This window comes from Podarcis vaucheri, assembly GCF_965113315.1.
Source record: "Podarcis vaucheri genome assembly, chromosome: Z".
In the NCBI taxonomy this organism is placed as follows: domain Eukaryota; kingdom Metazoa; phylum Chordata; class Lepidosauria; order Squamata; family Lacertidae; genus Podarcis; species Podarcis vaucheri.
The window spans coordinates 7,713,318-7,785,406 of record NC_138758.1 but is presented as its reverse complement, the minus strand read 5'-3'; the positions used below and the strand labels follow the sequence as shown (position 1 = coordinate 7,785,406).

The window sequence follows — 72,089 nt, the reverse complement described above, 5'->3', positions numbered from 1 at the left end:
AAGCACATGGGGAGACCGGGAGGGGTGGCAGGTGCTGCTGCAAATGGAGAGGCTGGAGGGGAGGCAGACTGTTCCTTAAATAGGGACCGAATTCTGCCTCCCTCCTTAGGAAAGCACCAATCGGCACCAAGGGTTTTTCTGCACTGCCTCTCTTGCTCCCATGGCAACCTGCCATCTAAGCACCATCTAGGCCTTTTGGCTGAATGTTCTCTTTTTTTTTGGAATGAAACCAGTCTCTCAAGAAATGCTTTCCAGGAGTAAAAATTAAATATGCAATTTATCAAGATTGTGTGTGGGGTGCATAGAAAAACCAAATAAGTCTCCACTGGTTATAGAATAAAATGTTATATGTTATATCATTTATGGATGTTTGATTGATTGACAATAACAGAGCTGTGTAAAAAGACGCCGTTTTCACTCCATACAGCCACTCAATTATTAGCTTTTTAAAATTTCCCATGAATGCTTTGCATTTCTCAGGAAAATTAATCCATTAGCATCACAGTACAAAAAACTTTATTGACCCAATAAAGCAGAGTTTCTTTTCAAACAAATGATTAAAGAAAATAACATTAACATGCATCTGAGATAATTATATCCATTTATGAGACAATGGATGCTCTATCAAAGAATTAATGGAATGAAGCAGTTTGAGGGACTCTTCTTAATTTTATTTTATTTTTATCAGTTGAAATATAGCACTTTCATTTATGAGTACACATTTCAAACAAATATGACAGAATGAGGTTGCTATGCTCATACACACACATCTTGCCCACCCTCAAATTCTCTCTGCAGCGTATAAAGATGTTTAGAGTCACTTGGAATTCTTCATGGGAAATACATTCAAAAAGTCACTATCAAGAAAGGTTTAGCAGCTTTCTAAAGTTTGGCTGGAGAAAGGATCACAAGTTTGAGAGGCAGAATTTTATTTATTATATACTGGCTTTTGCACAAGCCACAAGGTATTTTAAAATAAAATAAATAAAATAAAATAACAAAGCATAATAGATCACCATATTCTGTTCCGCTGTTGGAGGCTGGTTGCCCAAGAATACCTGATGCTTGAAACCACAAGTATTCTGTGGTCTTGCTTGAAGGCTTCATGGAGGCAACTGGTTAGCCACAATGAGAACAGAATGGATTTTGATGAACCTCTGGATTCTTTCTTCTGGTTTCTGGCCTTCTCAGAGTTCTTCTCCCCAACCATCCCCGCCAATGCACCAGATTCTGAGACTGCAAGACTCAGAGGTGCTGGCTTGTGAGGGTGATCGTGGAAGCCGACGTTGTGTGTGTGACATCAGTGTCAGGAGGATCTGAGGGTAGAGCTGCGAGCTTTGCCTCTGTGCTTTTTGGACTTGAGGGGAGGAAATGGCCACCACCCCAAAAATATTTGGGCATCCCAAAAGGGCTTGGGCCCCAAGAGTTGGTACTCTGGCAAGAGTATATGGTAAATATCTTTTAAATTGTTCATAAGCTAGTGTGCTACCTTGAAGAAAGGCTTTGGGGCACAAATCAGAGCTCAATTATAGCCACTCTCCTAAACACCCTTTCCTCCCACACTCTTTGAAAATGCAACTGAATAAGAATCTTCTCCACATCTTGTCAGTGTGCCATCTCTAGGAATCTGCCCTTTTCATACTTACTCCATGGAAGTCTTGACTGTATTGGAAATACATGGTTTGTTTGTTTACTTCCTTGTTCCATTGATGAATCACTCCCCATAAAATATCCCAAAGTGCTTTTGTTTTGTGTAACATTATGGGAAGTAAAACCAGTATCTCCAATGCCACAGAACTCCAGCAAATTTATCCAGCTTGACTACCCTACATTCTCCTACAAATGGACCTTGAGCTTGTTTGGAGGTTCTAGCAGGGGAGCGCAGCTATTGTATACCCTCTGCTTTCATTTTAAGCAGCTTTCAAGTCTATAGGTCTTTTCATTACATCTGCAATGTCTCCCTGACAGAACCTTGGGGTGCTACCAGAAGACCTGATGTCAGGGTTACTTCCAGATCCTAGCTCACAGAGGATCACGCTAGCCAGCGGTTGTTGATTAAAAGTCTTTATTGAGTTACAGTCTCCATTCTTGAGCTGCTGCGTGCAACCCTACGCCTTATGCTTAGGTCGGCGAAGCTCCTTCTGAGTCTCCGCCCCTTGCGCACCAACTTAATATCCTAGCCCTGCTCCACCTTTTCCGCCTGACAGTTCTCCTCTGGGTCCCTCTGCCCCCCTGGGTCTCTCCCTTCCGGGATTCTTCTGACGCTGACCCCCCTGACTCCCCTGTCTCCTTGCGCCGGGCTTTAGGACCTGGCTCTCTTTCCGGGCTGCCTACTGCGCCACCTTCCTGTGCATTTGAACTTGGCGCGCGCGCCCAACCTTCCACTTTCCGTCTAACCGTCACTTCGCTCCCCGATGAAGGTGTGGCCACTCCTGACTCGTGCCCTCCCTCCTGTTGTGAGCTGCCAGCGCTAGTTCCCAGGCGCTCTTCCTCTTCCCTACTCTCTGGCGGTGACGTAGGTCCCGATCTCCAACTGCTCCCCTCTGAGTCCCCTCTGGCTCTTTCTTCCTGGGGTGTCCCCCTAGTCTCCCCCCTTGCCCTTGCCACTGGTGCTCCTCTTTGTGAATCTTCTGATTCACTGGACAGACTCGGAGATCTCGGGTCGTCGTCGTCACTCATCCTTTCTTCTGCCTCCTCCCCCTCGCTCTCTGTTTCCTCCCTTGCCCTCGCCTCTGCTCCTGAACCCCTGACATCCATCCCCCCCTCAAAGCCCCCCCTTCCTCCCTCCCCTCCCTCCGGTGCGGGAACTGGGTGCTGCAGTGTCAAAGGGACGAATGTCGGGTACAGTTCGCTTCCCGTGGCCGGCCTCCATCCGCAGACTCCCGGTTCTTCCTCCCTGCTCTCGTCAACGACGGTCACCTCTGCTTCCATCTCCGTGCCGCCGTGCTCGAGACCCTGGTTGTCCCCGAAAAAGTCCATGTCGGTCTCTCCCTCGCTTCCTTCTGTAGGCGTAGCTCGTCCTGGACCCTCCAGCCACTTCCTGCGCCACTGCTCCTCTGGTCGATCATCCCACCAATACGAGGGTTCTGAGGCAGATCCCGAGGGTGACCCCTCCGGGGAACGGGCGTCTCGTGTCGGTTCCTCATCCGAGTCGAACCCCCGGAACGTGCTGGCTGAAAGCGTGGGCGTGAAAAGCCAGTCGTCGAAAAAGTCCGCCGGCATTGGCCTATGGGGAAAGAGGGCATGAAACTCTTCCTTGAGCAGAGGTTCATCTAGAGCGTAGCCCGGCACCCAGCTGTTGGCATTGGCCGGGGTGCCCTCCTTAGCGAGAAGGTATTCTACCCCCTCTTCCCCCCACCTGGAGTCCAAAATCTCCGTGACTTCGTTGAGGCGCACCTCCTGTGCCACTCCCCGTTGCCTGGTTCCCTCTCGGAGCGGACTCGGCGCCGTGCCGGGTTCCTGAAACCTGTGCGGTGCCTTGTAGGGAGTGAGCACCAATCTGTGGAACACCGGATGCATTCTGGAACCCTCCGGAAGCGCCAGCCTGAAAGCCACCGGGTTGACCTGCTCTTCGACTTGGTAGGGCCCCAGTTGCTTATGCCCTAGTTTCTTCTTGGCCAACGACCTGGCCGGCACTGCATGGGCTGCTAACCAGACCCAGTCTCCCACCTGGATCTCTTCGCCAACCCTTCTGTGTTTGTCTGCCTGCACCTTGTATGCGTGTTTGGCCAGCTCCAGGTGCCGCCGCAGCTGATCGTGAACCTCTTGCAACTCCGACGCGAACGCATCTGCTGTCTGCGGCTCCCCCTCCACCAGTCTTTCCAGTCCCGGGAAGGTTCTGGGGTGCCTCCCGTTGTTGGCGAAGAACGGCGTGACCCCCGTGGACACGTGCTTCGTGTTGTTGTAGGCGAACTCGGCGAGCGGCAGGTAATCCACCCACGTCGCAGGCTGTTGATTCGCATAGCATCTCAGGTACTGCTGCATGATGGCATTGACCCGCTCCGCTTGCCCGTTGGTCTGCGGGTGTCTCGCCGACGCCAGGTTGATCTTGACGTTTAGGAATCCCATCAGCTTCTGCCAGAAGTTCGAGATGAACTGCCGCCCGCGGTCGGACAGAATAGACCGTGGCAGACCGTGAACCTTGAACACGTGGTCTATGAACAGTTTGGCGGTTTGTTCCGCCGTGGCCACCTTCGCACACGGGATGAAATGCGCCATCTTGGAGAACAAGTCCACCACCACCAGCACGGCCGTCTTGCCCCTCGAGCTGGGCAGATCCGTGACGAAGTCCAGGGCGACTCTCTCCCATGGCTCGACCGGAGTTTGCAGCGGTTCCAACAGTCCGGCCGGCGGTCTGTGCACTGGTTTGGCCCTCTGGCAGGTGTCGCACCTCGCCACGTAGTCCGTGACCTCCCCTCTCATTCCGGGCCACCAGAAATCCCTGGCGACTAATTCCACCGTCTTCTCCTTGCCAAAGTGCCCGGCAGTGGGCGCGTCGTGCAGCTGATGCAGTACCTTGGCGCGAAGTTCGTCTCCCGGCACGTAGATGGCCCCTTTGCGGATGAGCAATCCATCTCTCAGCTGGAACCCGTTGGTCGCTGCCGTGCCCCTTCGCATCTCAGCCATCTTTGCTTGCGCGAAAGAGTCATTCTGCAACGCTTGTCGCACCGCCTCCAGGTCCACTGTCGCCGCAGCGCACGCCCACACTGTTGGCGCGAAGATGTGCATGGCGGCCGCTGGCGTGGCGTCCTCCAGATACTGTGGCTTACGGGATAGCGCGTCCGCCATGATGTTGGTGTCCCCCGGGACATACTCTATTCGGAAGTCGAAATTCGCAAAGAACTCAGCCCAACGTATCTGCCTCTGGTTCAGGAACTGTGCCGTGCGCCAGTGCTCCAGATTCTTGTGGTCCGTGCAGACCTGCACCGTGTGCTTGGCTCCAATCAGGAAGTGCCTCCATGCTTTGAACGCTGCATGAATAGCCAGCAACTCCCTGTCCCAGATGGTGTAATTCTGTTCGGACTTGCTGAGCTTCCTGGAGTAAAACGCTCCGGGCCTCCAAACCCCCTGCGGGTCCTTCTGCAGCAGGACTGCTCCGACGGCCCTGTCCGAGGCGTCTGTTTCAACTCTCATCGGCCTGCTAGGATCGACATGAAGCAGCTGTTCCTCCGAGGCGAAAAGACGCTTGAGTGCCTGAAAGGACTGCTCCGCCTGCGCTGTCCAGATGAACTTCTTTTTCTTGGAACTGAGCGTGTCTGTAATGGCTGCAGTCTGCATAGCGAAGCCTTTGATGAACTTGCGATAGAAGTTCGCGAAGCCGACAAATCGTTGGACCTCCTTCCGGTTGCGTGGGCTTTTCCAATCCAACACCGCTCGAACCTTGGCACTGTCCATGGCGAGCCCCTTGTCAGACAACCTGTATCCCAGGAAATCCACCTCCGTCACGTCGAATTGGCACTTCTCCAGCTTGGCGTAAAGCCTATGTTGCTGGAGCCTGCTCAGCACTTCCCTGACGTGTCTGTCATGCTCCTGCTGCGATTCCGAAAAGATCAGGATGTCATCCAAGAAACAGACGCACGTCTTGTAGAGGAGCCCCGCCAACACGTGATGCATGAAAGCTTGAAAAACGTGGGAGCCATTTTGCAATCCAAAAGGCATAACTCTATATTCGTAGGTGCCCAGGGGTGTGAACATGGCTGTCTTCCACTCATCTCCTTCCCGCATGCGAATCAGGTTGTACGCCCCTCGCAGGTCCAACTTGGTGAACACGCTGCCCTTGCGTACTTTCGCGAGGAGGTCGTCGATTCGGGGCATGGGGAAGTCCGACGGCTTGGTGACACTGTTCAAAATGCGGTAGTCCACCACGAGCCTTTTCTGGGGCGTGTCTCGCTTCTTCACAAAGAATACAGGACTGCCCCCCGCTGCCTGGGACTCTCGGATGAAACCGCGTTTCAAATTATGATCAATGAACTCCTTGAGTTCCTGCAGTTCGTCTTCAGACATGGAATACAGCTTCCCTTTGGGCAGCGCCGCCCCCGGCAGCAGGTCAATCTTGCAGTCATATGGTCTGTGGGGGGGTAGCTTGTCTGCCTCCTTCTCGCAGAAAACCTCCAAAAATTCTGCGTACTTGTGGGGAATCGCTTGCAGCGTGCCGAGCAGCAGCTGTGACTCCTCTTGCTCCCCTTCTTGCTGGGGCATGATGCAGTGTTCAGCACAAAAGGAAGAACCGAAGGTCAGCTGCCTCTGGTACCAAGCCAGCGTCGGGCTGTGCCTGTCCAGCCAACTCATGCCCAATACGATAGGCGTGTCTGAGAGTTGAGTGACGTTGAAGCTGATAATCTCCTTGTGATTTCCAAGCCGCAGCACCATAGGTGGCGTCTGCTTCACCACTTGCCCCCCTAACAGCTCCCTGCCATCCACCGTGACAACCTGCAGTGGCAGCGCGGCAGGCAGCAACTGTATAGCGTGCCGGTCGACAAAGTCCTGCCCTATGAAGTCTGCATTGCTTCCCGAGTCGACGGTGATTGGCACGTCCATGGTGATTCCATTGGGTAGCTGGAGCGATGCGGTGAGCCTCACTACTGGCTTGGGCGGGAGGGGGTCCATGGGCGGTAAAATCTCTGGGGACTGCTTCACTGACACGTCTGGCTGGGCCCCAGTGCCTCCTCTTCCAGCCAGACATCGTCGTTTCCCTGCTGTGGTTCTCCTTGCTGCGTTGCTGCAGTCACCATTGCTGAGGCTGCAGTGTGCTTGTGGAGCCTCCGGGGACACTCTTTCGCCAAATGGCCTGGATCCTCGCAGATGTAACACTTCCTGTTCCCTCTAGGAGGCTTCGCTTTCACTGCTGCCGGTGCTAGGGCTCTGGCTGCTGACTGAGCCCTTGCACTCCCAACCTCCATCGGTTCCACCCCTCCCCCTGTTGGGGACGTGGATTGCGCACGCGCTGCTTCTCTGGGAAGGAAGGAGGAGCCCCTGGCTGGTTCGCGCCCGCTGCGCCCTTCGTCCCTGCTCCACGGACGTTCTTCCAGCCGCACTCCCACCGCCAGCGCCCTCTGAACGATCTCCTGCGTGGTCCGGGGTCTCTCCCCCCTCGCAATCTCATCTTTCACCGAGCTGTTCAAGCCCTCCCAAAAAAGGTCTCTGACGGGAGCCGAATCTCTGTCCCATTCCAGGGCACTGACCAAAGCGAAAAAGCGGGCATGATATTGCCGTACGCTGGCCCTCCCTTGTCTTAGTCCGTGCACCTCCCTTCGGGCAAGATCCACGTCAATGCTTGATAAAAAACAGCCATCCATCGCTTTAATAAAGGCGTCCGCATTTTGGAGCGCAGGATCCTTATCCCTCCACAAATTGCGCAGCCATGCTTTAGCGTCTCCATGCAAATGGGACATGATGAACCCCACTTTCTCTTGTTCATCTCTAAAGTCTTTGTGCAGTAGTTGTAGTGCACACATTACGTCTGCTCTAAAATTGGGGTACTGTTGCAAATTCCCATCGAAGTGCGAGACCAGACTGCCTGTGCGTCTCCCCAACCCAATCCCCTCTGATTTGGGTGTCTGTTGCCCCTGCTTCGTAAGCACGTCCAACCTGACCTGGAGATCCCTGTAGGCGGCCGCTGCGTCCTCCTCTCTCTTCCTGGACGCCACCGCCTCGGCAGTCAGTCGTGAAACCGCGTCTCTGAGTTCCGTTATTTGCTGTTCGGCCGTCATATTGTCTACCGTTCGTGAGCTTTCTTGTAGGCACCCGCTTTCCCTCCTCTCCGCGAGGTCGTGGATGTCCACAATTTGAAGAGAAGGAGCTTACTGTCAGGGTTACTTCCAGATCCTAGCTCACAGAGGATCACGCTAGCCAGCGGTTGTTGATTAAAAGTCTTTATTGAGTTACAGTCTCCATTCTTGAGCTGCTGCGTGCAACCCTACGCCTTATGCTTAGGTCGGCGAAGCTCCTTCTGAGTCTCCGCCCCTTGCGCACCAACTTAATATCCTAGCCCTGCTCCACCTTTTCCGCCTGACAGTTCTCCTCTGGGTCCCTCTGCCCCCCTGGGTCTCTCCCTTCCGGGATTCTTCTGACGCTGACCCCCCTGACTCCCCTGTCTCCTTGCGCCGGGCTTTAGGACCTGGCTCTCTTTCCGGGCTGCCTACTGCGCCACCTTCCTGTGCATTTGAACTTGGCGCGCGCGCCCAACCTTCCACTTTCCGTCTAACCGTCACTTCGCTCCCCGATGAAGGTGTGGCCACTCCTGACTCGTGCCCTCCCTCCTGTTGTGAGCTGCCAGCGCTAGTTCCCAGGCGCTCTTCCTCTTCCCTACTCTCTGGCGGTGACGTAGGTCCCGATCTCCAACTGCTCCCCTCTGAGTCCCCTCTGGCTCTTTCTTCCTGGGGTGTCCCCCTAGTCTCCCCCCTTGCCCTTGCCACTGGTGCTCCTCTTTGTGAATCTTCTGATTCACTGGACAGACTCGGAGATCTCGGGTCGTCGTCGTCACTCATCCTTTCTTCTGCCTCCTCCCCCTCGCTCTCTGTTTCCTCCCTTGCCCTCGCCTCTGCTCCTGAACCCCTGACACCTGAACATTCATTATGATTTCTTTTCAGGGAGATTAAGGGCCCATCTACATTATGCACTTAATGCAGTATATATAACTTTCTCCAAAGAATCCTGGGAGCTGTTTGTTCAGGCTGCTGAAAGTTGTTAGCAGATCTCTATTCCCCTTACAAAGCTCCAATTTCCAGAGTTTGTTGAGAAGAGGGATTGACTGTTAAACTATTTTGAAAATTGTAGTTCTGTGAGGGGAATAGGAGTCCCCTAACAGCTCTCAGCAGCCTGAACAAACTGCAACTCCCAGAATTCTTTGGGGAAGCTACAACTGTTTAAAGTGGTTTGATGATGCTTCAAATGTATAGTGCAGATGGGTAAACAACATTGACTATTTAATGAGCATTCGTTCTTATTTGCTTGCTAGATTACAGAAAGCTACAGAAGGCTAGATTACATTCTGTCTGGCAAGCAATTGTTATCCCACAATTCCCAACATTTTTCCTCATTGCTTTCCTTATAGCAGAATGCCCAGTCTTTTCAGAAAGTGGATTTGTTGTGCAAGGCTTCTCCAGCAGATTTAATTTTGCAGGTATGTGAGGGAATCCCACGCAAAGATCGTGACAGTCTAGAAGCTCCCCCAGAAGCCAGAGGAATGAGAATCCCTGACAGTTGGTGAAAGGACCTCAATGGCAGCCTAGATTCTTGACATTTTTTGACTTGCAAAATATGTTATACAAAGTAGTAGCAATTGGTGTATGGATTTAAATAATAATAACATAAAATAATAATAAGTCATTTTACAAAATGTACAAAGACTACAAATTTCAGCTTTTTGATGGAGAACTTTAAATGTTTAGCTTGGAACATATAAATCTCTATTTTTAATCCCATTAAGACAAAATCCTAAACTAGATACTTGCAGCCTATTGACAATATTTTAAGTTTGCACATTCCCTGACATTTTTGAGGTTTCATAACAGATGCTAAATATATTTGTTGCATTTTACACAGACCTCACTACAGTCCATTTGGACTGTTTACTGAGTAAATGTTGGTCAAAAGGAGATGGGGGGAGGGATGCTTTAGCCTTTCATTCATGGAAATGCATCTCAGAGAACAAACATCCACTGGCACAGTTAAAAAGCCTATAAGGCACAGAAGAAAAGAAGCTTTCTAAGCAAATGCAAAATAAAATCAAAAGGTTTCCTGAGGAAGCCTTTGACTGTGGCAAAACTGCTCAATCTAGGATTTCAAAGGATGATCAAAACTATTTGCAATTACTCCTGACTTGTGCTTGTATAATTCTAGAATGAAAAAGGACTCCCCCTTCTTCCCTAAACACACACACACACACACACACACACACACACACACACTGCTGCATTCCTTCTTTTGAAAGGGCATAGAATGAAAGAAACAGATTTTTGTTGCCAGCATTCTGGCACAAGGGAAATGAACCCATGAAATTATGAATGGGTCTGAAATGGGAAGATTGTCCATTAAGAAGATGAAGAAAAGACAGAGCTGTCAGTGCCTGGGCTTTTGGTGCAAACACCCCAACTCCCCATGTTGCAGAGATGAAAAAAGAGAGACTCGTGTGGATTTAGTAAGGCCCTTCTTCTTCCACCACAGATCTCTGCTTGATTTCAGGTTTGAAGCAAGATAACTTGTTGTGAGTAGGCTTAATGGATCAGGGAATAATTGCAGCACTGGTAGCCTTCATATGTTGAAAGTTATATAATTGTATCAATTGACAGTGAGCAACTGAGTAGAATATGATATATGTGTGTTTCCCATATATCTGTGCAAACAGAAATGCTACAGACTTAAAAGAAAAGAAAAGCAAAGCTGTTAATTCAGAGAGGTTTGGGATATCCTGAGAGGGTGCAGCATTTGCCTGATTCCTACCCTGGTCCTGATTTATAGCGAACTCTATAACCAGCAAAAGCCAATGGCTCAAAGAAGATGCAGTGCTGGGTGGTGCTAAGATCCAACCAATTTTGTACAGTGGTACTTTGGGTTACATACGCTTCAGGTTTCAGACTCCGCTAACACAGAAATAGTACCTCGGGTTAAGAAATTTGCTTCAGGATGAGAACAGAAATCGTGTGGTGGCGGTGCAGCAGCAGCGGGAGGCCCATTAGCTAAAGTGGTGCTTCAGGTTAAGAACAGTTTCAGGTTAAGAACAGACCTCTGGAATAAATTACCATATTTTTTGCACCATAACACTCACTTTTTTCCTCCTAGAAAGTAAGGGGAAATGTCTGTGCGTGTTATGGAGCGAATGCGGGTGGTGGGGAGGATCTGCAGTCATGAGCAGAGGATCCATGGTTCCCCTTCCTTTCCTCCTCCGTGGTTACAAAGCATGGATCCACATGGATCCTCAGGATTTTTGCATTGGGCTACTCCAAACTCACTGTCAGATCACATGTCTGTGGCCACAGCATGAACCACAAAAATCATATATCCACTATTTCGTTTAGAATATTTTTTTCCTTGTTTTCCTCCTCTAAAAACTACGTGCGTGTTATGGTCTGGTGCGTGTTATAGAGCAAAAAATACGGTAAGTATGTAACCCGAGGTACCACTGTACTAGAGAGAGGTCAGGACCATGGACAGGGGCAAGAGGATGGGTCAGAAGTTCAGGACCTTGAGCAGCAATCCTGCTGCTGAGAGGAGATGGAACAAATGGCCTCAAAGCTGGCTTCCTGCAACTGCCAGAGCTTTCTATTGTGGCATGGAGGAACAAAACTCAGGTTTCACCATCTCAGGGCTGCAACACAGCAATTAAAGGGCCTCTTCACCTCTCTGGACAACTGCTTTACTATTTTTGTGTTACCTACCTAGTTTCCTTCTTTCTCCTCATTCTCCACCCCCTCAACTTCCTCACAGTGTGACCACAGCCAGTCAGAGATCATGTTGCATATATGGCATTGTCACAAAATGCCAAAGCTGGTATTCTGACAGCATAAGTGAGGGCAAATAAAATCAACTCTGGATGGGTTCTGAAGATGGAAGGGACACAATCACTACATCCTCCTAGATCAGAGGGACAAAAATTAGAAGTACTGCTTCAGATCAGCCCCAAATTGGTGAAAGTGAAGGCATCTTTTCATCTGAGGATTTGTTTTGGCCCTAAAAGATAATCACTTTTTGTGTATGTGTGAAGCTACAATGAACTCCCCGAAATAATATCCACTGAAAGTCTGTTTTTTTAAAAAGCCATGTTTCTAAAAAAGGAATAAACAGGAGCTTCTCTAAAGAAGACTATAAACTAAAATTAGGATCTATGATTTCTAGGAATGAAGAACTGAGGAAGGCATGTGCAAAATGAGGACTGGTTTTTGTGAAGCCACAAATCCAAGCTTATTCCTCTCTGCTAGCCACAGCACCATGTGCCGCAGGCAGCAAAAACATTTCATAATCATTTTCAAAGGCAATTTCATGTAAAGACAACTGCAATTAATCTTAGTCATCTCAAATGGCACCACCGGCTTATGTGGAAGACTTCAGCTTTCAAGGTCAAGCAGCATATTATGGATCGGTGTCATTTCCCAAGACGCAGAGGGTTCATTAGCAGGATCAGAAAGTGGGCAACAATGCACTGTTCATCTATGGAAAGAGGGTGTCCAGATGAAATCCTGAAAAGTGAATCATAAGCAAGGATTACGTTAATGGTTTGAGATTGTTTCCCCACTCTTTGATAGTTTAGCACTTGCAAATGAAAAAAATGTAAGGTGTCCTGGCTCCCGCCCAGATCATAATGACAATGGATTTGAGATGCAAAGGTTTTGGATATTGTTAAATGACCTTTATACTCACTTTTATGCATTTTAAATGAATGGTTAATTCTTGAATTGTTAATGTTATGTTGCAGTGACATTATAACTTTGATTACTTTGTAAGGTTATGCACTATTATTGCAGCCTGTGAACCACTTTGAACACAGAATTATGGGGAAAAGGTAGGTAAATACACTTGCTATAAGCCTAAGAATGCATGTGCTTTGCCATTCCATTATAGATGCTTCTATCATGAGTCATTTCTGGAGCTGCTGCCCAAATCCTTGTAATTAGAGATGAGACGAAAACTGAATCACTGGGATCTTCTGCATGCAGAGCATGTGCTCAGCCCATACTACTGAGCTGTACATGAACTAGTCATAAAAACCATTCCTCCCCATGGCGATCATGCAGAATGCATGCCTACAGAACAACCATTATTTCCTCCTTTCTATAACAGAAGGTGTTGTGATACCCCAAAGCATACTCGTATTTTCATCCAAAATGCTTCCGTATGACTTTTGCTAAGTCAAGTTAATTTATGCTTTTCATTCAGAAAATATCTGCATACACACAAAAACAACCTGGTTAATTCCCCTGGTTTATTGGCTTGGATGATTATTTGTTTAGAAATTAAATATATCTGACTGCTTTCCCTAATCAGAAAAACAATCAGATCAATAATCAATATAGATGTAGGCAGCAATCATAAAGCAAGATTGCTGGGATGAGCAGTTGTTTTGTTGTTGTTCTTGTTAAAAATTGTATACCACCCTATACTCACAGGTCTCAGGTCAATTCACAACATAAAATCACAATATAAAAGCACCAAATATATATTGAAAATAAAAACAAGAACAACCCATTAATCCCCCCCAACACATTCTAAAAGGGCATTGGATGTCATCAGCCAAAGGCCTGGTTAAAGAAGAACGTTTTTGCCTGGCACCTAAATATATATAATGAAGGCATCAGCTGAACCTCCCTGGGGAGAGCATTCTACAAATGGAGCCACTGCAGAAAAGGCCCGTTCTCGTGTTGCCACCCTCCATGGAGAAGGCATACAAAGAAGGGCCTCCGAAGATGATCTCAGGGTCTGGGTAGGCTCATATGGAGAGAGGCAGTCCTTGAGGTATTGCATTCAGACCAGGATCCGTGTAATATGCTTAGGATGCAGAGGATCTCTAGCTCAGCCAGCTGATTCCCAGCCCAGCCAGGCTCAGCTGGTCCCCAAACCTGTCTCAGCCGAAGATAAATCAGCATAACTTGCTCATTCTCATTCAGCCTGCTCATTTGAAGCTGGCTGAGCTGAGGCTGGTATGAATCCCCAAAAAGGGCACGACTAGTGCTGCCATATGTCCAGATTTCCCCAGACATTACTGGGATTTCAAAGGCAGAATTGATGTCCGGGGAGGGAGGGGGTCCAAAAGATGGCACTTTGTCCTGGATCTTAGGCAAGGCAAGCTCAACAATTTTGGAGTGTCCTGGTTTTTACTTTTTGAAATATGGCAGCCCTAGGCATGACTGAAGAGGGAGGGATTTAGACAGGACTCTATATCTCTTCAGCTCAGTCACATGACCTGGCAACTAGGTGTAAAACTATTTTTAAGGTTTGTTTTCACTCTGCCAGGCTTAGGCAGAACAGCAGCAACCCCACTGTTGAAAGAAAGCTGGATCTGGTTTGACTTTATGCCAGCTTAATTTGCAGCAGCTTGCTTTATACCAGTTATTGTGCATAGGATTCCTCCCTTAACAACTCATTTTCGAAAGTATTAATAATAATAATAATAAATTTTATTTATATCCCGCCCTCCCCAGCCGAAGCTGGGCTCCGGGCGGCTAACAACAATATAACAGTACAAAAGTACAGCACAAACAACACTCTAAAACCATTCATTATAAAATTAATTCAAATCAAGCCACTGGCAGTCATTGGGCCAGAGCTCCGCGAAGATTGCCGAGGGAGGGAGTCAGGCTGTGCCCTGGCCAAAGGCCTGGTGGAACAGCTCTGTCTTGCAGGCCCTGCGGAAAGATGTCAAGTCCCGCAGGGCCCTAGTCTCTTGTGACAGAGTGTTCCACCAGATCAAAGCCACAGCCAAAAAAGCCCTGGCTCTAGTTGAGGCCAGCCTAACTTCTCTGTGGCCTGGGACCTTCAAGATGTTTTTATTTGAAGACCGTAAGTTTCTCTGTGGGGCATACCAGGAGAGGCGGCCCCATAGGTACGAGGGTCCTAGGCCATATAGGGCTTTAAAGGTTAAAACCAGCACCTTAAACCTGATCCTGTACTCCACCAGGAGCCAGCGCAGCTGGTATAGCACCGTGTGAATGTGATCTCGCAGCGAAGACCCTGTAAGGAGTCTCGCTGCAGCATTCTGCACCCGCTGGAGTTTCTGGGTCAGTCTCAAGGGCAGCCCCACGTAGAACGAGTTACAATAATCCAGTCTGGAGGTGACCGTTGCGTGGATCACAGTGGCTAGGTCAGGGCAAAAGAGGTAAGGAGCCAACTGCTTAGCTTGGCGGAGATGGAAAAATGCCGCCTTTGTTATAGCTGCAATCTGCGCCTCCATGGAAAGGGAGGTGTTGAAGATTACACCCAAACTCTTAACGGACGGTGCTGACACTAATTGCGCCCCCACAAGAGATGGGAGTTGCCCCCCCCAATCCCATATCATCCCGTCCCAGCCACAGGACCTCTGTCTTCGAAGGATTTAGCTTCAACCGGCTCCCACGTAACCATCCAGCCACAGCTTCCAAACATCTGGTCAGTGTGTCTGGGGCCGAGTCAGGATGGCCATCCATCAACAGATAGAGTTGGGTGTCATCGGCATACTGATGGCAACCCAGCCCAAAACTCCGGACAAGTTGGGCAAGGGGGCGCATAAAGATGTTGAAAAGCATCGGGGAGAGTATCGCACCCTGAGGTACTCCACACACCAAGGAGGGGCGCAATGACAATTCCCCCCCAAGCGCCACCCTCTGTCCCCGACCAGAGAGAAATGAGCGCAGCCATTGAAGGACTGTGCCCTGGATCCCCACGTCGGCAAGGCGGTGGTCCAGGAGTTCGTGATCGACCATGTTGAAAGCTGCTGACAGATCTAGAAGAATCAGCAGCCCCGACCCGCCTCGATACAGCTGTCTACGAAGATCATCTGTTAGGGCAACCAGAGCCGTCTCGGTCCCATGACCAGCGCGGAAGCCAGACTACAATGGATCCAGAGCCGATATTTCATCCAGAAACCCACCAAGCTGTTAAGCAACCACTCTCTCAATCACCTTACCCAGGAATGGAAGATTTGAAACCGGGCGGTAATTGGATAGATCTAAAGTGTCTAATGATGTTTTCTTTAAGAGCGGGCGCACCACTGCCTCCTTCAGTTCCCCTGGGAATGTCCCCGTGCCAAGGGACAAATTGATGATATCCCCCAGGAGGGCCCGCACCTCGTCTGGACACGCTCTAATCAGCCAAGACGGGCACGGGTCGAGAGGACAGGTGGTGGGCTTTCCAGCTCGGAGGAGTCTGTCCACATCGGCTGGGGATATCCAGTCGAAGTGGTCCAATACTGGACCCGAGGACAGTCGAGGGGCCTCCAGTTCCTTTATTGTATCCAAATTGGCAGGGAGGTCATGGCGGAGCAACAAGACCTTCTCCGCAAAAAAGCTCACAAATGCCTCACAGCTGTGTGTCAAATTGTTATTTAAATTTGGCTGTCCCTCAAGGGACGTTAAAGACCTAATTATACTAAATAATTGCGCCGGGCGAGAGCTAGCGGAGGCAATGGAGGCCGAGAAGTAAGACTTCTTAGCAGCCTTCACTGCCATCTTGTAGGTTTTCATAAAAGCCCTATAAGATGTTCTTGAGGCTCCGTCACGGGCACCCCGCCATACTCGCTCTAGCCTTCTGAGGTCCCGCTTCATTTTCTGGAGCTCCTCGGTAAACCAGGGGGCCCGGTTTCTGCGGGGTCTCATCGATGGCTGCCAGGAGCTGGATATTCCAGCCCTCAACAAGCTCAGTCAATGATTCGCCAGGGGGAGCAAGGTCCCGCAAGGCTTGGTAGAATCTATCAGGGTCCATCAGCCTCTGCGGGCGAGCCCAAATCGGCTCACCACCTAAGCAGGGTGGGGGTGGAAAGTCAATCCTGGCTTTCAGAGCGTAGTGATCAGACCATGGCACCTTTATGAAAGGAGACATGATAACATCTATACCTACGCCAAAGATCAAATCCAGCATGTGGCCTGCTTGATGTGTGGGGCCCGAAACAAACTGGGAGAGCCCTAGTGTCGCCATGGAAGACACCAGGTCCAGAGCCTGTGAGGAGGGAGTGGCATCAGCATGGATGTTGAAGTCCCCCAATACCAATAGGTTAGGGAACTCCAAGGCCCAGCCGGCCACCGCCTCCAATAGGCCTGACAGGGTGGCTGCTGGTACGCTAGGTGGCCGGTACACCAGCCAGACAGCCAAGCTCTCCTCGGAGCCCCACACTAGACCAACACATTCAATGCTGGGGATCGATGGCGATGGTAGAGCCCTGAAAGGACAATCTTCCCGGATTAATAATGCCACCCCTCCCCCCCCGGCCCACAGTCCGCGACTGGTGGAGGACGGAGAAACCCGGGGGCGCCATCTCTCGTAAGGTAACTGTTGCCCCTTCGTGCACCCAGGTCTCCATCACACAAGCCAGGTCGACCCCCTGAGAGGTAAAGAAATCTCGCAGGGTGGCGGTTTTGTTGCCTATAGACCTGGCATTGCACAGCACCAGTGACGGAGGTGAGTAATCCTTGCTCACCCTACCCTTGTCCCTCGGGATGAGGCGCAGATTGGAAGGGCTACAACATATCCATATCTCGATTCCCTTCGCCTATAACATCTGCCCCCACCGCCATACCTCCCTCGCCCCCCCCCACGGTAGCAATCCCAAGCCTCATAGTAGCCTCCATTGATGGCAATTAATGTTATTCTTTCGCAGCCTAAAACAATAAAACCTTAAAACAATAAAAACAAAAAACAAAAACAACCCAGAAAACAATAAAACAATACAAATAAAAACTGCAAAAATTACAAACTCATCAAAATCTAACAAATTCCCAAGCCCACCCAAACATCCATCCCACCACCTTATATAAAAAATCTAAAGGGAAAGGAAAATTTTAAAACATGTAAAAAAGAACTCTGCACCCCTCCGGGTCCTCCTGGACAGTAGCAACATCAATGGCAACAACTGTCCTTGTGAGGCCCCACCCTGGGCCAGATAGTAAGTGGCAGGAGCAGTCCTTGTGAGGCCTGTCAGGCCCCGCCCTGGGCCAGGTGGTAAGTGGCAGGAAGGAGCAGGGCCCTCAGGCACTCACACAGGGGAGTCCTCCTGGGCAGCAGAGCAGTCCTTTTGAGGCTTCAGGCCCCGCCCCAGGCCAGATGGTAAGTGGTAAGAGCAGGGCCCTCAGACACTCACACCGGGGAGTCCTCCTGGGCAGCAGAGCAGTCCTTGTGAGGCTTCAGGCCCCGCCCCAGGCCTGGTGGTAAGTGGCAAGAGCAGGGCCCTCAGACACTCACACAGGGGAGTCTATTTCTCTATCTGCATTTCTCTATCTGCGCTATGCACTTTTTAAAACAAAGAACGGATGCACCTGCAAGAGACAGAGCTAGATTCTGTTGTTTGTTTGTTTTCTGGTATACTTTTTGATGCAAAAGAGCTTTCTTCTTGCCCTGCCCTCCCCAGTGCTAAATGACATTTGCAATGTGCCGCAGTGGTAATTTAAAAAATCACAAGCTGTATCAGTGATTACTCCAAAAAAAGTTTCATTAACATTTTTACTATCTCATTTCACTCATGAAGAGTTTGAAAATCCAGCAATTGTATTCTAAGGGAAGGTCAATTTTCTTGAAAGAAAGCTTTTATTTATGCCATTTTGAATTTTTTAAATAGAAACTCAGGTCTCTGTCTCAGGTTCAAGCCTCAGAGGCTACACTGGCTTCCACAACTATTCCCTGAGTGCTACCGATGCTCCCTAGCCAGCTCCTGATCCGCTCAGTGAGACCCACTTCAGTGTGCTCATGGGTTCTTCTAGAAGGTTGGGAACCACGGATCAGGGTTTCAGCCCCCTGGAAGTGACACACGTATTTCAAACCAAATGAGTCAAATGTCAGCAAGGGATGCCAGCTGATACTCAGGGAGCTGGCAAGGGTTAGAGTAAATCTTGCATGCTCCCTATGGACCCCTTCACATGGTATCCATGGGTACTAAACACCCGAATAAGGCTTTAGTGAGAAGGTAAACATGTGTTTGGTCCAAGAGTAAGGAATTTCTGGCCCACAGTCCTAATGAGACCCACCAGTCTTACCCATCTGACCTGCAAGGCCATTTCTGCACAGCCACCTGACCAATACCTAATTTTATCAGGTATGGGGCAGGTAAAAGCCTGGCTCAGGCAAAAGCACTCCATGAAGAGATTGCAAGGCCCACACAAACATGAGCTAATCTGTCAAGTCTTGAAGAGCCCCTGCAAGTTTTCCACAACAGTCAATTACCAGGTGTAATAGGTATGAGTTACTCGTGCGTAAACTGGTGCCTTTCTCGGTTAATTTGCCTTGTTAAACCTTTCTGACTGCACAGCCCCTTCTCATCGTGGCTGCCTCAGTCACTGGCAGAATCCATCAGTGGGCATTTCTTGAACCTCTTCCAACATAAAAGTTGTTTGACACCCAGTCTCCTCCTCCTCTCACTGCGCGGGAGTCTTCTGCGCAAGGAAGGCGTGGGTAGCGGAGGACCTGGACTCTCCTCACTGATGTCCAGTGAAGAGTCCTGGAGCCCTCTCTCCACTTCCCCCGTCTGCCTCCCTTTATCCCTGGTGTTGTGCTGATTGGTTTCCCCCTCTACTGAGCTGTTTCTCCCCCTGCTCCTGGGTCCTTCGCCAGCATCATCTGGGAGCCTCCCCTTCGCCTCTCCCTCCGATGTCAGTTCCCTGACACCAGGCTTCTGCCAGGCTTTACAAAGGGCTCTAGACTACAGTACTTCAGCTTGCAAGAAGGAGATAACTTGATGGAATATTCTACTGCACCACCACCCCAAAGATGGGTGTGGAGAAAATAAAAATGCTTGCATATAGAAAACTCATACCAGAGAGAAGCCTAGACTAGAACACTTCCTTCTGATATGTTTGTTTGTTTTTGATATTTTTATTTTGCTATTTTATGCAGGTGTTTGATTTTGGAATGAAGGAACAATAATAGAACCATAGAACTGTAAAGTTGGAAGGGACCACAAAGGACCTTCTAGTCTGACCCCCTGCAATGCAGGAATCTGTCATTTGCGTGTGTGGATGAGTCAATTCAGACCCCATTCACATACTCATATAATAATATGGAGTCAATTGGCAGGTTCATCTTTCAGCTAGTATGTGTTGAGGTATCAACTGATGTATATACTCTGTGTAAGGAGAAATGTAGGCGCACACACACACACACACACACACACACAGCCTTTGCACTGCCTTTCCAAAGGCAGGTAAGTAGGCACCCAGCTTGGGGAAGAATGTGTAAATGCTCAGGCAGCATCCCAGAACCTTCCCACTCCTTCCCAAACTAACTCAGCTTTCGGAAGGGGACAGGAGGAATGTAGGACCCTGTCAGAGCCTTCATGCCTCCTTCCGAAAGACCAGTGCCTCATTTATTGGAATTTGAGATGGTGCTCTCGGCCAAGCAACCAGTGTATACTGATCGCTCGCACAACCCCAAATCCACTCCTGCATGCATGTGGGAATTGACTAATGAATGCATCCCGGCAGCTACCGTATTTTTTGCTCTATAAGACGCACCAGACCACAAGACGCACCTAGTTTTGGGAGGAGAAAACCAAGGAAAAAAATATTCTGAATCTCAGAAGCCAGAACAGCAAGAGGGATCGCTGTGCAGTGAAAGCAGCAATCCCACTTGCTGTTCTGGCTTCTGGGATAGCTGCACAGCCTGCATTCGCTCCATAAGACGCACACACATTTTCCCTTACTTTTTAGGAGGGAAAGAGTCTTATAGAGCAAAAAATACGGTACTTTTTTTGGAACAATGACAGTTCCAATGGATGGGCTTGGGAAAGTCAGGAATTCTATCATGGCTTGGATTTTGAATGAATACAAAGAATAATTTAAGAGTTTTCAAAGAGCACCTCTCACTTGAGGTGAACTATTATAAGCACGCACACATCCAACACACACATCTGAGGCTGCTTTGGAGAAACTGCTGATCTCCAGTGTGATGGAGTTGGGTTAGACATCAGTACAAACCATGGTTTGTTGCTACATCTGAACTGTCCCTATGACATCTGCTATGCCAAGTACACTAATTAGAGAATGAGCCTTAAACTCTGTATTCAGAATTGAATAGTGGGGAAGGATGCAAGTTTTTCTTTGTTTTGGGAGGAATTTTTTCTTCTTCCTTTCCATCTGTGACTAATGAAAAACAAGTTTGACCTTTAAGACTAAGCTGAGCAGGAAAACCTGGGAATGCAGAGTGTTCTTCTTGAGGAATGTCTTTCAGGGAGCCAGGGGTTATTTTTTCTTCTTAAAAAAACCACAAATTTTAATACCTTGCTGCATTAATTTGAATCACTCAGATCACTAGTCCAACTTGTCCAGTACTCCTATTCTGACTACGCATATATCTCTAGGTTAGTACTCACAGATAAATCCTAACTTTGTTAGGAATCAGTCAATCAATCAATCAATCAATCAATCAATCAGGGGTAGGGGGTCTCTGGCTTGTGGCCCAATCGGGCCTGCCAAGTCTTTCCATTTGGCCTGCAAGTACACTTTGGCCAAACTACACACACCTGTTCTATCCATTATGTCATATAAACCTTATGTCATAAGCATCTGACCTCAGGTATGAGAGATAGAGCCAAAGGCAGATTATGGGTGATCATCAGGACCTGTGAAGCTCTGTGTATGTCACTTTGCAAGTTCCAATGATCAGCTGATTAGTGGGGTAGGTCTGTCGGGCAGATTCAGTTTCCCACCCCTGGTTTCAATAGTGTTGCCAGGGATTGAAGTTGCAACTTAATATGCACAAAGCACAGAGGTGTGACCACTTCCAAAGCATTTTAATCAAATATATGTCTTATACCAAGTCAGGTGATTGGCCTGTCTTGCTCAGAGTTGTCTCCCCTGATTGGCAGCAGTTCTTCAGGGTCTGAGGCATTGTTCATTTTTAAAAATCTAATTCTACAACCTATTCTGAGCTGGGATGTATACATTGCTGTAAGTGGCAGGATATGGAAAGTTATCATTTCCTGTTCTTGTAAGTCACATTGATGTCTATGGGAGAAGGTAAGCCTTACCTTGAGATAAATAGGGATGAATAAGAACTGGTAGTTTAGGCCTCAATGTGCCCTGTTTGCTTGCTTGCTTGCCTGCTATATCTAAATGAAGAAGAAGAAGAAGAAGAAGAAGAAGAAGAAGAAGAAGAAGAAGAAGAAGAAGAAAGCAAGCAAAACCCTATACATTTATGGTAGAAGCGCTAGGGATAGTTAGATCTGTCCATGTTGGCAGCAAACCTGTTCAATCATATGTCCATTCCAGCCCATTTTCATTTCTTTTAAAAACAACAGCACATATTTCAATTGTACACATTTACCACTAAAAGTACAACACACTATGCATTTTCTTAAAATATGCATTTCCCTAATACATTCCCACCTAACATTCATGTTTCTGCATTTCTCCCTAAAATACATTTTTTTTTGGGGGGGCTGAGAGTTGTGCTGTAAAATTGAGAGAAGTGTGCAGTCTGAAGCAGAACTGCCTTCTTATCCTTGTATTAATTCAGGCAGTGAAAATTTGCTCAACTTCTTAAAAATATGGACTGCATTACATTTTCTAGAATTCCTGGATTCCAGGCTACAGTGTATACCAAACGCCTAGGTACTACTTCTCCACTGCAAATCCTTGTTGGGAGGATGTGATTTGAAATGCAAGAACAGGCAGATAGCAGGATGGTGTCTGATTTCTTCCAATTCTTTTCTTCATTATATTTCTTATGGATTCTCTTTCCTGGCCCTTTTCTTAGCTTGGGAACCTGAAGAGGTTAGACTACTCCAAAATGAGATTCTTCGCTATGGTTGGAAAGGGTATTTATTCAGTGGTCTAACTGCCATTAGCAATTCTCTCAGTAGCCATCAGTGGTGTTGGCCTGTAGCTTAAAAGCAGACCTTCCTTTGAGAACAGTGGGGGCTAATGGTGATGTGGCCAGAGAGGAATGATATCTAAAATGGCTGGATTTCTGCTTACGGAGGTGCCCCTCCCCCTCCATCAAATCTTTCTTTTCCTATGATCCTAGGATTTGGTTGGATTGTGCTGACACAGCCCTGCATTGCCCTAGGTATGGCTGAGTCCACCCAGAGCAGGATGGGACCATCAGAAGAGGAGGCAGTCTGGCAGTAAAAGGAAGGTGACAAAAACACACAGACCCCCTATGTGCAACTCCTTCTCCCTCCTGATTAAACATGTAGTGGGAGACATCCAGGTCAGGTTAGACTCAGATCTCCCAAAGCTGGATCGGGGCCACTGTGAAGTGCCAGATCAGATGGGGGGCACGTATGCACAACCCTAATATGAGTTTGCAGGGTCCCTGGTTGTTTCTCCAATAGGGAATATTTAGCCAAGTAATCCGATTCCTGCTGTCTAAATTTGTATCATCCAGGAACAGTTGTATTATTTCATTTGCCATTTGCATGAACTAACCTTGAGTATAATCAGAATCCACCAACCTAGTCTCACCAAGAACATATTACTGATTCTTTGCCACTATCCTGTCTGCATTCTTCGCTGTTGCTGATGGCACATGTGTATGTGTGTGCTAGTTATGGGAATGAAAGAAGATTATGGCTACATTTACACCAGGCATTTAAAGCTCTAGGATACCATTTAAACAGACATGCCCCCCCCCGAGGTTCTGGGTGCTGTTTGTTAATTGTGCTGAGAGTTGTGCCCTCTTTTTCCAGGACACATCCTCTTTTTCAAGATTAAAACTTCTGTCTAGTCAGATTTTTAAAATTGGGCAATTGTGTTGTTGTTTTTACTTTGTTTGTTTGTTTACAGTAACCCAAGAAAAAAATTCCAGTGCATCAGACTCAGATCTAAGCCACCCAGCTAAGCTGGTCTGCAGCAGAGAATCACAACAGAGCAGCATCTTAAACTAGATACATCCTATATAAATCCTTTCTCTTGTGGATAAACTTAACGGATGCTGGCTCAGCTACAAGATCTTCATGAAGGAGTCTGGAAGGGCAAGAGTTAACACCCCCCTTCCCTTAAGGATAGTCCATATGTACATTTTAAACAATTTAATAAATTGTTCTGTGCACACTTATGTGAACAAGAGCCCAAATACTTTCATGTGGCAAGCGAAGGAGCAATATGTATTATTATTATTTTGTCATTGAAAGTTAAAAGCATTGCTACTAGCAATATGTCACAGCTTCTATAGCCAACATATAGTAGGGTATTTAAAATGACAGTCATCAAAGTGATCCATTGTTAAGAGTAGAAGTCAGCAAATGTGTCCTCTTTTTTGCTCCTCAAAATATGGCAGCCCTAGAAGGCCCCCATTCATCTCAGAGAGCTACAATTCCCAGAGTTTCCTGTGAAGAGAGGTTGATTCTTAGACAACTCTAATAATTGTAGGTCTGTGAGCGGGGAGGCTGGGTGGGAAAAAGGTCTCCTAACAGCTCTCAGCACACTTAACAAACTACAGCTCCCAAAATTTGGTGAGGAAGCCATGCCTATTTTAAAGTGGAACCATAGTGCTTTAAATGTATTGTGTGGATGTAGTTGAACAGTGTATTATCAAACAACAATTTTTTGTCACTATCCTGCCTGCATTGTTAGCTGTTGCTGATGTGGTTTGCATGATAGTGTGGGTGGTAGCGGTGGGAATGACTTATACCAGAGCATATTTGAAGAAAAAGTATTTTCTAACCCAAAAGAAGAAACCAAATATAGCCCCTTCTTCAAATGTCCTGCTCAACTTTATTCTGCATTTTCAGTTGATTCATAGAAGTCTCATTGCCTTCAACATGCTTACACTGCAGCAAGCTATGTGAAGCTTTAAACTAGCCCTGAGATTATTAGCATTTCTTTTTTTTCAGGAGTGAAAATAAATAGACCAATGCCTCTTGCAAAAATAAATGTTTACTTGAAACACTCTCTATGTAAAATTGGATTGCTCTCATAAGACAGCAACAGTAATAAATGCAGAAAGGAGAAATATAGAAAACTGACTCACCCGATGCCTTATATATATATAAAAAACCATTCTCAACCTGTTTTTCTCAAGCTATTTAAGTGAGAAATATGTTTTGTTAAACCCAAGGACAGAATCACTTATCAGATGCTTTCAGAAGTCCTCAAACAAGGAGCTCACTTAAGGTCAGATGCCATTCCAGTTTAGTACTCCCAACTTCTGCTAATGGGGTACTATTTTCCTTCTTGAAGTCAATATCCGTTTGGAGGACTGTTTCCCCAACCAGCTCTTCCATTATTAAAGTCAATCTAATGGGCTGCAAATGGGGAGGGTCTTCTGGACTCCAAATGCAAAGAAGAAGATATGTTCAAGAGAGTGTTTATGTAGATGTCGCGTTAAGCCATGAGAAGATCACTTGATAAATCAGACTCTCTCACGAGGCCTGTGTTTTGTGCCCTAACATAAGGCTACTTCCTGTTGGCACCACTCCAATTAAAACAGCTTTGACTGCCAGCATTTATAATCAAAAAAATCTCGTGGCTTAAGATTGTTCCCAGTTGGTAGATAAGATATAATCAGTAACTGCAAAAGCTTGAAAATTCCATCCAGCGGGGTCCAGTTCCCTACCCGCATGATAATAAAAGGATTATTATGTCCGGTAACCTATTTATGAAAAGGAAACAGTGGACTCCTTTCAGAAGCCATCAATTGCTTTAATAAGGAATTGAAAGGCTTGCCCTACTTTATATGCTGAGCACCATTCCAGTTGCATAAGGATTTACAATGGACCAAAAACAAAACTGGTTTTGTTGTAAATAAGAGCAATTTGTTGGGAAGAAGAAGGTTTTGGGGGGACTTCCATAATTATGTTTGCACCTAAGAAGAAGGCAAATATGATTTAGAGCCTAATAAGGAATTATCAAGCTTTGGTTAGTTGCATGAGGTTCTGTGTTCTAAGGAAATGAATAGGTGTTTGAAGCAGCCAGGGAAAAAGATTAAACTAAAGACACAAACCAAAGCATAGATGTGGAGAAGAAGGACTGATATTAGGCTTTTTTTTAAAAAAATGGCCCAAATAAAATTTATATTATTTTTTTTCCTGCAAATATGTTTGCAAAATGTTGGAGTTAGTTATCCCAACTTGTTTTTAAGCAGCTAGAAACAATGAGCTGACAGGATAAAAATAAGAAATCCTATAGAAAATAGAGTTCCTGCTTATGTAAAGATAGAGGAGAGTAAAAGGAAGATATTGCCTGTTTGTTTTACAAACAGAGTGGTAAGATGTTTGCCCTTGATAGAGAACAGCAAGCCTGAAACATGTAGGAACAAATTTCTATCATGCGTTAGGATGCTCTCCTCCTGGCTTTTCTTTGCTTGTTTTGCATTTTGTGTAGGTTTTGCAGGAGCCGCCTTGGAAGATTGAGAGATGGAGGTACGAGTGTGCCAGGAAAAGGAGAGAGAGTGTCTGTGTTCCCAGGCTGTGTTCAGTCCTTCCCCCTCTTCCTCCTGGGCAGTGCTTAATGGAGATGTGCTGGGCTCAGGAAGTCACAGCATCTGACTGGGGAACTTTTCCACTGGTGCAGTGGTGAAGAACATTTTTGGCTCTACCACTGGCCAAATCTGACAGGTGGGCAGGACTGCAGGGAATACAGGGACACGGAAGCAAGGGGAATGTGGCAACCAGGTTGCACACTGAACAGTACACAAGAAAAGGTGGAGAGTAATGTTAAGGGATGGAAGTCAAAGGTTTGGGACTTACAGTAAGTGCTGATCCCTGGGTCCCCATGTACTAGTATTATTGCCCTTACAATAGAAAGCAGCATCACTGGGCTGCAGCTATGGACGGGTGTATCTTATCAATTTTGGTTCCTCATTTTTCCAATATCAAATTCAGTTCTCCACATTTCTGCAGCAGTTCATGACTGCCCCTGCTCATGAAAATTTGTCAGCATTTTAGTGCGAATTGCTCTGTAAAAACAAATAATTTGCCCAACACAGAAAACTTTTGCAAAGCAGTTTTCTCTAATATAATGCATTTCTGTGCACATTACTTGATTGGGTGATTGGAGAACTGCATTGCAGAATTCAGTGATCTGTGAATTTTGAGGGATGGCTGAGTTTCAGTTCATGTATCATTTCAGAAAGTTGAGAATTATGTAGGTTCACCTTTAAATGTGAACTGAATTTCTGTCCCTCCTTGGTTGCAGGGCATGCTGAAAAGCATGCTTCCAGTGAGACACTTCACCATATCTGTTTGCTCAGGGACCTAACTTGCATATATCATTGTATATGCTCATTCTATGCGAATCTGTATCATGGGCAAATCTGCAGCAAATCTGCACAAGGGACCAGAACAAGACTGGTTTTGTTGTAAATAAGAGCAAGTCATTGGGAAGGAGAAGGGGAGAAATAAGTCTTTTAAAATCCTAGCAACACTCTTGGAGGAGGGCAGACCTGCTTCCTGTTCACAGCAGTGACTGTGGCACCACAGCCAATTTTTCAGGTGCTAGAGGTGATGGGCATCTGGATTTCCACATCCCTACCAACAGAACCCTTTGATGTTATTGGGAGAATTAAGCAAATGTGTGACTCTCTCTTACGGGAATCAACAAAATGTAATAGATGCTGACATTTGGGTTGTAGCACACACCCCAGTTACATATGCCATACAAAGGAACAAGAGCCACCAACTGCTACTCAGGCAGCAACACCAGCAAGGGAAGATCAACCTGGCGTAGGACTGGATGCTCTCCTCTAGCTCAATGATGTTTTATGTCGCTGGGAAACTGATTGCCCTCCTCTAGCTTTTCCATCCGCTGTCCTTTCCTTGTGGGTCTGTCTTTATACGTTGTAAGGCTGATGGCAGGGATAATAGCAGTATGTTACTATTGAGTTGTAGAATTACGAATGTATTCCCTCAGTGCAAGAATTTCTGCTTGCAGAATGGAACTTTCCCCTTCCCTCCCCGTACACATCCTAAATCTGCTCTATGCCCTCCCCAACATCCAGAGCATATATGGAAAGGCATAGGGTATGTGTGAGGAGAGGAGTGGGTGGGGAGGACTGTTGCGCCAGCTGACACCTATATCTATCTATAGCTGTATCTGAACCCTCACCATGAGAAGCAAAAGTTAGCAGTTGGGAAGTTGCGTTGCTGAGCATCTCCTTTCCCTGCAGAAGGTCCCAGGTTCAATCCCCAGCATCTCCATGGAAGGCTGTGAATGCCCCCTGTCAGAAAGCCCGGAGAGCTGACCAGTGTAGATAGTACTGAGGCAGATGGACCAATGGTCTGACTCCTTGTGAGGCAGCTTAGTATGTTCTGAAGAGTTTGGTCATTTCTTCTGTCTAATTAACAGCACAAGTCTTGCCAAGGGAACACCAAAGTAAAGCCCACTGAGTTCAATGAGGCTTAGTTCTAGATAATTTGGTATAGGTGGGAAAGTGAGACAGGGGGACCCAAGTTCTCCAAACAGCACACAGCAGCATGGCAGTACTGGGAGAATCTATGTGTTCTTCATGCATTTCTAACTAGAGCAATTGGTGTAGGCTTTCAGAGGTGTGTGTGGAGAATGGGAAGGTTTTGGATATAAGGATCCCTGATCCAGCCCTTGAGAAAAGGGATTACCCCTTTTGCCTCTACTTTCCTGCAGTGGTGAGGAGAGAGGCCTGCTGAGGTAAGATCTCTTGTCTCTCTAAGCAGACCTCTCACTTTCCCTTCAAAGAAATCAACCCAGAACATCCTTAGGGGAGGTTGGTGTTCAACTAAATTCTCCTTAGGGAATTTAGTGGGCCACAGTTAGGCATGCACATTGAATTCAATGGGCCTGCTCTGAGTAAGACCAACATTGGATGCAGACCTACTGACCCCTGGTATACCCTCCCAGGAATACAGAATTGCTGCCTTGGATATATGTTAATTCCTTCTCATTTTTCTGATGTGTATGGATGACAGGGTGTGCGTATTTAGATTCAGTAAAATCTAACACAAAGGAATTAGACCCAGGACACTCCGTAGGTTTTCTGCAGGGAAAGGGATTTTAATCCAGTTCTACTCCAGACGCCGAAAATCCTCTGCAAGGTTGTCCAAGATTAAACAAGCACTTTCCTTATTCAGGGTGATATATGGAAATACCTACTGGTAGACATGCTTAGCATAAATAAAATATTATGCCTGGAAAGAAAAGGGGGGATGAAGATGCCCCTCCCCCGCAGTTTAAATTTTATCCTCCAGCATGAGTAAGGTAAACTCCTGTCATTAAACGTATAAAAATATCTAATTTTACTGCAGAAAAAAATATTTACAGGTAGAGAGTAATGTTCTCTTAATTAGGCAAATAACCTGGGGAGGGGGGAAATGAAAACACTGAACACTACAATGGTGTTAGGAGCTGCAGTGTAGCAAAGATGGGATATTGGTTGAATAGGGTCCTTATCATGTTAAATGTCTTTTTATTAATGAACTATCACTCCCAACTGGGGCAGCAGAGCGCCCCAACCCACTGGTAATTTTTTAGCTGACTGCAATCTTCCAGGTAAAAAATAACAAACCTGACATGGGGAGGGGAGAAAATGTTGATGGGGGCTGGGAAAGAGTGAAACTTACACAATTTACAATTCAGTCTATTTTTAAAAAAGCCTTTGAACTAGAATCACTTAACAAAGACGGGCTAATTTTTGCTGTCAGTGAAACAGCAGCCCCTTTCAGCTGAATGCAGCCGACACGTAAGAGATCTATTTTTTACATTTCCTTCTTTTTAAAATAATTTCAAAAAGAAAAAATTACACAACACATTAAAATAGATTCAGGTTTCTCAAAGCTAAGCGCAACACTTAAGTAATAAGGTACTTAAAGTGCAAAGGCACTTTAATGCCAAAAAGGGAAAGGAAAAAAGAAGTGACGCCCTGTGGCTGCACTTGGTAATTGAAAGAGCTGTACTGACAATATTATTTACAAAAAAAGGGGGGGGGAGAAGAAACGGTCTAAGTCTGGGGAGGAGAGAATTTTTGGAGAATATCTATTCCCTTTCAAGTGTATGGGAGGGGGAAAACTTCCCCCCAGCATCCTTTCACTGTCCTATGTCCCCACCCCCACCCCGGAAAGAAATGTAGGCAAAACTGCTTCAGTAAAAACATTAAGGTTCAGCCTCAGTTCCCAAAGGGCTGAGGGATGGGATGTGGAGAAATCCAAGCAATAACTTAAAAGGGACATAGCAGAAAAAGAAAAGCACCCATCATAGCCCTGGCATTGTAGAAGGGTTGTTTGAGAATTTAAAATGTGGAAACTCTTGAGGATTTGACACATTGCCTTGGTCTGTCAAGTTCGGAATTGGGTTAGTGTTTCCTTCTTTCTTTCTTTCTTTCATTTGTTTCTTTCTCTTTTTTTAAAAAAAGACTTCTCCCCTAGCAAATGAATCCTCAGCCCAGCCTTCCCCAACCCTGGCTCCACTTCACAGCTGACTTATGGCAGTTTGTTTTTCCAGAACTTCGAGGTAGTCTGGTTCAGTCTGTAGTTTCTCTTGCAATAAAGGAAGTTCAGGTTTGGATTGCTCTGAAAAATATTTCCGGGGAGTCCCGTACAAAACTGTTTTATTTATCCTGTCCTGGTTTTGTCGCCTTGACTCATAGGAAGGTGTGAACTGTCTTTTGGGGAGGGTGCAAAAGTTATAATGGACCAGGCTTCCACTGGGCAGCTCCTTGACCCTCTCCACTATGTTTTGATACAGCAGCTCCGGTTCCCTCGAAAAGCCCTGTTTCTCCAGCATTTCTGCTGCAGTGATTGTAAATGCTAGGCTGGCAGAGTCCTCTTTCTTAGGCTCGAGATTACTGTAGCTGTACTCATGGAGATTCCTATAGTAAGCCACCGGGTCTCCTTCTTTCTGCATGTAGATGGGGTTCTGGCACATCTGGCCGACAGGAGGTGGGATATAATTATACACATGCCCTTCTGCTTTATCGTGCGCCTCACTATTGTAGCACCCATACTGCAACTGGAAGGAGCTTACGTCAAGATTGTTGGCACTGCTGGGAACGCTTGGCATACTCTTGCGACGTTTGAGAACAAAGACAAACAGACCAGCCCCAAAACAGACAGACAAAATAAACACGACCAGAAGACCCAAAATTAAGACAGAAAGAGGGACTTCAGTACGTATTTCTGGATAGGAGCTGGGAAAAATACTGAAGGCCTGTGGTATGTCTGTGTTCAGATTTGGCAACAGAAAAGAAGAATCTAACAGATTGGGGTTCTCAGGGCAGATGGCCTCCTTGCTCAAGGTCTTGAGATGTGCTCCAGCATGCTTGGTTGGAGAGTCACAGATGACTTCATTAATAACAACGGGGGTCCCCAGCTGCTGGTTGTTTTGCTCTGTGACTCTTTCAATCCAGTTCCTCAGCCCCATGATGTCGCAAGTACAATCCCAAGGGTTTTCTTGGAGGTCAATCTGAATCAGAGCTGAAAGCTGGTCAAGGACCCCTCGCACTGGCAAGTATGAGAAATGGTTGTTCCTCAGGTTGAGTCTGGTCAGGGTTGTGCCCCCAAACACATTGTCAGGCAGGGACCTCAGCAGATTGTTGTTCAGAAATAACAGGTGAAGGTTCCCCAGGGCATCAAAGGTACGTGGCAGGATATCCTTGATAACGTTATACTCTAAATAGAGGTACTGCAGGCTATACAGCCCTTCAAACATGGAAGGGTACAGGATCTCAAGGTAATTACCATTGAGATAGAGTCGGCGTAAACTGGTGAGGTTAGAGAAGGCACCTTCTTGAATCACTGCAATCCTGTTGTTCCCCAAATGCAACAAATCCAATGAGCTGTATTCCAAGAGATCTGTTTTGTAGACAGTTTGAAGGTAATTACTTGTGAGATAGAGTTTCTTTGGACTGCTGGGCCTTGGGTGGAGATCAGAGATGTTGCCAATTTTTTTCTCTTGGCAGTTGACATTCAACCCACTGTCAGAGCTTTGAGAAGTGCAGACGCAGCCATTTGGGCAAGTGAGTGGCACAGGGGACTTGGTCTGGTAAACCATGATAGGCCCAAAGATCTGCCTGTCTTTAGACACTGTGACCCGTGGAGTTGGGCGATTCCTTGTTTTGGGTGGGCGACTGGATTTCGGGGCTCTGGTGGCACCAACGGCAGAATTAGTGGTTGGGGGAAATCTCTGGGCGTGTGTGTCAGAGTGGGAGGAATGCTTCTCCTTCTGGTTGGTATCACCTGCACTTTTTCGTGGGCAAAGATCCTGCCTTGTGAGTTGGGTGACATCTTTGCCATGCAACCGGAATGGGGTCTCGCAGACTATCTCCCCTACAAAGACAGTGATGGTGTCCAGCCAAGCCTTGAGAGGCAGGAGGTCACAGGTACAGTTCCATGGATTCTCCTCCAGCTGGATTTCCATGATGCCTCCAATGTGTTCCAGGACTCCAGCAAATGGCATCATCTTCAGCCTGTTCCCTCTGAGGTCCAAATGGGTTAGCAGGACAAAACGGAAAACGTTGCTGGGCAGTGACAATAAGAGGTTGTCATTCAGGATCAAGACTTTCAGTTTGTTGAGCTTGCTGAAAGCCCCGGCCTCGATGGCGCTGATGTAGTTGTAGTCAGCCTGAAGGTACTCCAGACTCTCCAAGCCTAGGAAAGTGTCCTCTTGTAGGGTTTCCAGCTTGTTGTTGTTGAGGTGTAGCCTCTTAAGGGTCCGAAGGCCTACAAAGGCCCCAGCTCGGATCTCCTGCATGTCATTGTTGCCCAGGTGCAGGGTCACCGCGTTGGAGTAGTTGACAAACTCATTTGGGTAGAGGCGAGTGAAGGCATTGCCATTGAGGAAGAGCTGGCAGATCTTGGATGGTGGCGGCACGAGGAGGCTGACGGTCGTAAATCCCTTGTTTTCGCAATTAATGTTCAGCACGTTCTCCTTCTCCTCACAAGGGCAGCGGCTCTTGCTGCAAATGTCTTTGGCAGGCTTGCGGCTCTCTGTCGGCCAGATCCCAGCCACTGTGAAGACACTGAGCAGCCAAGCACCCTTCAGCATCTTTATGCTCCGTCCAGCCCAGCTTCTGCGCGGACAGGCAAACCTGGAGGGAAGTGTGGAGGGAGGAAATCAGAACCCTGGTTAAACAACAACAACACTGGCAATGGCCAGCTGGCAAGGTAGAAAATTCAACAGCTCTGTGTGCTAAACTTGGCATGCATTTCAGGGCATCCTTTCAACAAGAGGGCCCCTGCAACCTTTCACATGTCCCCTGCCATCTTCTTGGTTCCTGACTCCCATCACCTTGATTCCACAGTCTGCTCCCTCTATTATTTGGTCTTCTTTACCAAGCTTTCCTGTTCTCTGCAAGCTCTGCCCACCACCCCTGAACTCCTGGGAAGGGGATCAGAAAGATGTGGGAAGCATTAGCTTGCTAACAGCCCCATGTCCTACTTAACTCTAGCATCCCTGCTCTCCACCCTCCATCAGCCAGGTTGTATTATTATAGCAATACTTCCTGACCTGACAGTTCTCTGGAGTTCCTTTCTGCTTTTCCTCTTTCACCCTCCCCTGAAAATCCATGCACTCCCCACCCCTCCCTTGCCACTTTTGTCCAAGGCAGGAGCTGCGCTCATCCCCCACAGCTTTATCCAGCTAGCCCTGCCTGCTTCTTTCCGCCTCCCACATTTTCACAGCAATCAAAAGCTCTCAGTGCTGTGGAGTAGACTCTCAGCCCCATAATTTCCATCCCGATCACTACCAATCCCATCAACTCATCAAGAGCTGTAACCAACGCCTTGGTTGGGTCCTGTCATCTTCCAGAAGAGCAGGAAAAAATTAATCAGAGAAAAGAAATATTGCCTCTTTCTTTCTTTCAATCTGTCTGTCTCACTCTTCTTTCCTCCTTCTTCTTCTTTGTATATAATTCAATTACTTCCTAGTTTACCCAATAGGAAGGCTGAAGGAGGTACGTGAGTGTAATGGAATTGATGTTCCCCCCACAAACACTTTAAAAAATGTTCTATGAACCTTGCAGACCCAGGAACCTTTTGTTCTTAACTCTCTCCCTCCAAAATTTCAATAGGATTTCAGCAGAGCCTTAAATTACCTGACATAGATGGTTATTGGGGGTGGGAACTGAAGTCCACTCCACTTCTCTCACCACATGTTTGATGACTGTAGACCTTGCTGCTGTAAACCTTTTGACCTTCTTTGCTCTCTTCACTCAATCTTTTCTAAAACCTATTCCAGCATTATTAATTTTGCACCTCTAGTTCAGGGAAGGGAAAATCCAAATGAAGCATCATATCCTCTTCCACCTCTTCAATAAATAAATAAATAAATACTGTAATTGTTTAAAGAAAATCAGACATCTGAGAATCCCGACAAAATCTAAGCATTTGAGAACTCTGCACCCCTAAACTCTCCTCTACCCCCCCCCCCCACTTTCTGTACAATTGAAGCATCCTCACACCATGGGGGAAGGAGAAAGCTGAAGGGACCAAAGTCAGCTTCAGACACCGAAAACTGAACTCTTCCCCCCCCTCCCCGTGCCTCTCCCCTCCAAAATCATTTTCCCTCCTGAACTCTCCAGTGCCCTGCGCTTCCTTTGAACCACTGCCTGGCTCCTCTTCCGCAGAGAAAACAGGGGTTGTGGGGAGATCAAATACGACTTGAGACCCCTTCTATCTCTCCACCGCCCCACATCTCCCTCAGATCCCTTGTCCTTCTCCACTTATGTTGGTTTTCGCAAGGTCAGGAATACGACAGAAATAATACACCGCCACCCCCCAAAAATCCCCTCTTCTAAAAAAAACCCTCTAGCAGCTTCGGGTGAAAAGAGCCGAGGCGGAAGCGGGTTGGGGGGGGGCGTTGAACGAGGCAGGCATGCTGGCGCCAGAGCCAAGGGCTGCGGTACTCACTCATCAGGAGGAAAGGAGCCTGCCCTCCTTCGCCTCTTCGCGCAGCCACGACGCCTTCAGCATCCTCGCCTAGGAGCCGGAGGAAGCGAGAAGCGCGCCTCGTAAGAAGGTAAGGAAGGACCACAGACGGGATGTTTTTTTTCCCCCTCCTCTGTGACTCTCTCTCCGGGGGATGCTCAGCGGGACCTTTGCAAAGCCTCCCCTGCTGAATCGACTGCTGGGATAGGCAAGGCTGGGAGGAAACGGTAGACGAGGCGTGGGCAACCGGGAGAAGCAGGCAGCAGCGCTCGCTTCTCGCTCTCCAGCTCCGACGGCTGCCAAAGCACTTTGAATGGGCAGCCTTTTGGCAGGCTCGCCTTGGACCGAGCTGGGGGCTGACGTCACGCGCGGGGATGGTGTTGCTGGGGCAGCCGGGGAAACACGGGGCGGAGACTCTTTTTTGTTTGTTTGTTTGGTTAAAAATATATTAATAATAAAAATAAAGGCTAGATCCACACACACATCCCCACTCCTGTCGCTCCTCTTCCAGACTGGCACAAACGACTGAGCTCTTCCAAGGCTCCAGGGTCTCCTTCACTCCTGTGGACCATCATACGCGCGCACTCACCCTCCTCCGGGAAGGGAGGAGAAAGGCAATGAAAGCGAATTATGGACTCTGAGCGTGACGGGGGAAGAACCCCACCACCCGCCCCAACTCCACTTCTGTGCTGTTGGCAGAATTCAATCGCGGCTCTTCAAAGAGCCTAAAGAATCGCTCCGCTGGATCAAAGGGACAGATCTCTTCCCCCCACAATAGCCAACCAGATAGGAACGACAAGGAGCTGTCTTATACTGAATCAGAGCATTAGTCCATCTAGCTCGGCATCGCCACCACTAAAACCAAGTTCTCCAGGGTTTTTTTTTTTTTTGGGGGGGGGGCTCTTCTCCGCAGCCCTACCAGGCGATGCTGAGACCTTCTCTGGGACGGAGCCTGGGACTTTCCTGCTTTGCAGGCGGTTGGACTAGATGACCCTTGGGTCCCTTCCAACTCTACAATCCTATGATTCTATGATTCTCCATTCAAAGCAGATGCTCTGCCACTTTGAGCTATCACTCCTTCCCTCCAGCAAGCCCACAAGCAGGGTGTGAATGCAGTAGCTGCTGCCCCTCAGCTCCTGGGACTCAGTGGTACCACTGCCAATGAATCTAAAGTCTCCATTAAGTATGCTGGTAAATGGTCACTAGCTGAGGTCTATCTTCCATGTGTCTGTCCAATGTCCCTTTTAAGGCCTCTACACCAATGCCTAGCCATCACAACATCTTGGCAAATTCCATAAATGAACTATGCTGCATCTTGCGTGTAAGTCCTTTCTTTCTTCTAACCTGAAACTATGGACTCTCCATTTTATTGCTACACCATGCTACCTCCTCCTTCATCCTTCCATTATTGTCTGTCTCTTATTTCTCTTTCCCACTTATTTTCCATCTTCAGTCTCTCCCCCCCCCTCGCACCTTACCATTGTCAACATTCTCCTGCTGTTGACTAGAAAAGATCAGTATGAATGGGCTATCACAGATCTCTACCTCTGCAGAAAGAGTTTTCCTTTCAACTCCCATCATCCCAAATGCTGTTTGATTGAGTCAGTTCACACATAAATCATTTATCCATTCATTCGGAAGAATCATATCCCACCTTTTGGCCTAAAGAACCACTGGGAAGCTTACAACAGTTTGAAGTAATGTATGTGTGCGCAACACATACATAATCCATACAACCTAGCACCAGCTAGCCTTTTGACTGATTGATGAGGCAGAACATCATTACAAGCAGTGTCCCCCCCCTTAAACACACACACACACACACACACACACAATGTTTAGAGGTACTCTCATTTTCCTACTCAAATTGAAATACTGCCCCTCAGTGAGGCCAAACTTAGATTCACAAAATGCTTAGGGGTATGCATTCCCCTGCGTTCCCCCAGAAAAAAGCACTGTTACAAGTGTAGAGAAATCAGGGGCTGTGGATGTGCTTCACCAACAACTAAAGGCAGGACTGGGAAATATCCTGGTCTGAAATCCTGGAGAGCTGCTGATAGTCAGTGTAAATGATACTGAGCTAGAAGGATCGATGGTCTGACTTAGTATATGGCAGCTTCCTGTGTTCCATCTGGAATACCATAGCTCAGTAGTACAACATCTGCTTTGAATGAAGAAGAATCCAGATTCAGCAACTCTACGTAGGGCCGAGAGAGAGATGTGCCTCAAATCCTTGAGAACTGCTGCCAGTTAGTGAGGGCAGCACTGAGCTAGATAGACCAATGGTCTGGCTCAGCACACAGCATTGAAATATTTTGCTATGTATGTGCAGCCCAAAATCTTCTAGATATGGACTGTGTCACTGACCTTTTGTAGTACTTGATGCATCATTAACAGTTTGAGTGTTTACTTAGCATCACTCTCTGCCCTGGATGTTTATCATGGCCAATGCACACATCATGGTATGCCGTACATTATGATAAACATCAAAAATGTTTAGTGTACACCAAATAAGGCAAACAGAAAACATTTCTCTTACACAGATAAATGCCCCTCTCTGCCAAGTGTACATTTGGTGGCACACCTAGCTTTTACTACTGTGTCATGAGTGAATTGAAGCAGTCCTTAGATACCCAAAATGAAGCCAAATCCACCACAAACAGAGATGCTGCCTGAAAACCTAGATTAATTCTACTGGCGATTTTCATTAATTGAATCCAGTGCTCTTTTCTTTTTTCTTTAAGAAAAAAAGGGTGCCAGTACTCTGGTACATTGTGAAGCTGTTAAAGTAAGTGCCACACTTTTAACATTTATTTTCTTTTGTAGGGGAGTACTGCATACCCCTCAGTAGCCCTAAAAAAAGCACTGACTGCATCTAAGGGATATAAATATGATCTCGGTGCAACACAACAATACATAAAACACTGGTAATCTTCAAGCACCATCTGAAACCATTCTTATCTCACCAAACATTAGCTGGTTCCTTACACACTGCTTCTGGGAAGGTAGGTGTGTGTGTGTGTGTGTGTGTGTGTGTGAGAGAGAGAGAGAGAGAGAGAGAGGTTTTGAATTGCTGCCTTTCTATATATTAGTATGATTCTAAAGGCTGTTGTAAGTCACCCAAATCTCTGCTAAATCAGACCAACAGCCCACTTAGTCCAGAACTGATTTTCAACAGTGATTATTCAGATGTTATTTGGGCTGCTTTGGCTAATGTAACCTGTGTATCTTACACCAGTGTGGCTTTGGTAAAGCTCTGTGCATTTTAAAGTTCCATTAGAACTGGAGTTGTAATTCCTCTGATGCACTATTAAAGTACACAGACAATAGAAAATTCATATGACATGGTCCTAAGTCCAAGGTGTGATGATGGTCACTTGCTTAGCTGGCATTAACAAAGAGTACTAGACAAATTCTAGATGGGTTGGCTATGTGGAACTTTCACATACAGGTACAATATACCAGGGAATAATACCAGATGATGAAAGCAAACCCTGCTTGCAAGTTCACCAAAACACAGAAGCTGACCGTTGTGAGTAGTGGCAGATTAAGGGCAGCACAACCAGTTCCACCACGCTGGGCTCCAAGCCTAGTGGGGCGCTGCAGGGTACTACAACTATGACATAGTGAATTGAGCAGAACGGAAGGCAAGAGGTTGGGGGGGTCCCTAAATTTTGGCCTTTCACCAGGGCATTTCTGAAGGCACGTGAAGCTTGAGAAACACAGTCTCGGTCTGCAATGCTATGGCGTCCTAGGAGGCCACTCCCACTGAGCTCAGCTGTGACTTCTGCTCTCACTTCAGCATATATCTGTGAAGTCAAAACACAAGAAGTGGAAGAGGACCATACTTGTACCTGCTGCCTGCTGCCAGCATGTGAGAGATGCTCACAGTTAGGAAAGTTCACATAACTTCATATTTGTTCATCTAGCCCAGAGTGGGGAATCTATTCAGTTGGAGGGCTGCATTCCTTTCTGGGCAATCTTCCAATGGCCACATGTCCATGGTGGGTAAGGCCAGAGGCAAAAGTGAGCAGAGGAACAAATGAAAATTTCACCTTTCTGCTTTAGACTAGTTTCCACAGACACTCATGCACTCCACCCTGTTATCCATTCAGACAAGCAAGAGTCAGTATCAGAGTTCAAGCGCACATTCCATTCAGGCAAAAATACAGAGTGTAAATCATGGACCAGGGAGGGTCGGGAGGTATTAAAAGGGTCAGATGAAGAGGTATGGTGGGCCATATTCCTACCTCAGGTCTAAGGTTCAAGCTAAATATTGTCTACCCTGGAACATACTGGCTCTACAGGCATAGGACTTTCTCATTATTACCCTTATTCTTTTTACCTGAAGATATCAGTGACTGAACCTGGGATCTTTTGCATGCAGAAACAAAAACACCATGTACTCTACCACTGATCTATGATTCATCCCTCTTCAGTTAGGCAAGAGGACATGTCTGTTAAAACTGTTTAATAAGGAGTTTAATATTTTCATCTTTCATGTATGTTAGTTCACTATTCTGTGCAACAGCAGCCCTATATGATGACCCTTTTCCACCACAACTAAGATGCAGAGTTGACAGGCTGGCCTATGCAAAAAATTCCCTGCACAGGTTAGACTTGAGATCAAATGCAAAGGAGCACTTGAACAGGCAGCTGCCCTGTACTTAGGGCACTGAGTCTCGGAACAATGCAATATTTGTTTGTATGGAGAAACTCCATGTCCCTGGGGGCCCCATGAGGACTTCTGCACTCCTTGTACAGTGATGGTATTGAAGAGAGAATTTAAGCAATCACTTAGTTTTTCTCCTCAATCTCACATTCCTTCCATGCAGCTGTTGAGGGTAGTAGGTCCATGTTCTCTTTTGCTTCTGTTCATGTAAAATACAATGGAATGGGATCTCATCTAAGATAAGTAGTCTAAATTAATCATTCTTCTTTACCCTTTCACAGTAAACTTTGACTGCTGGGACATTGCATTTCGAGTGTTCATAGCCAAGGGCACCCAGAGATGTTTTGGGCTTTAAGGAACTTGAATGCTTAAAACAGCATTGGACAGAGTTTCTGGGCCATATGTGTGCTTTAGTCATGTGGCAGGTAGGGTCAGATTGATCCCTATATTGCCCTGTGGAATATTTTAACATCCTTCTCCACTGGATCAACTGATGAAAAAAAACAGTTTACTTATTGAAAATGCACAAGGATGAACTGTAACCTGCTTCACTGGACCATAGAGAACTTCTGAGCCTTGGCATTCTCTCACTGCAGCTTAAGCAGCTGGCAGACCCAGCAGGTACTCTTAGGGCTCTGAAACCTGCTGTCTAGCCAGTGATCTTTCACAACATAAAAAAGCACAGGAAGAAAAGAAATGCTGGTGGTGGGTTGGTGGGAGAGCTTGGTGCTGCGTCTTTGCATTGGATACAACAATTGGCCCAAAATCCTATTTTGGCTACATTTTGAATGTTGCAGTGAGAACTGGGTGGGGGAGCAAATGTGTGCACAGATGGAAAACATAGTGCAATTTGAAAGTGCCAGCTTCCTGCCAATATTCATTTTGGATTCCCTATCCCAACCCTATTCAAATGCTTGCTTGAACTTTTAAAAATCTGCTTGTATTGGAGTTTCCACATGCAAATCCTAGACTCAGTGAATATAAGGGTGAGACATTGCTTTTGCTTCTTATGTTGTCCTGTTGTTTAATTGATAACTATCTAGCAAAGGGCCTTAGACTGGAAGAATACTATAGGAAACTGCCTTATCCAGAATCAAGCCATAGGTCCATCTATCTCAGTCTGGTCTACAGAGAATGTTGGTGACTGTCTTGGGAACATATATAACAAATCAGCTAGTGTAGATAATAATAATAATAATAATAATAATAATAATAATAATAATAATTATTATTATTATTATTATTATTATTATTATTATTATTATTATTTATACCCTGTCCATCTGGCTGAATTTCCCCAGCCACTCTGGGTGGCTAGATACTGCTGATGGGGGGCATTTGGCCAACAACCATTTAAACATCTGCATTGGCTGCTTATTGACTAGTGAGCCTGGTTCAAGGTCCTTGTATTAATTTACAAAGCCCTGAACTGCTTAGGGACTGCCTGAACTCTTACATCCCAGCTTCATCACTGAGAATACTTGAAGGAGCATCACTGGTCATTCAACAAGTTCACAAGACTGATTTGACAGCAACAAGAAATTAAGCCTTTAGTTTCATTGGTCTTGTCTTGTGCGATACTTTGCCAATAGAGATTCAGGATAATTGTATTAAAATGTCAGCCTACAGATTCATTTTTCATTTTAATGCATAGCTCACATGATCTATATCATTTTAAAGATAATCTTCCGAAGTTTCAAGATCTGGAAACATGTAAGTAAAACAACCAGAAATGTGAGATGTGAGATGACTCAGAATTTCTTTGGTCCCCCCCCCAAGTTCAGTTGAAAATTTTCCAAGAAAATAGTATTACAGTGATAGTTTTGCTATCTCATTTTGATGAACTAACAAGATCAGAGGAATTTAAGACAATGAAGCTTACATTGGCTGAGCATACTATGTTAGTCACAAACATACATACCACTCTTCAATAAGTGAAAAAACAAAACACACAGACCATATGTTTTAACATTATTCTTTAAGATTCTTAGCATTAAGAAAATGTATTATGATGTTAACTGAAATGTATTTGGCATGCCATATTTCTTGTGATCAATATAACACAACAATGGTGAAACTTGCACAGCATAAATGTGTTGCCACATGTGACATTTAAACTTCTTTTAGGACTGTTGTAATTTCTTCCCTAAAACCTTAATAATTATTAGGGGAGCAATCCTATGCACTAATGCAGGGGCATGACTTCATCATCCCGAGAGGTGGTTGCCAACAACAAAAATCTTATGCAAAAGAAACTGGTGTAAAGCAAGCTGGTGTGAGTTAAGCCAGAGTAAACTTACAACATGTCCAAACTCCATTCAGCAGTGGGGCCTAAGCTTGGAAAAGGGGAAACACATGTTTAAAATTGTGATCTACTGTATGCTGGGTTGCCAGTCATTTGACTGAGCTGAACACGCTTGAGATCCAGCCTAAGCCCCTCTGTGGTCTTCTCCCCACTGCATGCCTGGAAGACGCCCCCTTTTCAGATTTACACTAGTCTCAGCTCAGCCGGCTTGAGCTCAAACAGCTAAGCAGCAGTTGAAGTGGCATGAACAACTTACACCAGCATGTCTCTAGCTGAGCCTGGATTGGGGACTTGATGCTTATGGAGACCCACTGTATCCTAATTTAAAATAAACACTACAAACACCAGAAATATTGCCTCTGTGATAAATGTAATAAACCTGAAAGAAAGCGCAGAAGCAGAAACAGCTACGTAAGTACTGTTGTCAGCTGGCAACATTGTTAATGTTGAGTGTGAGACTAGGAAATTGAGAAGAAAGGGTTGTTGTTTTTAGACAGACACTGCAATATGATATTTATGAGTACGAAATTCTCATTTTTTAAAAAAAGGGGGGGGGACTTCTGTGACATTTGTCTTCACTGCAAATGATAAATGTGGGGTTGAAAAAAAACAAATCACCAAGGGGTTGCCATAGCTAAGTGTAAATTCCCATGGGCAGTAATGCTTCCCACATAGGTTTGGTGCTGACTTGCAACTTGTGAATGCATATGAAAGTGTTCATGCAACGGTTCTTTCTTAGGAGGCATTAGTTTGTGGGTGACTATAAATGAATTGTTACATGTTACATTGGTTACGCTACACTGATCACAGGTCTTTTGTTTTGAAAACTATTTTTCCCCAGGGTTTCCAGTAAACATTACCTTAAGTTTGACTATTGCCCTTGAAATATTAGTTCTTTTAATATATTTCCACTGATGGGCCCAAACCAATGGATTCAAGTTACAAGAAAGGATATTCCAACTAAACATCAATATGAACTTTATGACAGTAAAGATAAAAGGTAAAGGACCCCTGGATGGTTAAGTCCAGTCAAAGGTGACTATGGGGTTGTGGCGCTCATCTCGCTTTCAGGCCAAGGGAGCCGGCGTTTGTCCGCAGACAGCTTTCTGGGTCATGTGGCCAGAAGGACTAAACCGCTTCTCGTGCAATGGGACACCATGATGAGTGCCAGAGCACACAGAAACACCATTTACCTTCCTGCCACAGCAGCACCTATTTATCTACTTGCACTGGTGTGCTTTTGAACTGCTAGGTTGGCAGGAGCTGGGACAGAGCAACAGGAGTTCCACAGTGGTGGACTTTCTTTACTTGAAGGTTTTTATGCAGAGGTTGGATGACCACCTACCATGCATGATTTAGCTGATATTCCTGCATCACAGGGAGTTGGACTACATGACCCTTGGGGTGCCTTCCAACTGTACAATTCATATTTTTAGAGAAAACACTTACCCAAGTTAGAGGTAAATTCTTGAGGCTGCAAAACTGTTACATTGGTCACATCTTTTAAAACAGAATAGAAAGGAAGCATTTAAACTACCTGTGACATTCTTCTTGATTGTTTTTGTAGAGAAGATAAAGTTGGTTAATGAGAAATAGTTTGATGTTAGTTGCAGTTAAATAATACTTGCTAAAACACAAAATATTATGTAAGGAAGCTTACGAGTGTTACATTGGTCACCACAGAATTATCTTTCAGCAAGTGTTTTGAATTTTAAATACCTGCTGAAAACTTGTATATTCCATCAAATTTATCCAAGCAATTAAGAATACATATTTCCATAATGGCTGATTCCTGGTGTGTTTATGTTTGTGCACACAAGTGTGTGTGTGACCTTTTTATGAATAGTTGTATATAAGTAATTTTAAACAAGTGAGCAAATAAAATAAACATAGGAAGCTGCTTATATTAATAACTGAGATCACTGGCAATAACTCTCAAGTGTTTCAGAAATAACTTCTACTACTAACCAGAGCACTATAGACAGTAATGGTGTAACTTGGCACCTGGTTGTGTAAACAACCTCCCTCTGTATAGCGACAGAAAGAGCATATTGCTATTCTGGTCCTTCTAATGCCTTGTGCATGTCACCATTAGTGTGTCACTGAGGCTTGTGCATCCCTGCAGTTCTCTCTGTGAGTGCTCAGCAAGGACTTCCTCCCATATTGCAAAGGTGTGGAACGTGCTATCACCATCTCCAGGAGCCTGCGTGCCCATCTCCCTTTTGTAGTTGGCGTTGCTATTGTTGCACGGTGAGATATTTTTATTCCTCACCCACGACGATTATTAAGAAAATCAACAGTTACTGCATTTAGCAGTAAACAGCCTGCAGCGTAATTGTACAGAGCAGAACAAGCACCATGCCAGACAGAAGCAAAGGCACACAGTCTGAATGTTGCAGTGTGTGTATGGAAGAGAGAGAGAGGTGGACCCTGTTGTCACTAGCATCCTTTGGGAGAACGGGAGGGGTGTGTGAAGCTGACATGAAGGGCAAAGAGAGCAGGGAGCTGGCAAGATGCCCACCTTGCCTGTTGATGCCTCTGAATCTTTGCTTTTGTCACAACATCTGGCGCTCAGCAGTCACTTTGCAGGATCTGTGTGCTTCTCCTGGATGAGACTTAGGGGGCGGAGGGGCAAACTGGGAAGTGGCTAGTCCCAGCTATCAATCTACTAGGTGGGCTCTATTCCAGAGTCCTGGGGGTGAGTTCTGTAGCCTGACAAAGGATCCCCCCCCCCTTTATCTGCTTCCATTTTGGAAATGTATTATGAGGAACCAATTGTTCTGAGACTCTCGCCACATTCACACCATACATTTAAAGAAGCAACGATGCAACTTTAAGCAGTCATGGCTCCCCCCTAAGAATTGCGGGGTGTGTGTGTAGTTTGTTAATAAGGTTGAGAGTTGTTAGGGAGCCACTCCCCACACAGAGCAACAATTCCCAGAGTTTCTTGTGAAGAGGGATTAATTGTTAAACCACTCTGAGTGGGGGAATACCTTTAAACAAACTACAACTCCCAGAATTTTTGAAGGGAAGCCATGCATGCATGGCCCAAAGGGGGACTGAATATGCACATGTAGGAGATACCAGCAGGCCTCAGGAATGCCCCAAGGTTTGCATATATATATATATATATTGTCAGGGGATGGTTAGCTGCTTGTGCTTAAAATTGTGCCCCTTCAGAGTTTGTGCGACCCCACAAACCTCTGTGTGTGACAGAGCTCCTCAGACATGTCTGCTCTAGTCACTAGTAGAGTCTGACAGTGGCTGTCTGCGGAAGCGCTTCCAGCAAAGAAGTTCCTTAACGGAAACGCGTCTCCTGGACTCACGACGTGGCAGCTTCCGGCGAAGTATGGGTCTCCCTGCAGTTGCTTCTGACAGCTCCCCGCTATTTTCGCTCGAAGTGTCTCTCACCCCTTTCTCTCCCCTGCTGCTTCCTGCCTGGGCTGCTGCGTCTCTCTCAGCATTACTGAGATCCTCCTCCAGAGACCCCGCGCTCCCCCTGCTGGTCCCTGCTTTGGCTGTTGACTCTCTCCCAGTCTCTGGGAGCCTTACCACTTCCCTTTCCTCCGATGTCAGTTCCCTGACATCCACCTCCCCTCCAGGGCCCCCCTCTCCCCCGCCCCTACTTTCTCCTCTGGGCGGTGAGGAGCTGAAACCCCTAAAAGAATCCTCTTCATCTTCAGACGTCTCGAACAATTCCCTCCATCGGTCTTCGTTCCGACTCGCTGAATCCTCCTCCACCTCGGAATCAGCGAACCCCTCCAACTCTTCTTCGTCGTCGGTGGTGGCGAAGTATTCCCTCCGGAACCTCGCCACTGGCTGGGGTTTTCTAGGGAATCTCTGATGAAAAGTTTCAATCAAAACCTCGTCATCTACATCCTCTGCCCTGACCCAGGTGTTTTCCGACTCCGGCTCCCCTTCCCACATTACCAAATACTCTACTTGCTCTCCCCTCCACCTAGAATCGAGAATCTCCGCTACATGGTAGCTGTGTTCTTTTTCCTCCATAGCTGGTCCCCTATTGACCCTCCCCTCTCTGTCCCCTATATACGGTGACAGCAATGATCTGTGGAACACTGGGTGCAACTTCATGTGGTTCGGTAACCGGAGTCTGAAAGCCACTGGGTTGACCTGTTGCGTGACTTCAAATGGGCCCAGTCTTTTGGGTCTTAACTTCTTACAACCTCCAGTTCTCCCCCTCCCCTCCTGGGAAGGCTCGGGGATGACACCCGTGATTGGCCAAAAAAGGGCTCATCCCCGTGGACACGTTCTCTGCATTGTTATAGGCAAATTCTGCCAACGCCAGCTTCTCCACCCAATCATTCTCTCTGTCATTCACATAACACCTCAAATATTGCTGGAGGACACCATTAGCTCTTTCCGCCTGCCCATTGGTTTCTGGATGACGGGCAGTGGAAAAATTCACCTCTACATGCAATAAGCTCATGAGCTTCCTCCAGAACCTGGAAGTAAATTGTTTCCCTCGGTCCGAAACCACCCTCAAGGGGGCACCATGCAACCTAAACACATTTTCCACAAACAATCTAGCGGTTTCTTCTGCTGTGACCGCATGTGAGCAGGCTATAAAGTGGGCCATCTTGGTTAACAGGTCTACCACAACCATAATGGCTGTCTTCCCTTTGGACCTGGGCAGATCAGTCATGAAATCTATTGCCACTGCCTCCCATGGTCTTTCCGGCGTGGGTAGTGGTTCTAATAAACCTGCCGGTGCCCGCCTCTCCCCCTTGGCTCGTTGACATCGGTCACACCCTCTCACATATTCACGCACATCTTCCCTGACCTTGGGCCACCAGAATTCCCTGGTAACCAGCCACATGGTTTTGTGTTGCCCAAAATGCCCTGCTGTGGGGCTATCGTGCAGTTGCTTGAGTACCTTTTCCCTCAATTCCCCTTCCGGTATGTATAACGCTCCCTTGTAATACAACGCCCCGTTTCTCTCCTCAAAACCCCCGGGTCTGTCTCCCTCCCTCCTGAGACCCCTGAGTTTGTCCTGGGCGTATTCATCCTGCACCGTACCCTCTACCAGTTCCCTTTGCCCCACCAAAGCCGCCCCACACACCCAGCGGTCCTCGGGAATAACATGGGTCTCTTCGGGTGCACCCTCTCCCTCCAAATATTCAGGTTTGCGTGAGAGAGCGTCCGCCCTAACGTTCTCCGGGCCTGGTACGTAACAAATCTCAAAGTTAAATTTGGAGAACTCCTGGGCCCATCTCAACTGCCTTTGGTTGAGCACTCGCGCAGTTCTCCAATACTCTAGATTCTTATGGTCCGCGCACACTTGCACCTTCTGTTGTGCACCAATTAGTAGGTGCCTCCATCTCCGGAAGGCCTCATAAATAGCAAGAAGTTCCCGGTCGTGCACCGTGTAGTTTCTCTCAGATTTGTTCAGCTTTCGCGAAAAGAAGGCACACGGTCGCCACTCTGACCCCTCCTTCCCCGGCTGCAGAAAAAGCACCGCCCCTATGGCTCTGTCAGAAGCGTCTGTTTCGACCCTCAGCTTTTTTTGTAAATCCACATGTAGAAGTTGTTCGTCAGAGGCGAAGGCCCTTTTCAGTTCCTCAAACGCTCGCTCCGCCTCCCCCGTCCAAACAAACTTCTTTTTGCTGCTGAGACAGTCCGTGATGGGCGCCGTCAGGTGGGCGAAGTTTCGGATGAACTTACGATAAAAGTTTCCAAACCCTAGGAACCTCTGCACATCCTTCTTGGTCTTGGGTGTTTTCCATTCCAGCACCGCTTGAACCTTGCCGGGGTCCATGGCCAACCCCTTGTCTGACAAGCGGTACCCCAGGAATTCCACCTCCTTGGTATGAAACTGACACTTTTCCAGTTTCACCCACAGTCTGTTGGCTTGCAGCCTGCTCAACACTTCTCTGACGTCTCTCACATGTTGCTCCTCATTCTCCGAATACACCAACACGTCATCTAAGAAGGCCACGCAATTCTTGTAGAGCAAAGGCCCCAGTACATGGTTCATAAAGGCTTGAAAACACGCGGAGCCTGTTTGTAATCCAAAAGGCATAACGAGGTATTCAAATGCCCCCAAAGGGGTGAACATGGTGGTCTTCCATTCATCCCCTTTCCTTATACGTATCAGGTTGTACGCCCCCCTTAGGTCCAGCTTTGTAAAAATTTTTCCTTTTCGCACCCTGGTCAAAATATCATCAATCCTGGGCATAGGAAAAGCCGCCGGCTCTGTCACTGCATTTAGGGCCCGAAAGTCACATACCAGCCTCGGCTTGTCCGTGTTTTTTTTTATCCACAAAAAACACTGGGCTACCCCCCGCTGCCTTGGACTCTCTGATGAAGCCTCTCTTCAGGTTCTTGTCAATGAACGCTCGCAACTCCTGCATCTCCCTGTCTGACATGGCATACAACTTGCCTACAGGAAGCTGTGCTCCAGGGAGTAAATTGATCTGGCAATCAAAGGGCCTATGAGGGGGTAGTTGGTCCGCTTCCTTCTCGCTGAACACGTCGCTGAGATCAGCATACTGTGGTGGCACCTTCCCCTTCTCCATCACTTCCGTCCCTGCTAGGGTGGCTTGGGCCCCTGCTGACCCCTTTTCCGCCCTGCAGTGTTCTAAGCAGTGTGCGGAACCGAAGGAAACCACTCTTTGATGCCAGCCCACCAGCGGATCATGTAGGGCTAGCCAGCTCATTCCCAAAATAATGGGAGCGCCTCCCAAGGTGGCCACATTAAACGCTATCAGTTCTGTGTGCCTTGCCACCCTCATTATCATTGGGACGGTCTGCAAGCTGACGCCTCCTCCCAACAGTTCCCTGCCATCAATCGTGGTCACCTGCAGGGGGTTGCTTAAAGGGATAGTCTGTATCTGGTGCTCAGCAGCAAACTCCTTGCTCATGAAATTGCAGGAGCTGCCTGAGTCCAACAGCGCCTTTATTTTTAGGGGGTGTCCATTTTGCAGCTCTAGCGACACTTCAATCACTAGAGCAGGTCGAGGAGCTTCTGGCACTGGCACTTGGGGAAGGGGCACTTTCACTGCTCTTTGGCCTGGCTGCAGTGCCCTGCTGGCAACCAGGCGTTGGCTTTTACCTGCTCCGTTTCTCCCTGCTCTTCCCCCTCAACAGCTCCCACCATCCCTTGCCATTCCTTCCTCTGGGGGCAGACTCTGGCAAAGTGGCCTGGCTGTTGGCAGAGATAGCATTTCCGGGCTCCCTTTCCCTCCTTCTTCGCCCCCTCACTGGGCTTTGAAACTGCGCGCGCGCGGGCTGTTCCGATTTCCATCGGCTCTGCCGGCGGGAAAGCTGGCTCAGGAATGTCTGGAATGCGTAACTCCTTCCAACGTTCCCCTCTCCCTTCCCGCCTCTCCAAGGCTCTTGCCTCCTGGCGCGCTCCAATGGTCAGTGCAGATTTGGTCAGCTGATCCATAGACCCCGCCCTGGGGCTCCTGGCCAGCTCGTCTTTCACAGCTGAAGAAAGACCTTCTTCAAATAGCATCTGAATGGGTGCCGCCGATAAATCCCACCCCAATCTGTGAATCAGCATGGTAAATTCAGTCCAGTACTCACGGACAGATCTGCTTCCCTGCTTGCAAGCCATTAGCTGTCTGCGTACCAACCCTTCCTCAATATCGCTGGAAAACATGATATCCATTGCACGAAAGAATTTCATAGTGTCCTTTAGGATATCGTTGTGCGTTGCCATCAGGGGTCGAACCCAGTCCCGCGCCCCCTTCTCAAGATGCCCAATTACGAACGCAACTCGCGATTCCTCATCAGGGAACTCATCAAACTGCACATTCAGAGCATATTGCATCTCAGTCCTAAAGGCATGGTAATCCTTGGGGTCCCCCCCAAACTTCTGCACCAATCCTGGTACCTTTCTGGGGAACTGAGTGGTTCTCCCCTTTTTGTCAGCATCCTGAGCCCTTCTCTCCTCGAGCCTCGCCGTCTGCAGCGCAAGTTGGACCTCCAGAGCTTGATACCTTTCCTCCAAGCTTGGACCAGCTCCAACCCCTGCGTCTCCGGTTCCGACTGGGTTGCTCATGATGCTTTCTCCTGCACAGGCAGCGTACAGAGACTGTCAGACTGCTGTCAGGGGATGGTTAGCTGCTTGTGCTTAAAATTGTGCCCCTTCAGAGTTTGTGCGACCCCACAAACCTCTGTGTGTGACAGAGCTCCTCAGACATGTCTGCTCTAGTCACTAGTAGAGTCTGACAGTGGCTGTCTGCGGAAGCGCTTCCAGCAAAGAAGTTCCTTAACGGAAACGCGTCTCCTGGACTCACGACGTGGCAGCTTCCGGCGAAGTATGGGTCTCCCTGCAGTTGCTTCTGACACCTCCCCGCTATTTTCGCTCGAAGTGTCTCTCACCCCTTTCTCTCCCCTGCTGCTTCCTGCCTGGGCTGCTGCGTCTCTCTCAGCATTACTGAGATCCTCCTCCAGAGACCCCGCGCTCCCCCTGCTGGTCCCTGCTTTGGCTGTTGACTCTCTCCCAGTCTCTGGGAGCCTTACCACTTCCCTTTCCTCCGATGTCAGTTCCCTGACATATATATATATATATATATGCAGGTTTTGGTGTCTTCGGGTGTCTTCCCGTGTAAGAGTCGGGGTGTCTGGGCGACGTTTCGACGAGGTCTCACTCGTCATCTTCAGGCTGGTGCTTTCGGCTTCTTGTTACTGGAACAGATAACAAGAAGCCGAAAGCACCAGCCTGAAGATGACGAGTGAGACCTCGTCGAAACGTCGCCCAGACACCCCGACTCTTACACGGGAAGACACCCGAAGACACCAAAACCTGCATTCCTGTACCCGTGAAAATCTACGAAAGCATATATATATATATATATATATATATATATTTAAAAATTTTAGAAAGAAACCTTCAGGGGCTCAAAACCACCATCATCAAAAATCCTGATGGGGGAGAAACTGGGGTGAGGGAGAACAAAATGGTATTCCTGGAAAAGGAAGTTATTGCCTGGTTGGAACCCTGAACATGAGCACTCCATGCTGCAACGTTTTGCTGTAGCCCCTGCTTGTTATTTTAATAGTGCAGAACATTATCTTTCAGTGCCATCACTATCCCTTTCTATTATACTTTCCTGGTGTTTTGAAAATGCATCTCTATTTCAGTTTGGGTAGTCTGGCTACTGCTTTACATTTAATCAACAAAGATTGCCCATTCCATATACACTCACTTGGGGAGTAAATCCCACTGAGCTCAGTGGACCTTAGTTCTGAGCATACACATAGCGGATTGCATGGCTAGCCATTGATTAATCAGTTCAAAGATAACATGGGCAGTGATCCTGCATCACCTAACCTGAGAGGAGTAACCCTACTTTATCTTAATGGGAGCTGCTTCTAAGTGGACAAGTATGGGATCGAACGTAAAAATTACTGAATCTGTTGACAACTTTCAATCTCCAGTTGGGAAGTCTAAGCAAACTGGCAGCCTAATCCAATAAAACACATCCAGTTGCAAAAGCAGTGTTGTCCTGGGAACCACACATTATCTGAGTGAGCAACTCAGGTGCCTGATACAATACAAGTGCAAATGCTGCACATTTGGCTTTTCAAGCACTGAGGATCATCTGGTGGCTGCTGAGACTACATTGCCTTTGCCAACACAGTTTTATTTCATATTGTGCGGGCAAAAACAGGCCACCTGACATCAGTTGGTTGACATGTGGGTCAAACTTGGCCCATGGGGCTTGCAGGGAGATAAGGATCATGCCCATCAGCTAGATCCAGATTCCTATCTGTGCTACATAGCATGCACATGCACACGGACAGACATTTCCACTTTGGCTTCAAGGGGCAAGTGCATCAGAAAAATACAGTCTTTCCTGACCCAGAGGTCTTGATGCAACTCTGAAGAATTAATTTGTTTGTGCATTTCCAAAACCTTCACAAGGCCAGCCCAGCCCTACTATCTGGATTCTGCTTCCAGCACAGAAGGCAGGTTATGATTTATTGTGCTTGGCACTGTAAGGGCACACTGTGTCGACTTTTCAAGACAACCTCTGGCAGGGAACTCTCTGGCAGACAAAAAATAGTAACAGGTAGGCGTTTAAGAGACAAAAAAACCCAAACATCCCAGGTAACCTGACCTGAATTTAATGAACCACCATCAACACTCCTGCCCTGCTCCCACCAGTGAGAGCAAAAATTCTGTGCATAACAGAATTTCAGAAGATATAGCCCTAAAGGGGTGGGGGGAGGGGGAGGGGAGGAGAAGAGTATATTCCCATCTGATTTTATGTAAGGCTTTGTTGTTACACCAAGAGACAATCTAGGCTGAAGCACAACGAATCTGCACCAGGAGGATATTTTGGAACCTGAATGTCTGAGCTTAGTGTGGGTGAGAGCTAGCTTCAACCTTTGCCAAAGGAGACGTGAAAGACTGTAAGTTCCCCAGACTTCCGTCAAGGTGGCAGTATATTTCTCATTTCTCACAGGCTCCAAAAGTCCTTTTGATGTGCAGAGACAATAGGCAAGCAGACTTAGGGGGTTGCTGTTGCTTTTTAAAGCAACTTAGAATGCATCAAAGACTGTTCAAAAGAGGGGCAATACTATCACTGAGCACAGGCAATCCATTGAAAATATCTCATTGCCTTGATGTAGTTAGTTCACTTCTGTTCTGGGATTGTTAAGGGTGTGACGCTATCATCATAACTGAGGAGGGTGGAGATGGGGTGGTAGTGCTAAGGGGGGAATTATGTATATTTTAGAGGCATTCCCCCATGGAAGTCAATGGTAGATAGTCAGTAATATAGAGCTAGCTTCCCAAATGTTGTTGAACTGCATCTCCAATAATTTGTGACCCTTAGAGAAGGGCAAATCTATCAAGTTTGATTTCTCATTTCATTGCATGAAAATTCACCTGCCTTGGGATGCAAAAATTTCCTCTATATGCAATTTTTTGCAAACTAGCTAATATGTGTGCTATGCACTTTGCACTATACACTTTGAACTAGTATATGTATTTCTGTGTACATGTCTTGTATTAAAAAATTAAGTGATGTGTGAATTGAAAAAGATGGCTGTATTTTTGGTTCATATATCATTTTGGAAAGTGGGAATTAGGTAAGTTCACATTTAAATGTGAACCATATCAAATTTCTCCCCCAGCCCTGCTGACCATTGGCCATGCTAGGCAAGATTGCTTTTTATGGATGGCAGATCAGAATGTCAGCTTTTTGAAGGCATTAGAGGATGGACATGATGACAAAATCATTAAGAGATGATGACTTCCATACAATTGCAAATGGTGGACATGTCTTGAACAAATTCATACCATGTGTGCTATAAGGGAATTAATAAGGGAATTTATATCAGTTGCTTGAGTAATGTGTAAAATAAATGGTTTCAGTAATATAGCACACTCTTTGCATGTGGACAATTCAGGAGTTTCCAGGTAGGGGTCAGAAAGACTGCCATCTGCCCCCCAGCTACCATTCTCCAGCTGTAGCTTTATCCCCAGTTTTCTGTGCGGCTTCTAGACCTGATGCTATATCCCCAAAGGCTTTCTACCCCTACCTTTCCACCCCTCCTTAGAAGCTTGTACTACACTCAGGGGTTCTGCAACTGACAGCATTATGCTAAAAGTTTATTCCAGTTCCCTGCTCCCATTTATTCTCTATCAATTAATGGGAAAAGAAAACACATTTGGAAATTATCAAAGGAGAGGGGAAATCTCTCACTAGTGAGGGGCAGTGATTTTGACACTTTTGCACTAGCTGGAGAATGTGAATGTCCATTCTTTCATTATACAAATCAAGGTCTGCACACTGAAGCCTTCTTAGCTGCTCACACATTAATGAAAAACCAGGGGGAGACATCATGAAGTAATTCCCCCCCCCCATAGGACATTTTCAGTTTAGGAAGTGTAGGCAGCCAAGAAGGCTAACAGATGCTAGAGAAATATTTTTTGGTGAGAAAAATGTGTGTGTGTGTGTGTGTGTGCACGTGTGTGTGCACACCCACACACCTTGACTACCTTGTACTGCGGAGAAAAGCTCAAAAGTTGGTGCCTACAGAAATTTTAAAGTGCACTGAAAATGAGGCAGAGAAATGGAAACCTATTTTATAGCAGTTAAAGAAAACTTTTGAGAAATCAGAGGATAGATTTTGGCACCGCATTAAGTAGACTAGAATTTCCAGAAGGCAGAATGTTCAGAAATTATTGCCATATTGAATTACTGATGCACTGAGTAAGATAAGAAGACGAAAGGAGTTTCACATGCACCAGACTGTTTGTCTAGCACAGGAAACTTTTTAGAATGAAATTCATTGCCAATTTCCCCAAGAATCGGATTTGTGAGTTGAGCATAGAGCTTGTACCAAAAAGAAAAGCACTGGTTACCTTTGTATGTTTTATTTTCAATCAAAATCACCTTGAATCACAAGCCTATCCTTTCGTAGCAAAGGACAGCCTCTGTAGCATTTCAATGACCTGGAGAAGCTAATTAGATTTTGCTAAGAAAGTAAATTGAACTGTTCTTGGAGTATAAAACAAACAGAACTGTGCCTTGCATTCACCTTTCTTTTTGTCTCTTTCTCCCTCCCCCATTTTAATACCATATCTTAATCTTTGTAAATCATTAGTTTACAGCAGACTGATTTGTTCACAAAAATATGCAAACAATCTTCAAATTAATGGAGGACAATACACCATACCTATGGCTATCTAAATGGAAACTGAAGTTCAGGAGCAGTATGCTTTTTGAGTCCTAGTTGATGGGGCAAACAATGAGGTAAGGGTTTTCCTTTCATGTGCTTCTAAGTGTCCCCAAAGCATTAGTTGTTGGAAACAGAATACCAGACTAGATGGACTTTCTGGGCTAATCTATCATGGTAGTTCTAATGCTCTTATAGATTAAATGCAAATGTTAACAGATTCAACAGTGTCTTCTTATGCATTATGCACCAGTTTCAATAAGCGCTGGTGCACAATGCACTGTGATTATTTTTTTTAAAAAAATACTCACATCACAACTCAGTAGTTGCAACATTATGCATGACTCTTGGGCTAAATGAGAATTTGATTTTCTAAGATGCTTACATCTTGTTTGGGAACGGAAGGAAATAATAGCCTGAGGCGCTGCAGTTAAGGGGCTTTCAGATCTAGCCAACTGCAAGTTCCAAGCTCTCGTCGTTCACCTACACTCGATTCATGGGTATAAATAGCTGGCTGGCTTTCCCACTGCGCTTGGATTCCTGCCTCTTTGGATACATGAAAACATGCTTTGCCTGTGCCCATATATGGAAAGTAGCAGTCAGGGGCCCTTGAATCTCTGCCAACTTCACAGTCACTTCCACACATCATAGGAGGTTTGCAGAACTCGCTTGGTCTTGCCAGTCCTTGTAAAAGGAGGAAGGCACACAGGGCTCATCATAATAGATTCAGAGAATGACCAGCTGGCTTCCATGGAGTCCTTAGGCTTTACAACCCTTGTCTCTCTTCCATTCACAAAATTTGATCACAAAGCAAGGGTGAAGAAATTTTCACCCAGTGTTGTCGTTTGTCATGCCACACTTTATCTGGATATATATTGTTTCAAATGTTTTAGTGGGATGTATATATATGCCCCAATGAACAAAGGTATAAAAGGTTTTAAAAACCAAATTTGGGGGGGGGGAGTGTGCTGAGTGGGTATGGAAAATTACTTCTATGTCATCAGCCAAAACTGACTCATTAATCCCTTTAGTATTTTAATAGTAATTACTTGCATATACTATTAGTAATTCATTTGGGGTTTTATGTACACTAGTCCACATGACACAAAGACTTGTATCCGCAGGCTTGGGTGAACTCCAGGTGTGTGTGTGTGTGTGTGTGTGTGTGTGTGTGTGTGTGTTTTCTGAAGGCTTTAATCATCCTGCAGCTTGCTTGGTCACAGATTGTTGATGCTGTGAAATACAGCATGAGGGAAAGAGGTGAATGGGTGGCTGAGGTGAGCCACAGAGGAACAGACTGCAACAGCCCTAAGCTCTGCTGGCTCCTCAGCCTACCAACCCTGGACTTCTCTGCCTCCAGGATCTAGGCTGTCCTGTGTTGCTACTGGCCACATTCCTTTTCCTCAGCCAGTTTGGGCATCTGTTGTTTCTGCCACCACCCAGCTCATAGAATGAAGAGTTGGCCCACAGGAAGATCAGTGCACAAAAGAGGGAGGTGTCCAGAAGCAGTGTCCAACCTGCCTCATAATCTCCACCATCCTGATTTGAGTAGATGGCTCTTCCATGCTCCTCAGACTTCAAGATAACTCCCATACTCTGCAACATGCTGGTGATAAAAATTGGGATACAAGCTCAAATGTTCCCTTTGAAGAGGTGGATTCATGCCCCCCCAACACAAACACATGTGCCCTGCCATGTCACAACCCCCCCCGCATCCACTTTTGCAGGACTGCTCGCCCCACCCCCTCACAGAGCCCCCATTGCAGTGCAGCCTGCTCCCTCCCCTTTCCCAGCTGCCAAGGATCCCACTCAACACCAGCCCCATCTACCTTCAGCGTTCCTCCATTCCATTGCACACCACCCCTCCCCACCCCTTCTCTATTAAATGCTCCAGATCACCCACCTGTCTCCCTCCCTTACCAAGCCTCCAATGCCCTGCTTGAACTAACTACCTCCCTCCAACTCTCCCAGCTGTTCCAGCTGCCCATACCCCTGGAAGATGGTAACCCTTCTTGGCAAGAGCACTGTGCGTGTCTGCTGTCTCCACTTTGGCAGGGAAATGCCTCCCCCATGCACAAAGGTTCTACTTCAGGAGGGTTCCTCAAATAAGTGCCAGCACCAGCTGCAAGCACTGGCTCATCCTCCTCCCATACTCAGCAGCAACAACACTGGACACTGGGAAAAACAGGATATTCTCCGATGAAATCAGAAGCCAGGGATTATTCTGAAAATCCAGGAATGTCCTGGGGAAATAGGAACACTTGACAGGCATGAACTCCCCTGTCACTTCTCCTGTTCCAAAACCACAGAGAAGCATGATTACAAAATCAATTATAGGTCCTTTTAGGATTGCAGGCCGCTCTCCCCACATAGGGGTTACGGGAAGGGAAATCTCTGCTAGCCCTTTTAAGACTTCAGTTGACTGCAGGCAACATTTTCTATAGATCAGGCACTAAGGTTCTACAGAGACATAGCCATACCTGCAGGTGCTCTGCCACTGAGTCATGACCTTTCCTCGCCAATTCTATACAAACTAGTTGGGATGGGACTAGAGCAGAGGTGCATTTTCACTGGAGAGCAAAACTAAATCTGAGTCTTAATGCCCTCAATGGAATGCACATTTTGATAGGCACCTAAATGTCTCTTCCAATTCTTAAATAGCAAACAGATTTGCCCTAGTCTACAGCTACAACCTATATGTCATGGGTGATGGACTTTTTTTTAAGCTCAAGAGCCACCTGGGCAACCTTCCTGGAGTCACATGGCACTGGTGACTGGGGCCAGTGTCAAAAGTGGGCAGAGCAATGTTTTTATTTATATAGTAGGGTGCAAAGCAGGGCTGATCAGGGTGCAGCTTGGGCTGGTGGTTGTATGTATCATGGGCAGAACCTCAAGGGTCACAGAGGGGGCTGGAGGGCTACATTGGGCCCCAATGCCAGAGATTCCTCACACCTGCTATATGCTGTTTTCAACTGCATTTTTTTTTATTCACCTTAATAACTTTGCATGCCCAGATATCTTTTGCAGACTTTCCACAGGTGTCTATGAGTGTGGAATGGTAAAGCAAGAAATCCTGGGAATAAAAGTTCCACTGGGCATATCCTAATTTGGGTATTTAGCTGCTTTAAAAATGTTGAAATTCTCTCAGTTGTATATAGCTTGGAACAGGAAGGTTCTGATTGGTTTCTGTTTTAAGTGCTATCCTTGCTAAGATGTTGGTTTTCTTTTGCTGTTCAATTAGCTCTTCAGAGTCACTGGTCTTCTGTCGATAGACTGGATGATTAAATTATTATTCCAATAATGAGATTTGACATGATTAGTGTCAATTACCTGGGTGACCTTTAAGTAGGTTAATTGGCAGTTCTGAATAATGATCACCTTGTAGAGTGAGACTCCCTGAGATTAAATGAGCCACAATGCTACTAAATTTAAAGAAACCAGGTCTCAGACAAGTTCAGAGGACCACTCCATGGGAGAAGACCAGCATGGTCTTCATTTACAGTTACTGCAAGCCTGTGTACAATTTGTGACCTCCAAGACGAATGCAGCATATAAACCACATACTGAGGGCTGCACAGCATTTCACATGCCTGTGTACATTAGGAATAGGGAAGAAATTACATGTTGTTCAAATTAAAGGTGAATCTACCACATTTACACAAAGCCAACTTTTGAAATTCACACTTCTCTGAATTTTGCAGTACAAGCGATGTATACAAAATTGCATATACCAGGGTGAAGTGTGAATATACATTCATATATTGGTGAAAAATTGGATTATGATAGGGAAAATAGCTTTGGGGAAAAAAACTATTTATTAGGAAAAAATGCATACAAAACTGCATACAAATGTATATTTTAGGAGACATTGTCATTAAATTCTGATGAATTTTCATGGGTTTTTTATATAAAAACTAAATAAATCACAAAATGTGGTGGAAATATGGAGAACTTAAGATTTGAAAGATGAAATGCTGATGCTTATTTATTTCAGACATTGCAAATGGAAGACTTTGGCTGCTGTGTGGACTCCATCTTTTGGAAGAAAGGAACCTTTGAATCCAACACTATGTATATTCAATCCTATGTTTGTTACATTGATTTTTTTGTTCTTAAAAAAGAAAAATATATATTAGTGTATATACACCTATAAAAATGTAGGGGATATATGCCTGTCCCTAGTGTCCTGGCATTCATGCATACACATGCACCCAAACACATACTTGTATGGTTGCCACATCTTAGCTTTGTCCCTGGTACTCACATTTGAGAACAGCAAGCTTTATTCTCAGCTAGCCTAAAATTACCTAAAACTACAGAGGATGACATGGTTGGACAGTGTTCTCGAAGCTACCAACTGCAGGAGGCAATGGAAAACAGGAGTGCCTGGGGTGCTCTGGTCCAGGGGGTCACGAAGAGTTGGACACGACTAAACAACAGCAGCCTAAAATTTTTCAATCCAACATGGATACTCCAGATGCTGCTAGATTACAGCTTCCACCATCCCTGAGCCGGATAGGCTGGGGTTGATGAGAGTTGGAATCCAATGATATCTAGAGGGCACCATGTCGGCTATCCCTGGATTAGCACAATAGCCCTGGAGTGATGCTTTGCCAGGCCATTGTAGGGATGTAAAAAGTGGCATCCTGGTCACAGGCTAAGCATGGTGGTGAAGATGCTATCCATCCTGCCCGCAAGCCCACTTATGGGCAGGATGAATGCTGAGTGTGTGTGTGTAGACAGACACACCACCATTATGCTTAACATCCTGAACTGCTCATGGAGAGAAGGTGTCACTCACACAGTATTGCAAGACAAGCAAATGTCAAGCACAGATTACTTTCGGCCTGGCCTAAATTAATTTTCGCTTGTGACTTGCAAGAGGTTTTAACCCTGGTCTCCTGATGTAATGGGATTTGAAGGAATCATTATTTTACTTATCCCTTATAATTAGATGTGTAATTCCTGGTCTTATGTTTTACTTTTCAAATCTGTGTGAACAAAGTCATTTCTCTTCTCCCACTCCGCTGTAAACTTGAGCCTGGAAAGCAGCACCTAGTTTTAGAAATAGGACTTTAGAGAGGATTTTGTTTGAAACCATCCAAAGCTAATCCACTTTCCCCCTCTCTCTCAAAATTATTTTACTTTAATTAAAACATTTAAAGAAATTGGAAGACAATTCTAGAAACCTTGAAAGAGAGACCTGCCACCCAAATTTTTGACAGGTTATTCTTTGCATGTATTTTGATAAATTATGTTGCTCCTTTCCATTCCCCCTCTCTTTCCTGTATGTTCCTTTATGGAAGGTGTGGGGAACCTTTGGGCCCGCAGATTTTGCTGAACTACAACTCCCTTCTTCCCTGTACATTGGCCATACCTGCTAGGATAAGGTTACCAGATGTCCCCATTTCCCAGGGACAGTCCGCAGATTTACAAATCAGTCCCCTGACAAAATCCATCTATTTAGTAGGAAGTTGAAAAGTGTCCCTAGATTCACTGGAAAAAAATCTGGTAACCTTATGCTAGGGCCGATGGTAGTTGTAATTCAGAAACTTCTGGATGGCCTCAGATGGGACCATAGCTCAGTGGTAGAGCACATGCTCATCATGTGGAAGGCACCAAGTTCAATCTCAGGCATCCCAGTCAGAATGACCAGGTAGGAGGCCATTTTATTTTATTTCAATATCACAAGATGATATGCAGACTAAAACCACGACATTGCAATAAAATATATTAAACCACTTTGGTAAGAGGTGCTTAGCAAAGAATCTCAGGTTTCAAAGGCCTGTCTGAATAATGCAGTTCTTAGAAGATGCCTAAAAATGACCAGGGACAGCCAGTAGCATAGCTTGGGTTGCCAGTTCCCAGGGCTGCATGGGGTGGGGGCGGGGGCAGGTGGCGGGTGGCACAGACATCATTTGGCAGCTGAATGTGCATGTGTACTCCATCCATCCCCTGCACATGTGTTTTACCACTGAGTTATGGGCATGTAAATATACTGCAAACAAACTTTCTCCTTTTGATAGGAGGCACTTACTTAATATCTGAATACTTGTGCTTGTAACCCGTTAAGCAGGGAGAATCTATGCTTCAAAATTCTGCAGTTGTGGGTCGGGTTGTTGGATCTTCAATGTTTTGGATCATACCCAATGGCTGAATTATCTGCTCTTTGGGAACATGTTTTAGCCTTTCCTGAAAAAGCAGATGACACCAGAAAAAAGAGGGAAAGTTTTAAAGGTATATGGGGTGGGATATCTAAAAACACAGAAAGCTCTCATTCAGGGTCCTGGTATGGGTGTCCATGTCTTTTGAGGTTGGTTTTGTTGTTGTTAATTCAATTTCTGTTGTGTATGATTATCAGAGATATGGAGTTCTTGGTGGTGGCTCCCAGACCTCTAATCAAATTCACTTGGCATTCAGTCTTTGCTAACTTTGGTGCCAGGTTTCTAGCAGGGTGGTTTTTTTTTGGGGGGGGGGGTTAAGGAGCTTTTAATTTCCAACAAATAAAGCATCCTTTTGCTGCTTTTTACAGATTTATTTGCTGTGACTGCTGCTTATGTGGATTTAGCTACTTTACTTTGTTCCCCCCATTCAAGTGTTTACATTAGAAAAATAAAAACCTAGATTGAAGTCTCAGCTAGGCGCCTTGAACACAGTACTGCATGAAAATAGAATATGAATATTTAAAATAAAAAACAAAAGACAGAATTGCTTTCCAACCCCACTCTTTGGATTTCCTTTGTATTGGAACCAAGCCTCAAGGACAGAGACTGATGTAATTTTTTGAACAGAAGAGAGAGAGAAAGAACATAAACATACACAAACAGAACCAACGTGTTGTCTGTGTTGCTTCTCTAGCAGTTTATTGCCACCACCGGTGCACAGTCCTTTCTAAACACATATTGATCCCTTCCCTTTTCAATAAATGGAAACTGGAACCAGATTAAGAGACAGGCAGCCAAATACCCTGATGCAGTTTACTTCAAAGGAATTGGGGGGGGGAAGCAAAAATGAAAGATGCCTTCCTACATGGGCTTCAGAATTCTTGGTGTGTCTATCTGGATGTAGATACATACTTATCACTAGAGAGGGCACCATCTCCTCTTTAAACCCACCCCAAGGTATCCTGGTGGTGGGAAACCTTTGTGGCTCACAGAAATAACTGTTTCTGACATAATAGGAAAGTGTAGCATGACAAAAGTGTCCTCCGATATCTGAAGAATATTGTAGGTTGCTATTCTAACCCTGCATACCTGAGAATAAGCCCCACTGAATGCAATAGGATTTATCTCTGTACAGATGTGGGGTCTGTAGACACAGGGTCCCTTTACAGGATTGTTGTGAGATTAAAATGGTAGGGGGCATGCTGCTTTGAGACTCTTAGCCAGGGGTCAGCAAACGTGCCGCGCCTTGGAACGGTGTCTCCAGTGCTGATCGTGTGGTGGGCCGGAGGGCAGGGGAGTGTGTACCCATATGCGTGCACACACACTATTCAAAGTGCACTTCCGGGTCGGAGGAGTACTGGAAATAGCTTGTGTGCATGTGCACCAGAAATAATGATTGCACATGCGCACAAGCTATTTCCGGTGCTCCTCCGACCCAGAAGTGGGCAGCCGTGAAGCGCAGCGCCAGTAAGAGTGGGCAATGGCAGCGGGTGGTGGGGGTCACCACAGGGCAGATAAACGAGTCCCTTGGGCCTTATCTGGCCCGCGGGCCTTAGTTTGGGGAGCCCTGCTCTTAGCAGAAAGGGATTATAAATGAAACAAATAAAATATGAGTTTACTTAAAACAAAGACGAAGGCTATTCCCAGTCATCAGAATATTTTATTTCATAATTCTAATAAAGTGATCTTTAATGGGGACCTTGTTGGCTGTATATAAGAATTTTTTTCCCTAGACAAGCTGTGAGGATGGAACAGATTTTAATGGTCAATGAAGGAAGTTGAGTCCAGAGAGTTTATATCCAATTTGTGTTCCTGGCTCCAATTTGGGATAAATGTAGGCATTTCTAAAAGTCAAACGGGAAGAAATTTAATCTGCTTGTTTAGTAATCTGAAGCAGTTTGTTTCACTACCATGGGAAATGAAAAGCCAATGGATGGCATTTCGTGTGCCAACAAGGAGATGAGAAATTGCATTCTTTTGACCAAGCCATGTCCGAATTAAGACTTCTGGTTTGGTGGGGGGGGGGTTGGGAGGGGGGGCTAAAGAAACTACGCTTTAATTAAACAATGTTGCAAGTTTCCTGTTCAACACAGGTTTCTATGGTGACAAACAGGAACTGGGGAACACGCTCTGAATCATCTTAATTGCCAGCAAGTATTAGAATCAGAAATCGGAATGAGAAATGATGCCTTTCCATTTCAAAGTGGCCTTTTGAAGCAAACAACCGACGCTCCGGGATGCGAAGCTATTTGATAAGGCCCTATGTAATGAAAGCTCAATAGGAATATGAACGAACACATTAAAGCTAAGTATTCCCTCAAGTGAAAATACGCAAATTCTCTTTGGTAAGTATGTTTCCAAATCAAGCAGGCTTTGGGTGATTAGCGACTTCACAGGACCTTGTGTGTACCATGATACATAGCTACATAAAGTTAGGGCAAGCAGGCTGTTTGATGAAGCTGAACGTTGGGAGATTTGTGACAAAAGAAAATGCTTCTTCACACAGCGCATAGTTAAACTATGGAATTCACTGCCAGAAAAAGTAGTGATGGCCACCAACTTGGAATGCTTTGAAAAGGGATTAGATGAATTAATGGATGACAAAGTTATCAACAGCTATTAGCCATGAATAGCTAAAATCTACATCCAATGCTGGAAGCAGCATGCCTCTGAATGCCAGTTGGTGAGGTGACTGAGGTGAGTGTTCTTCTTAGTGCCTGTTATTTCTGCTTCCCAAAGGCATTTAATTGTTCACTGTGAGAACAAGGACTAGTTGGGCACAATATATATATATATATATATATATATATATAAAAATCTACGAAAGCAAATATATATATATATATATATATATATATATATATAACTTTAAAAATGCTTGGTTCAACATCCAAAAAACCCAAAGTGCTACACCAACAAGCACAAATCAACCCCTCTGCAGTGCCACAAATCCAACTTAATGGTGTAACATTGGAAAATGTCGCTCACTTTTCCTACCTGGGCAATCATCTTTCCACAAGGGCCAACATCAATGCCAAAATCCAGCACCGTCTGAGCTCCGCTAGTGCAGCTTTATCCAGATTGAAGCGCAGAGTGTTTGAGGACTAGGACATTCACAGGGAAACCAAAATGCTTGTTTACAAAGCTACATAATATAATATAACATAATATAAGTTACAATAATAATAATAATAATAATAATAATAATTTATTTATACCCCACCCATCTGGCTGGGTTTCCCCAGCCATTCTGAGTGGCTCCCAACAGAATATTAAAAACATGATAAAACATCAAACATTATAAACTTCCCTAAACAGGACCTCCTCCATACCTCATTATATATTTGTGAAACATGGACCACTTACAAACACAACTCCATCTTCTCGAAATATTCCATCAATGGTGTCTCTGAAAAAAATCTAAATTTCACTTGGGAAGACAGGAAAACTAATGTCATTGTACTGGAAGAAGGAAATGTCACCAGTGTCAAAGTAATGATTCTTCAACATCAACTTTGTTGGACTGGTCGTGTTGTTCAGATGCCTGATTATCGTCTTCCAAAGCAACTACTGTATTCCCAACTTAAGAATGGAAAGTGTAATGCCAGTGGACCAAAAAAGAGGTTTAAAGACTCTCTCAAGGCAAATCTTTAAAAAATGCTTTATAAGCACAGAAAATTGGGAAACACTGGCCTGCGAGCATTCCAATTGGAGAATAGCTTTTACCAAAGTTGTCATGGACTTTGAAGAAGCACAAACTCAAGGATGAAAGGGAGAAACAAGTTAAGAGGAAGGCAGACTTGGCAAATTCTCACCGTGATCAACTCCCACCCAGAAACCTTCCACTTTGGAAGGACGTATGGATCCAAAATTGGCCTCCACAGTCACCTACTGACACACCATTAAGACTGTGTTCGTGGAAGACAATCTTACTCAGCCATGAGTGATTGCTAAAAAAGTAATAGTTGGACTATTGGCCTGATCCAGCCAGCTCTTCTTACATTCTTTGGATAGACTTGTTTCTAAACCAGACAGCCATTTGCTTTGGCCATGAGTCAGAAAGTGGCAGGTGATGTTTTGAGCTGAGGGATAGTGAAAGATTTTAGTGCATACTTAGCATGGCTCCATTTATGGAACCCTGCTTGGTGCCTACTGCCACCAGCACTTCAATGATCACAGCCTTGAATGATGATGCCTCCACCAGTTGTTCACCTTCTGCTCCCTGGTCTCACCTTCTGGTCTAACCTAGGACCATTGTGCTGGGACATTTGGCTATAATCTGCTACTAGGCCAGGTTTAAGGATTTTGCTATTGGCATATAGAGCCCTGAACAACTTGGGAACAGGTTACCTTTGAGACTGCCATATCTTATATACCCCTGCCGAGTCACTTTGGTCCTGGGGAAAGAGATATTAATAATGCCTTATGCTTCCAAAGTTTAGCTTATATCCACTAAAACCAGGTCCTTGAGGGTAGTGGCATCTGCCCTTTGCAATATGCATACAATGAATCTGAGACAGGTGCCTTTTGCATATATATATTTAGGTCCCTGATTAAGCCTCACCTGTTCGCTCAGGTTTCCCCTGAGAGGTGAGCCACTGATCTGTGATGCATTTTTGTTTTGTTTTGTTTAATAAATTTTATTCTTGATTCTATGTGATACAACACCATGACACTTTTTCTTAATGTTGAAATAAAAAATAAAATAAGACAAATTTTCAGATAAAAGACATATTTTAAAAAGAAGAAAACAAATCTATGTATAATCACTACAGCTGTCCTCCTCTTTCCTCCTTCTCCTTCACTAAACACGGGGAGGTTCACTGGCTGTAAAAGTAAGTGCATTCTTCATGCCAATCTCAATGGAATCCTATCGTGACTTGTTTTCACATAAGGGTACAATTTATTTTTCTTCATGTAGTTTTCAGTAGTCTATAGAACTCGTACTGTGAATTAATTGACAGAGACAGAGACAGGGAGAAAAAGGTCTCCTCGATCCACAGAGGTGGCATGTGCGATGCTTTCTTTAGCATGGGAATTTCCATATTGCCGTCTTGAGACTGATGCTGAGGGACATCAAGGCATGAAGAAGCGTGCTCGGAGCTCCTGAGCCACATAATATGGAATTCAGTTCCTCCGTAGCAAACTATGGGCATCAAGGGGACACATCCATTGGGAAATGCCATTTGAAGTGACTGGGCTTGTAGGTGCTTCTTCCTACCCGACTTGCTTGGTGCTCCTGGCTCAAAATGTACCTTAGTTCAGTCAAAGACAGCTGCTTAAAGCTCTTCATATGAATATATCATTCATAGTATTGGAGATGCCAAGTTAATTGCTCTCTGCTGCCTTTTGCTTTGTTATGCATCACCTTAATTGAAATTGTAGCTGAAAGACTGCTTGCAGGTGCAGACGAGTAATAAAGCAGGTACAGACAAAGAACGGAGCATCTGCTCAACAATGTAAAAGGAGCATTCCTGGATCAGGCCAATGGTACATCTAGTCCATCTTCTGGCCACTGAATTCTAGTTCACAGTAAAACGTAGGAAACTGCCTTAAACTGAGTCACAGCATTGGCCCGTCTGGTTCAGTATTATCTGTGCTGGCTGGGAGAAGCTCTCCAGGGTTTCAGGCAAAGGGTCTCTCCAAACTATAGCTGGAGCTGCCAGGGATTGACCCTGCAGAACACATTATCTGTCACTGAGCTATGGACCTTCCCTAAAGAGAATGGTCTCCCACTTCTAGCCCATCAGATTCCCATAATGTTAGTGTGTGTAATTATAGCATTCCATTTAGAGCAAGTCTCCCCTAATTGGCTCAGTTCTTCCCTCTTCTCAGGAAACATTGCACACTTTGTGCAATACTCCCTATTCCGTGTGTGTGTGTAAGAGAGAGAGAGAGTGAGTGATGGACATAGGAAGCTGCCATATACTGAAAGTCAGACCATCAGGTCCATCTAGCTCAGTATTATCTACCACCAATGCCTTTCCTGAATTTCAGATGGGACATTCCCAGTCCTATCTGGAGATGTTAGGGATTGAACCTGGAACCTTCTGTTTGCAAAACTGGTGTTTTACTAGTGAGTCAACCAGAACCCTCTGAGAAAAGTGCACAGCCAGGCACTTTTGGAGATGATAGGCCTCCCCTCTTATTCAACCCACGGGTGTGTGTGGGGGAATAGTCAGAGGTACACTGCTCCTGGACATTTAGCTGTCATGCACTCTCTTTCACAATCCCCCCTCACATGAATTCCTTTCAATAAGAACCTTTCCAAGGTGTGTTCCAGTGGCCTCAGGGGGACAGCAGATCTCACTGGGTAAACAATAAGACTTCCTTCAGAGGGTTGCTGTGAATATATAATATATCATGCTCAGCCTTTATGTAGCACTTTGGCATGCTCAATATTCTTAATATTGTATTGCCCACGCTTCACCAACAGATCCCAGGGCAGCTCACAAAAATTTAAAATTCACAATTTTGGTAATCTTTCATAATGTGGCAACCTATGTGAGCCCAAAATTTCATGCCCCCAAAAGGATCTTCTCAATTATGGATCTTCTCAACTTTGTACGCCCTTGGCTCGGTGCCCTGTGCAGGGAAACTGCCTGTATCACCCTAAAGGAAACACCGTTAGGGGGTGCTACAGAGAATACTCTCTAACGGGCCACTCCAAAAAGCTTCTAAGGGTGTTGGAATTATGAAGAGGGGCCCCTTTGTTGCACTTATTACTTAGGTGGGTCTGTGGGGAAAGTGGCAGTCCTTCAAATATTTTTTGCCTAAGTGAGGGTTTTAAACACTCAAATGATCATCTTGAATTGGGCCCAGAGCAGCTCTTTTAGAACAGGGTATATATGAGTTCTAAAAGCAACCACAAACAGTCATTTGGCTGCTGCATTTTGGGCCAGTTGAAGTTTCTGAGTTGTATTTGAGGGCACAAGTTAGTCTCCTTCCTAACCAGGGTCAGTAATGGTTCTGATTTCATATTGTTGTTGTTTAGTTGTTTAGTCGTGTCTGACTCTCCGTGACCCCCTGGACCAGAGCACACCAGGCACTCCTGTCTTCCACTGCCTCCTGCAGTTTGGTCAAACTCATGTTCGTAGCTTCGAGAACACTGTCCAACCATCTCATCCTCTGTCGTCACCTTCTCCTTGTGCCTTCAATCTTTCCCAACATCAGGGTCTTTTCCAGGGAGTCTTCTCTTCTCATGAGGTGGCCAAAGTATTGGAGCCTCAGCTTCAGGATCTGTCCTTCCAATGAGCACTCAGGGCTGATTTCCTTCAGAATGGATAGGTTTGATCTTCTTGCAGTCCATGGGCCTCTCAACAGTCTCCTCCAGCACCATAATTCAAAAGCATCAATTCTTTGGCGATCAGCCTTCTTTATGGTCCAGCTCTCACTTCCATACATCACTACTGGGAAAATCATAGCTTTAACTATACGGACCTTTGTCGGCAAGGTGATGTCTCTGCTTTGTAATATGCTGTCTAGGTTTGTCATTGCTTTTCTCCCAAGAAGCAGGCGTCTTTTAATTTCGTGACTGCTGTCACCATTTGCAGTGATCGTGGAGCCCAAGAAAGTGAAATCTCTCACTGCCTGCATTTTGGGCCAGTTGAAGTTTCTGAGTCGTATTCGAGGGCACAAGTTAGTCTCCTCCCTAACCAGGGTCAGTGATGGTTCTGATTCCATATTAGTGCCCCCATATTACAGAAAGAGAGGGTGAGGTTGAAATAAGGTAGCTTAAGCTAAGAAGCTAAGGCTACCTGGAGAGCTCAACCCAGAGGAGAGAATCAGGAAGACCTTCCTGATTTATAACTTCTGTCTCTTGCTACACCAGCTGTCAGCAATGAAGTGACAGTAATGAACTGAGACAGTAGTGAAATGAGTCCCATAAAGCATCTTTCATGCTAAACATGCCATATGAATTAATTATCTCTACAGTGCACACTGAATCCACCACCACCCGACCCAATGGGATCTCTGTCAAGGAGGCCCACTCCCCATCGTCACCATTGTCAGGGGGTTGAGAAAGGTTTTGCATCCATCTTGATGAAATCTGCAACTTAGGTCAGCAATTAACTTTGCGTGTGTGGGAGAAAGTATAGGGGATAATTGTGAGGTGCTCCTAGGGTAAGGGCTGCCTATTTTCCCTGGTGACCTGGAGAAGTTTATGAGATGGAAAGAAATAGTGTGATTTGGAGCTGATTAATGCATTAATCAGTGGTAGCAGCTGAGTTACAAAGGAGTAAGCAAGCTGTGTGCCAGGTAGTTCATACTGAAAGGTGTGCATACTTAATTCACACTTTCCTAAACAATATGCAGACTGAAACACAGACATCCTTCATAATTTGCAGTTCGCTGAATTTTGCAATGCCAAATAATGTGCACAAAAAATGTATACTGTATCCTAAAGTGTGCATATAGATGTATATATTAAATAAAATAACATACACAAATGCATTATATAAGGGGAAATTGTTGCACGTAATGCTGCAAAACTGAACTTAAAATGTGTATGGTTAGAGAAATTTACATGAAAATGCTGAGGAATTTTTATGATCACTTTTTAAAAAAATCACAAACTGATATGTAGATGCAAAGAGCTGAACAAAGCTAGGAAAATGAGGGGGGAAACACAAATCTGAGATATTAAACCACTCAGTGGATTTGTAACTGGCTGACTGACCGAACCCAAAGGGTGCTCATCAATGGTTCCTCTTCATCCTGGAGAAGAGTGACTAGTGGGGTGCCACAGGGTTCTGTCTTGGGCCCGGTCTTATTCAACATCTTTATCAACGACTTGGATGATGGACTCAAGGGCATCCTGATCAAATTTGCAGATGACACCAAACTGGGAGGGGTGGCTAACACCCCAGAGGACAGGATCACACTTCAAAACGACCTTGACAGATTAGAGAACTGGGCAAAAACAAACAAGATGAATTTTAACAGGGAGAAATGTAAAGTATTGCACTTGGGCAAAAAAAATGAGAGGCACAAATACAAGATGGGGGACACCTGGCTTGAGAGCAGTACATGTGAAAAGGATCTAGGAGTCTTGGTTGACCACAAACTTGACATGAGCCAACAGTGTGACGCGGCAGCTAAAAAAGCCAATGCAATTCTGGGCTGCATCAATAGGAGTATAGCATCTAGATCAAGGGAAGTAATAGTGCCACTGTATTCTGCTCTGGTCAGACCACACCTGGAGTACTGTGTCCAGTTCTGGGCACCACAATTCAAGAAGGACACTGACAAACTGGAACGTGTCCAAAGGAGGGCAACCAAAATGGTCAAAGGCCTGGAAACAATGCCTTATGAGGAACGGCTAAGGGAGCTGGGCATGTTTAGCCTGGAGAAGAGGAGGTTAAGGGGTGATATGATAGCCATGTTCAAATATATAAAAGGATGTCACATAAAGGAGGGAGAAAGGTTGTTTTCTGCTGCTCCAGAGAAGCAGACACGGAGCAATGGATCCAAACTACAAGAAAGAAGATTCCACCTAAACATTAGGAAGAACTTCCTGACAGTAAGGGCTGTTCGACAGTGGAATTTGCTGCCAAGGAGTGTGGTGGAGTCTCCTACTTTGGAGGTCTTTAAGCAGAGGCTTGACAACCATATGTCAGGAGTGCTCTGATGGTGTTTCCTGCTTGGCAGGGGGTTGGACTCGATGGCCCTTGTGGTCTCTTCCAACTCTATGATTCTATGATTCATAGCTCAAGGAGAGAGGGAAAAAAAAACCACTGTGTGTGTGTGGGGGGGGAGCACATAACCCAAACAATGGAGATCCCCATAGTCTAAGGTGAAGGAGGAATATATTTTCTGCCCCAGAAAATTTTGCCCCAGAAAGCTTGACTGCATCCACTGAGATTGAGCCAATTACTGTGCTGGTGGAAGCTTACATTCAGCACAGTCTCTGACACACAGAAAGCCCTGAAATGACACTGATTAGGAATCAGAGAGTAACTCTAATGATAACCTACCTAACTAAAGGTAAAGGTAAAGGTACCCCTGCCCGTACAGGCCAGTCTTGACAGACTCTAGGGTTGTGCGCTCATCTCACTCTAGAGGCCGGGGGCCAGCGCTGTCCACAGACACTTCCGGGTCACGTGACCAGCGTGACAAGCTGCATCTGGCGAGCCAGCGCAGCACACGGAAATGCCGTTTACCTTCCTGCTGGTAAGCGGTCCCTATTTATCTACTTGCACCTGGGGGTGCTTTCGAACTGCTAGGTTGGCAGGCGCTTGGACCGAACGACGGGAGCGCACCCCACTGCGGGGATTCGAACTGCCGACCATGCGATCAGCAAGTCCTAGGCGCTGAGGTTTTACTCACAGCGCCACCCGCGTCTACCTAACTAGCACGTACCAAAAAAAACCAAACATGAATCAAAGCACAGCTATTTATAATTTACCTCTTTCTAAACTTTCTGATGCAGTTCTTCAACAACCACAACTGCAAATATTTCTGAAACTGTGTATATTTAGGAGAAAGTGAGCAAGGAAATGCATATATTAGTGAAAATAACATAAAATGCATTTTAATAGGGGGAATTGCTTTCAAACTCACCAAACTTGTGCACAAGATGTGTATTTATTTGAGGGAGCAATGCACACAAACATGTTAAGAAATGCTGGAGTGGAGTTCTGTGGTCAATACAAATTGAATTTATGAAATAAGAAACTGAGAAAAACTGAAATTGCTGCATTTGTCCATCCCTGTGTTCTGTCATGATGTAGCATGGAAAGGAAGGGGAGAAAGGGAAATTTGCTGCTGCTTATTGCAGGCAAGCACCTTCCCCCAAATTACTAGAATTTTTCTCATTCCCTGGTGTAGAGGAGCAAATTGACCCCTAAATCTTGCCACTTCAAGTTATTTTTTTTAAACAAACAAACAAACATATTACAGGCATTCATACACGCAAAAATGTACACAACAAACCATGCACTGATTAATTATATAAATCAGTTATATAAATCACAAAGAATAGTTATGTATGAATATAGTAAGTGTGGCGTTGTGGTTAAGGTGTTGGTTTGGGATCTGAGTGAAAAGTGTTAAAGCCCCCAGCCAGCCATGAAGGTCACCGGGTGCTCATCAGCCAGTCACTGCCTCTCAGAGTAACCTACTGACAGGGATGTTGTGAGGATAACATGGGGGGGGGAGGAGAACCATGTGTGCTGCCTTGCATGGTCTACCTTGCACACCATATGTGCTGGATCTGTCATGGATGCTTAAGCTGAGATTCCTGGATTGCAAGGGGTTGGGCTACATGACCCTCGGGTCTCTTCCAACTCTACAATTCTATGATCCTATGCCCTAAGTTGCTAACAATAATGTAGGAAGAGAATGCAAGAAGAAAAATACAATCCTTTATACAGTTCAATAAATAGGTATCAGAGGATGCAGCAAAACCAGGAGTTTCTACCACATGTGGTGCACCTGCAATAAGAATAACACTTTTGATGGCAGTCTTTAATGAAAAAAGCCTCATCGCATGACAAGCCGTTCAATGAACACCACAGTTGGCTTTATTGACTGTTTTTCATGAGGACCAGAAGAACTGACAGTATAAAGAACAGATTGCCATCTTCTTCTAGCGGCCTGACAACTTATAGCACAGAACTTGAAAAACCTGAAACATTTGCAACTTTCCCTGTGGAGACAAAAAGTATAGACAGTGGTGTTAATGGAAAAGCTCAGTGAGCATAGAAAAGCTGTGAATCATAATCAGGGCTCTGATGATGTTGTAAAATTATTGTACCCTTTTGCAACTTTTTTGGTTTATTTGGCCCCCACCACACCCAAAAAGCATCTGTGGTGCAATGCATTTCATTAACAATGTTGTCCAGCCCC

General features: G+C 45.7%; 1 protein-coding gene across 3 annotated transcripts; it reads right to left on the bottom strand.

Annotated features, from left to right (window-relative positions):
- Positions 1 to 28,549: 28,549 nt before the first annotated feature.
- On the bottom strand, positions 28,550 to 34,777 carry SLITRK2 (SLIT and NTRK like family member 2). 3 transcript variants are annotated; one of them, XM_082207218.1, is made up of 3 exons: positions 34,421 to 34,777; positions 33,607 to 33,819; positions 28,550 to 32,601 (listed from the first exon to the last, which is right to left on the bottom strand). In XM_082207218.1, the coding sequence occupies exon 3, from the start codon at positions 32,556 to 32,558 to the stop codon at positions 29,985 to 29,987; it is 2,574 nt and encodes an 857-aa protein (XP_082063344.1). In that variant the 5' UTR covers positions 32,559 to 32,601; positions 33,607 to 33,819; positions 34,421 to 34,777; the 3' UTR covers positions 28,550 to 29,984. The 3 variants fall into 3 exon arrangements, with proteins under 3 accessions (XP_082063344.1, XP_082063345.1, XP_082063343.1); XM_082207219.1 differs by lacking the exon at positions 33,607 to 33,819; XM_082207217.1 differs by lacking the exon at positions 34,421 to 34,777 and having other exon boundaries at positions 33,607 to 34,370.
- Positions 34,778 to 72,089: the final 37,312 nt, after the last annotated feature.

Excerpts from the sequence above, each read along its gene's own strand:
- SLITRK2 (XM_082207218.1), bottom strand. The coding sequence starts at position 32,558 with ATGCTGAAGGGTGCTTGGCTGCTCAGTGTCTTCACAGTGGCTGGGATC.